At 45.3% G+C, this 71,250-nt stretch overlaps 4 protein-coding genes and 1 pseudogene across 9 annotated transcripts in view; 2 read left to right on the top strand and 3 right to left on the bottom strand.

Annotated features, from left to right (window-relative positions):
• LOC123093593 (hypersensitive-induced response protein 1) overlaps positions 1–2,748 on the bottom strand; it is a 5,208-nt gene extending 2,460 nt beyond the window's left edge. The window contains exons 1-5 of one of the 2 annotated variants that reach the window (XM_044515582.1): positions 2,452–2,748; positions 727–922; positions 358–478; positions 97–188; positions 1–21 (exon numbers count right to left, since the gene is read on the bottom strand). The exon at positions 1–21 is cut by the window's left edge and continues 76 nt beyond it. In XM_044515582.1, coding sequence (XP_044371517.1) covers positions 1–21; positions 97–188; positions 358–478; positions 727–915 — 423 coding nt within the window. In that variant the 5' untranslated portion in view covers positions 916–922; positions 2,452–2,748. Of the gene's footprint in view, positions 22–96; positions 189–357; positions 479–726; positions 923–1,454; positions 1,735–2,451 lie in introns of those variants that run through there. The other variant, XM_044515583.1, reaches the window with a different exon arrangement.
• Positions 2,749–47,209: 44,461 nt separating this feature from the next.
• Positions 47,210–49,560, top strand: LOC123093591 (cancer-related nucleoside-triphosphatase). The gene is made up of 6 exons (XM_044515578.1): positions 47,210–47,363; positions 47,443–47,530; positions 47,622–47,712; positions 48,387–48,471; positions 48,646–48,802; positions 49,096–49,560. Exons 1-6 carry the CDS (start codon positions 47,319–47,321, stop codon positions 49,209–49,211), a joined length of 582 nt encoding a protein of 193 aa, XP_044371513.1. The 5' UTR covers positions 47,210–47,318; the 3' UTR covers positions 49,212–49,560.
• Positions 49,561–49,829: 269 nt separating this feature from the next.
• Positions 49,830–58,257, top strand: LOC123093590 (uncharacterized). Of its 2 annotated transcripts, none has more exons than XM_044515576.1 (6): positions 49,830–51,165; positions 54,359–54,527; positions 54,661–54,740; positions 55,216–57,036; positions 57,110–57,272; positions 57,363–58,257. In XM_044515576.1, the coding sequence occupies exons 2-6, from the start codon at positions 54,446–54,448 to the stop codon at positions 57,992–57,994; spliced, it is 2,778 nt and encodes a 925-aa protein (XP_044371511.1). In that variant the 5' UTR covers positions 49,830–51,165; positions 54,359–54,445; the 3' UTR covers positions 57,995–58,257. The 2 variants fall into 2 exon arrangements, with proteins under 2 accessions (XP_044371511.1, XP_044371510.1); XM_044515575.1 differs by lacking the exon at positions 49,830–51,165 and adding an exon at positions 53,570–53,844.
• On the bottom strand, positions 58,232–58,937 carry LOC123093592 (EC protein I/II-like). 4 transcript variants are annotated; one of them, XR_006445422.1, is made up of 2 exons: positions 58,648–58,783; positions 58,232–58,542 (listed from the first exon to the last, which is right to left on the bottom strand). XR_006445422.1 is itself a non-coding variant. In XM_044515580.1 (2 exons), exons 1-2 carry the CDS (start codon positions 58,859–58,861, stop codon positions 58,344–58,346), a joined length of 273 nt encoding a protein of 90 aa, XP_044371515.1. In that variant the 5' UTR covers positions 58,862–58,937; the 3' UTR covers positions 58,232–58,343. The 4 variants fall into 4 exon arrangements, 3 of the variants coding, with proteins under 3 accessions (XP_044371515.1, XP_044371514.1, XP_044371516.1); XM_044515580.1 differs by lacking the exon at positions 58,648–58,783 and adding an exon at positions 58,788–58,937; XM_044515579.1 differs by having other exon boundaries at positions 58,625–58,781.
• Positions 58,938–64,193: 5,256 nt separating this feature from the next.
• Positions 64,194–70,157, bottom strand: LOC123090286 (uncharacterized; annotated as a pseudogene).
• Positions 70,158–71,250: the final 1,093 nt, after the last annotated feature.

The raw sequence follows: 71,250 nt of genomic DNA, 5'->3' as shown, positions 1-71,250 counted from the left end.
GTACCCGTAGGCAGACATTGCCTACATAAAAGGTAAAATTAAATTAGTAAAAATCTACCATATGATTTAGAAGACCGATGCATGATGAACAAAAACCTTTTCAAGTTCATCCTCCACAGCCCTTGCTATTTCATTCTTCTGCTCAAATACATCATCCAAGTTCATCTTTGGAACGCTAGCCCTGATCACTGAACATGATGAATAGAGTTCCATTAGCATTAAATGAAGAACAATAGTAAACATAGAACCACAATGTTCAGGTGAATACATAATGGGATGAGAGAACAAAGCAGATGAAGCGAAGTTGTTTGTGCAGTGAAATTGTGCATTGCAATTCAAATCATACAGCAATATTACCATCAAAGACATAGGACTGGATTTGCTCCCTGGTGTTGCTAAGCCTGTAAAAGGCATCAGATGCCTTGTCAGCAAGAGCACGGTACTGCACAGATGCCACAACGTTGACAAAGACATTATCCTGCAGATTAATCATGATATCCATCGTCAGAGAGTTACAAGCTTGTAAAGTTATTTCAAGTTTAAATTGTAGGTATCCCATTCAGATGAGGAAGCATAGATATTGTATGCACGTATTCTCAATGACACAGAATGAATAATAATATGGAATGAAAACAGAACTTCAAATAAGTATTTCACCCATGCATGAAAATGACTCCTCGGACCTTCAGCCAAGTACAAAACAATAATCAAATACAGCAGAAGTACCTTGGTCTTGGTTTCGCATCGGACGTCAAGCTGCTGCACACGCAGAGAAAGATATCCAGCAATCTGCTGCCCTAGGCACCATGGCAAGCAGTGGCATCCAGGTTGCAGGATCGCATCAAACTTCCCAAAAGTCTCCTTGATGGCTACTGTTGATTGATCAATCTGTATCAAACCAAGTACCCCACCCATGGTTTATCTACAAAGGAAGAAACCATGGATTAAAAATGCTGCCATACGCAAAAAAAAGGTTAAAAAATATAATATTTTTGCGTGATTGGCTCATGACCACTCTTGGTGAGACTCTGCCAATGAATAAACGAGAGCGTCATAGAACTAAACCAGATAGTCATGGCTTTACTTACATAACGACTAACGTATGCATACGCTGGCTAATGTCTCAAATGAAAAAACCTGATTAGTTGCAATATGTAGTCATATCAGGGGAAAGGAAATAGTATTACAAACAACAATACGCAGATTATGTTGGAACAGCATGTCATCAAAAATGCAAAAAGAAAAAAAATCCACTCTCCTGTTTGATAGCCATATCTGGGAAACAGAATATCAATATCACAGGTTCCCATCGCAGCATACTTCAAAGGAATCTGAACGAGAATCCCAACTTAAAGGTACTATGGCAGCCCCAGGGAGAAGAAATAAAATCCAGCATACACAAGACACTCTTATGAACTACTAAAAGCGTGGAAAGAATAAAAGCGCACACATACGCTTCTCAATTAGTTCAGTGCAGGGTAGAAACCCAAGGCTTGTATGCTTGAGGGTGTTCTTGGGAAGTTGGGGTCTATACGAAGCACACTGCACATACATATATAGTGGGAGACAGAGATAATGCTCATCCCAAACGTTGTCTGCAGGATGATGCCAACTGGGGAAGCGCTTCTGATCACTTGTTTTGGTGAAAAGTCAAATGTTCAGCCCCAGCAGGCTCGTCCAACTAATAATCAATCATCACGGCACGTCGTCGCAATCTTTGACAGTGATATGCATCTGTGTCCAAGACAAAGTAAACAAGAATAAGCTGTACAGCCACTTGCCAGCGTCTTATCTTAGTATCCTACGCCAGTAGATATTTCGCAGCTGTGATGCGGCCACCGTGTCAACAACCAAGCAATTTACTAACAATAACATAAAGAAAAGATGCGATTGGCTGAAATCTAGCTGAAATTTCCAAGCCGTGGGTGGGCCGTGGCGACAGTCTGGAACCGGGTTTTGTATGTATGCAAGCAAGGATCGCACAGCAACGCCAGGAACAAGAGCACTAACAATAATATAAGGTGCCAAACAAGAAACATACTACTACTACATTCCTGATGTTCGTCGTTCAGCCCAAGAAACCCTAACAAATCGTCGGCGCGCGCAGGACGAGATGTGGTGTCGAATCCAAAGAAACAGTCGAAATTGGAAAAGGGCCGGAGAAAACACCAAGAAAAAAATGCCATGCTGTAATAAAGATAAGTATCCCCATCCCCACCACGAAGCAAAGAAAGAGAGCAGCTCGCCCAAATCACTGCCAAAATCGACCCCCCCCCCCCTCCTCCAAGAAAACCCTGGCCTGACTACCACGGGGAGGAGAGCAATGCCCAAGAAACACGCACGCCCGGTCGATTGACCGCAGGAAACCCTGGCCTCGACCGAAACCGCCGCCGCCGCGGCCGGCCGTGAGGAGATGAGATTGAGGGGGGTCAGGTCGGGCGGGAAACGAACCTCGCGGGAAGGGCGGCTGCGCGCTGACGAGTTCGGCTGGCTGGATTGGTTCGTCGCCGGCCGTCTGCTCTGCTGCCGCTTGGATGGGTTGGCTTCGTCGTCTTCTTCTTTCTTCCTCCCCCACTTATAGCCACGGCTGCGTGCGACGGTGCGAGTTCTTGATTGAGAGGGGGGAAAAACAGAGCGTGCATAGGGGAGGTCGTTGGCGCGTGGGCCGGACCGAAACGAGGACAAGACCTGGCCGGATTCGGCCGGCCCGTGGGTAAACTTGCCTGAAATTGCTCCAGCATCGTGTGTCCACCGCACACGCAAAGGCGTAATTTGACGGATGGGATGGAGAGGGAAACAGACGTGTGTGCTACAGCTAGCTACGCCGGGCCGGAGGCTTTCGCGGAAACTTCCCGCGGCTCCATTTCCACGAGGGGAGCCCAACATCGGTAATAATGGCTTTAACTCGTTTGGCCGAAAACGGAAAGACGTGTGATCCACAATAACCTCTAGTGCAACGGGAATCGGAATCAGTCAAGGATGGCAATTTTATCCACGGAATAGCCGCGGATATCCAACCCGAATGGACAGGGTTTGGATACAATTTTATACCCATGGGCAACATCCAAACCCGACCCGACTAATCGTGGATAGGGCATGGGTATAACTTTATACTCATGGATATATCCGAACCCGACCTGTAAGTATATACTTTGTCCGCTTTTCTTATTTATAATAAAAAATCAAAGGAAATTTCCCTAATCCCCACTGAGGAAGTACTCCACCGCTCCTTCCCATACTTATCTCCTCGGTAAATGACTCGTGAATCATCATTAAATATCTTCTCGTCTCCTCGACTCTTACTCCTGCGGACCTAGATATAGCCTACGTCGCCGTTCACATGTGGTGCCGCACTGCAGCAACCCACTCATCGGGAAGGTGGCTGGCCAAGTCCATCTCCATACATCCGCCCCACTCCTCCATCTCCATAGATCCGCCCCACTCCTCTATCTAAGCTTTTCCAAGCACGCAAGATACCACCAGTTCACATGTGCGGCAACGAGGTGGAGCACGACGATGCAGCGTGCGGCGGGGCACACGGCCAGGAGTATGGCGGCGTCATCGAGGTGCAGCGAGGCCGGTGACAACCACACCAAACAACCAACCATCAGGTGATCAGGGTAAGTTTTTTGTTTCTGCTCGTGTACATCTAGTGCTCTAGTGCATGGATATGCATGGCTACATGCTTGTTCATGACTTTGTATTATTAGTAATTGGAGTAGAGACCAAGAGATTCGCAGTGGTCAATTTATGTTTGTTAGTTGGTGGCAGTAAAAAAATGAACTTTACAACATGACCTGATATGTATTCTGTCCTAGTCAATTTCAGTCAGATTTGACTACAAATCTGACGAAAAAATAATATCCGACTGCAAATCAGAGAACAAAACATTGTAGTGGTCAATTCAAGTCGATTTTACTTTTCTACACATGACCTGATCTATATATATGCATCTCAATTAGTAATTCTTGTTTACTAAATCAGTCAGTTCGTTTTTGAATTTCAATCAAGTGGGTTATAAAAGATCTCACAGTCCCTTGCTTTATCTATTTCTTAATTTGGTTTTAAAAATTGCATTTTAGGTACATAATTTGTACGGTTCATACATTACGTACGTAGTTCCATTTTAACTGAAACGGAAGGCTTTCTTCATTGTATAGGGCAATGGCTTCTCATGATGGAGCACAAGGCGACGCCTGGGCTATCGTTGGGAATTTGTTACAGAGTGCTCCTTCATCACCTAAACGTTGCATTTCAAAGTGTTGTTGATGATGAAGAAGAAACTATGGTGACATATTCCACTCATTATAGTTGATTTTTACATGAGACAATATTTGTTTTTTTTCTTCATATTTTCAATTATTGTTCTTATGTTCTGTTCACATCAAGGATGCGCCCGAGTCTATCATAACTGAAGATTAGTGTGCCATGCGCTGAAGAAAGAAGATGATGCCTAAAATAATACATTTTTTCATTCATAATGAGAACTATGATGTACATATGTCTCCTGGTTGTACTTGTCATTATTTAATGTTGGACTATTCATATGTCATTCTCTAAGAAACTAAGACTGAGAAATTATGCTGGGCTATTCCTATGTCTGTGAGCATTTGAAAACTTATTTAATGTTGTGTTGTTGTGCAATGCCATTTTAAGAGAATCTGAGTCTTCATTTGAATGTTGTGCCATGTTATGTAATTTTTTAACGTATTATGTATACGTGTTTGATAGGACACGATGGATGTCCATCAGTTATGGATATCCATCGGGTTTGGACATGGACATAATTTTTTGCCCATGGGTTTTTTCATGGATGGGCAAAGAATATCCTCGTGGATTTGGATATGGGTTTGATATTGTTCAACCCGGGCCGAACCCGATCCATTGCCATCCTTACTCAAGTCTCGACCGCGTAGCCGCGTAGGGGTGGCGTGGTGAACTCGAGGCCCTATACCGTGGGCTCGTGGCTGGTCTGACTCGTACGAAATCGGTGGCGCCGTACCTCCATTTTATACTTGAACTTGAAAAACCGACACAGCTATACCGTGTTTTATTGGTCTTACCAAATAAAAGTAGTATGCTTTTAGGCATGTTTTCTTTTGATAAGTCAATAAATAATAAATATTGATTCAATCCAGGCTAAAGTTTTTAACACATTATACTAGTAAAAAGGCCCGTGCATTGCAATGGAAAAAAAATCCACTCATATATCTAGTTTTTTTAAGGTAAACTAGGGATTTTATTCAAAGTTCACGACGTCCAGAATACAAACAATCTCCGGTAGAACCCTAGCCACACATGGCGGCCCACTGCGAGAGACGCAGCTCCCTTTACTAGCAAGTGGGCCTCAAAACTATTGTCTCTACTCTTGAAACGGAAATCAACAGAAGAAAAATTACTGCTACTAGAATGGATCTCTCGAAGGATAGGAGCATAAGAAGGTACACCTGCAGATTTGATGTTAGAAATCACTTCTGCACAATCTTTTGCACAATCTGTGGCAATGGCGAGATCCTGAAGATTCAAATCCCGGGCTAGAGCTAGTGCTTCGCTGCATGCATGTGCCTCCAGACTTGCCGGGTCGGTGAGGCCATCAAAAACCATCGCAGAAGCACCAAGAAACTTGCCAAATCTGTCACGACACACAACTCCCGCTCCTCCTTTGTCTCCTAAAGTTGACAGCCCCCCGTCACAGTTTAGCTTTGCAGACTCGCCGGGGGGGTAGCCACACTTTTGCTCTTGGCTGGTTCACTCGAATTTCATTAGTCCTGGGTTTGAGCGAGTTAGCTATGTCTAGCTCCTCCAAAAATCTGTTAACGAAGCTCATAGTGGAAAGCGGACTCTAAAATTCATTCTCGTGGATGGCCTTCCTCCTGCCCACCAAATTGCCCACATGGTCACTAGGATTCGAGCTAGGTCATGTTGACTTGTAGTCTCAAACAACCAGAACAGCCAAAGTCTCGCGTCTTCGGTTTGGTTTGATATCACATGCTCGACCAGTTCATCATCCTCCAAAGCCCAAACACATCTCGCCATGCGGCAGCTCAGTAGCGAGTGGCGCCATGTATCCTCCTCCGCTCCACAGGTAGAACAAGATGGAGAATCTGCCATATGCCTTTCATGTCTCACCAGGCCGATAGGGATTGAAGTATGCGCCAAACTCCATACAAAAACTCGTATTTTTGAAGGAACCTTCACCTTCCAAAGCTGGGACCAAGAATTTTTGTCCGCGGCAATATTAGAATGGCCCGGACGATGTTCTAGCCAATCCTCTCTTTGTGTTTTGATAGCACAAATCATCCTATATGTTGACCGTACCGAGAAGATACCTCGCTTATCATAATGCCAAGCCCAAAAGTCCTCCTGTTGCCTTGTACTGAGCGGTATATTGAGGATAACGTCGACATCAGCAGGTATGAAGTGCTTTGTTAGGGCTTGCCGGTTCCATGATCGCGTGACTGGATTGATAAGTTCTGAAACCGCCATCGGCGGGTTCGCTGATCAGGCGCAAATGGGCCTCATCTTATAGTCTCTCGGCGGCCAATTATCCTGCCAAATGTGCGTGGCTGCTCCGGTGCCGATTATCTTGATAAGCCCCAAAGACAGGATGTCACGGCCCTCCAAAAGTGACCGCCAGACCTGCGAAGGAGCGCTGCCAAGTGTTGCGTTCATCAGATCAGTGTTTTGGAAGTAACGAGCTTTCAGAACGCGAGCGCTAAGGGATTACGACTGCTGCATCACCCTCCACGCTTGCCGGGAAAGAAGAGCCAGGTTGAACAGCTCTATATCTCGGAAACCCAGGCCGCCCATAAATTTTGGTTTTGACATCGTTTTCCATGACACCCATGTTGTTCTTCTCTCGCCATTTTTACTCCCCCGCCAAAATTTATGGATCAAACCGTTGATGTGCTCGCATAAACCCCGGGGTAGCTTGAAGCATGCCATCGAGTATGTTGGGATGGCCTGGACTACAGACTTGATAAGGACCTCTTTCCCTCCCGCTGACAGACACTTCTCCATCCAACCCTGAACACGTTTCCAGATTATGTCCTTCAAATATTTAAAAGATCCTTCCTTTGCTCTACCCACACCTGATGGTAATCCCAAGTACTTTTCAGTTAACGACTCATTGTGTACATCAAGGATATTCTTGACCACTACCTTTGCCGAGTTCGCAACCCCCTTGCTGAAAAAGATTGATGATTTGTCCACGTTTATTCTCTAACCCGAAGCATCGCAGTAGACTCGCAGCAGTCCGTTAACCCGTGTAGCAGACGCCTCATTTGCCTCAAAAAAGAGTAGACTGTCATCGGCAAAGAGGAGATGATTAACCAAAGGGGCTTCCGGCGCCACTGCAATTCCCTGAACCCCAATATGGGACTTCAAAAGGCAAGATAGTCCCTCCGCAGGTAGCTGGAATAGATAAGGCGAGATCGGGTCCCCCTGCCGCAGTCCACGTGAAGGCCTGAAACCATCCAAACTGCCACCATTAAATAGAACGGAGAAAGAAACCGAAGAAACACACCTCATAATGGTCTCTGTAAATTTGGGACTGAAGCCCAACTTAATCATGACCGCTTTCAGATACGATCACTCTAGGCGATCATATGCCTTCATCATATCTAGCTTAAGCGCACAAAACATGTTTCCCTTCACCCTCTTGGTTTTCATATAGTGCAAACACTCATAAGTCGTGATAAAATTGTCTGTAATAAGGCGTCCAGGGACAAAAAGCAGACTGCTCTTCGGAGATGATATCGGGGAGAATTTGCTTCAACCGGTTAGCTAAGACCTTCGATGCAATCTTGTAGATTACGTTACAAAGGCTTATAGGCCAAAATTGTCCTAAATTTTTTGGACTGGAGATCTTGGGAATTAAAACGATGAACGTGTTGTTTATCTCCTCCGATGAATCAGCTCCATCGAGCACTCGGATGATCATCCTTGTAACCTCATCACCACACAAATCCCAGTGTTTCTGAAAAAAATGTGCGGGAAAACCGTCTGGGCCTGGTGCCTTGGTTGGAAATATTTGGAAAAGGGCCTCTTTAACTTTGTCTCTGTTGTAATCTGCATTAAGACGGGCGTTCATGTTTCCATCTACCTGTATAGGTATGTGGGACAATACCTCCTCCATGCCAATAGTTCCTTTTGAGGCATAGAGATTTTTGTAGAACTCTGTGGCCATAGCAGCCAGCTCGCTCGGATCAGTGCACACCGAGCCATCAACACGTTCCAATTTGGCGATCCTGTTTTTTGCCCGACGAGCACTTGCTTTCCGCTGAAAAAACCTTGTGTTACTATCGCCTTCCGCTAGCCACGTGATGCGAGAGCGTTGTTTTGCCATGACTTCCTCTCTGTACGCTAGCTCAATCAGGCGATCCATCACCCTTTTCTCGTCCTCCCCCGGGCCTGTGCACAGCGGATCACCTTGTAGTTCTGCAAGCTGTCGGCGCAAACCCCTCATCTCCTGGCGCACAGAACCAAAAGTTCTCCTGCCCCACCGTGACATAGAGGCTGAAACATCATGCAGCTTGCTGGCCAATTCAGCTAGTGTCAACGTCGGTCCTTTCACATCCCATGCTTTGCTGACCACCTCTCTGAGCCGATCATCCGTCTCCCATGCACATTCATAACGGAACGATTTATTCCCAACCGTCGTTGGCAACCTGTCATCCTCAAGGGAGGCCGCCTTGTTCATCAGCTCCACCTCTTCATCCACTCCTCCTTCCTGCCTCCTCTTCTTAACAATGTGCACCTTCTCCGGCATCGTGACAACTGCATTTCTTGGGTAAGAAGTAGAAGCTCCTTCAATCATAAAAACGGTCCCTGCTACCTTGCCTTCCAGATGAGGAAGTTGTTGTCCTCTAATGTTTATAGAACCATCCGCAACCACCAACCTTTTCCGTGCTCCCTTATCGACTCCCTCCCCCTGGTTCTCCCTCCTGTCCTCCACATCCATCTGTTGCGGCCCGTGATAATTTTCACCTCCCCCTTCCCCCCTTCCTTGGCCCCCTGCCGGGGCTCTCCCTCCTCGACCCCTAGCTCCTCTGCCACCATCGCCACCCCATCCTCTACTGAAGCTATCTCCTCTGCCTCCACCCCCATATGGTTGAGCCACCGGCATCTCCGACTCCCACAACAGCCAGTCACCCCATTCAAAAGAACTTGGATCATGTATGCCATATCCACATTCATCAGCCAAGTGACCCATCCGGCCACAAGCAAAACAAAAGTCCGGGAGCTTCTCATAGGAAACACTGAATTTTTTGTTCTCCTTCAAAGTGATTGGAACAAACCTAACCAATGGCTCGTTAACATCAACAAACACCCTGGCTCGTAGTGTACTTGTCGGGTTTATCCTGCCCTCATTCACCACAACTGTAAACGGAGGGTCACCCACCTTTGCAGCTACCTTCTCTGCCAACTCCCTTATTCTTGTAAGGCCATCCAGCAAGCCCTTGACTCGAGCCCATAGCGGGATCTTGTTTAGTCTATACCCGTTAACATCAGAAAATCCGTCATACTCCTGCACCACGGGTGCCCGCCGAAACAGCCATGGCCCCCCTCCATGATCTTCCTCCAATCTCCCAAACAGTGGCACTGTACAAGAAATAGATTGGGCCCCTTAATGTTGAAGCTGACTGATATGTCTCCAACGTATCTACTTTTCCAAACACTTTTGTCCTTGTTTTGGACTCTAACTTGCATGATTTGAATGAAACTAACCCGGATTGACACTGTTTTTAGCAGAACTGCCATGATGTTGTTTTATGTGTAGAAAACAAAAGTTCTCGGAATGTCCTGAAAATCCTCGGAGCCAAGTTTCGGAAAATATAAAAAATACTGGCAAAAGAATCAAGACCAGGGGGCCCACACCCTTTCCACGAGGGTGGAGGGCGCGCCCACCCCCTCTGGGCGCGCCGCCCTGTCTCGTGGGCCCCATGGAGCTCCACCGACCTCAACTCCAACTCCATATATTCCGTCTCACGGAGAAAAAAATCAAAGAGGAAGTTTCATTGTGTTTTATGATACGGAGCCACCGCCAAGCCCTAATCCCTCTCGGGAGGGCTGATCTGGAGTCCGTTCGGGGCTCCGGAGAGGGGGATTCACCATCGTCGTCATCATCAACCATCCTCCATCATCAATTTTATGATGCTCACTGCTGTGCGTGAATAATTCCATCGTAGGCTTGCTGGACAGTGATGTGTTGGATGAGATTTACCTAATCAAGTTAGTTTTGTTAGGGTTTGATCCCTAGTATCCACTATGTTCTGAGATTGATGTTGCTATGACTTTGCTATGCTTAATGCTTGTCACTAGGGCCCGAGTGCCATGATTTCAGATCTGAACCTATTATGTTTTCATGAATATATGTGTGTTCTTGATCCTATCTTGCAATTCTATAGTCACCTATTATGTGTTATGATCCGACAACCCCAAAGTGACAATAATCGGGATACTTCTCGGTGATGACCGTAGTTTGAGGAGTTCATGTATTCACTATGTGCTAATGCTTTGTTCCAGTTCTCTATTAAAAGGAGGCCTTAATATCCCTTAGTTTCCGTAAGGACCCCGCTGCCACGGGAGGGTAGGACAAAAGATGTCATGCAAGTTTTTTTTCCATAAGCATGTATGACTATATTCGGAATACATGAGGAATCGCATCCGACATAATTATCCATCACTGATCCAATGCCTACGAGCTTTTCACATCTTGTGCTTCGCTTATTTACTTTTTCGTTGCTATAGTTACAATTACTACAAAACCCGAAACTATTACTTTTGCCACTGTTACCTTTATTATCATACTACTTTGCTATTAAATACTTTCCTGTAGATACTAAGTTATCCAGGTGTGGTTGAATTGACAACTCAACTGCTAATACTCAATAACATTCTTTGGCTCCCCTTATGTCGAATCAATAAATTTGGGTTGAATACTTTACCCTCGAAAGCTGTTGCGATCCCCTACACTTGTGGGTTATCAAGACTAATTTCTGGCGCCGTTGTCGGGGAGTATAGCTCTATTCTTTGAGTCACCTGGGATTTATATCTGTTGATCACTATGAAGAACTTGAAAGACGTGAAAACTAAGATTTTTCCCTCAACTACGAGGGTAGGTAAGGAACTGCCATCTAGCTCTGCACTAGATTCTCCTTCTGTTATGAGTAAGTTTGCGACACCTAAACCTGCTACTGCTATGAATTCTGATATGTCGCATGTTATTGATGATGCCACTTCTGCTATGCATGATACTTATGATGAAACTACTTCTGTGCGTGATACCACTTTGCCATTAGGTGAATTTCTTGATGAACAACTTGCTAGGGTTAGAGAGAATGAAATTATTGAAGATACTATTATTGATGATAGTGATGATGAAAGTTCTCCCCTGATTATGAATTACCTGTTGTTCCTGAGGGTTATGTTATGAATGAGGAAGCTGCTAGAGCTATCTTTGCTTGTAAAGATAGATATGATCTTAAGAAATTATTAGCTAAATGGAAGCAGCAGTCTCTTAATGCTAGAATGAAACCTGACCCTGCTTTTGCTACTTCACCTATCTATGTTACTGATAAGGATTATGAATTCTCTGTTGATCCTGAGATAATTACTTTGGTTGAATCTGATCCTTTTTATGGCCTTGAATCTGAAACTGTTGTGGCACATCTTACCAAGTTGAATGATATAGCCACCCTACTTACTAATGGTGATAAATCTCGCTATTTCTATATCCTTAAGATATTTCCGTTCTCATTAAAGGGTGATGCTAAGACTTGGTTTAATTCTCTTGGTCATGGTTGTGTGTGTAGTCCCCAGGATATGATTTATTACTTCTCTGCTAAATATTTCCCTGCCCATAAGAAACAAGCTGCCTTGCGGGGAATATATAATTTTGTGCAAATCAAAGAAGAGAGTCTCCCACAAGCTTGGGGGAGGCTTCTCCGATTACTTAATGCTTTGCCTGATCATCCTCTTAAGAAAAATGAAATACTTGATATCTTTTATAATGGACTAACCGATGCTTCCAAGGACTACTTGGATAGTTGTGCTGGTTGTGTTTTCAGGAAAAGAACAATCGACGAAGCTGAATTACTATTGAATAATATGTTGACTAATGAAAATAATTGGACTCTTCCTGAGCCAATTCCTGAGGCAATTCCTGAACCAATTGAGCCAACTCCTGAGCCTATTCCTAAACCCACTCCGAAGAAGAGAGGCATTTTATTTCTCAGTCCTGAAGATATGCAAGAGGCAAAGAAATCAATGAAAGAAAAAGGTATAAAAGCTGAAGATGTCAAGAATTTACCACCTATTGAAGAAATACATGGTCTTAATATACCGCCTGTTGAAGAACCACATTGTCTTGATAACCCAACACAGGTAGTAAAGGTAAATTCTCTATAGATATGATAAGATTGAAATTCCCTCTACTAAATTTCATAGCCCATGCTTAGATGAATTTGATGACTTTATGGCTAGACAAGAAAGTTTTAATGCTTATGTTGGTAGAGAATTAAAGAATAATGCTTTCGAGATAGGACGCGTGAGTGATTATATGGCCAGAGTTAAAGGTGAACTTAAACTCATTAGCAAATATGCGTCTATGGTTGCTACTCAAGCTGAGCAAGTACTTAAAGCTCAAAATGATTTGCTTGATGAATTAAATAATAAACCTGATTTTGCTGTTAGAGTGGCTGCTAGAACTGGTAGAATGACTCAGGAACCTTTGTATCCTGAAGGCCACCCTAAGAGAATCGAGCAAGATTCTCAGAGAAACAATTTAGAGGCACCTAGTTCTTCCAAAAAGAAGAAAAAGAAAAATGATAGGACTTTGCATGCTTCTAGTGAACCTATTGTAGACACACCTGAGAATCCCAATGATATTTCTATTTCTGATGCTGAAACACAATCAGGTGATGAACACGAACCTAGCGATAATGTTAATGATAATGTTCATGTTGATGCTCAACCTAGCAAAAATAATGAAGTAGAAGTTGAACCTGATGTTTATCTTGATAACCCACAATCAAAGAATCAACGTTATGATAAGAGAGATTTTGTTGCTAGGAAGCACGGTAAAGAAAGAGAACCATGGGTTCAGAAACCCATGCCCTTTCCTCCTAAACCATCCAAGACAAAGGATGATGAGGATTTTGAGCGCTTTGCTGAAATGATTAGACCTATCTTCTTACGTATGCGCTTAACTGATATGCTTAAAACAAACCCTTATGCTAAATATATGAAAGATATCATTACTAATAAAAGGAAAATACCTGAAGCTGAGATTTCCACCATGCTTGCTAACTATACCTTTAAGGGTGGAATACCTAAGAAACTTGGTGATCCCGGAGTACCTACTATACCATGTTCCATAAAAATAAATTATGTTAAAACTGCTTTATGTGATTTAGGAGCCGGTGTCAGTGTTATGCCTCTTTACTTGTACCGTAGACTTGAATTAAGTAAGTTGACACCCACTGAGATATCTTTGCAAATGGCTGATAAATCAACTGCTATACCTGTCGGCATTTGTGAGGACGTGCCTGTTGTTGTTGCGAATGTTACTATCTTAACAGACTTTGTCATTCTTGATATTCCTGAGGACTACAGTATGTCGATTATCCTCGGTAGACCCTTTTTAAATACTGCAGGTGCTGTTATTGATTGCAACAAAGGCAATGTCACCTTTCATGTTAATGGAAATGAGCATACGGTACATTTTCCGAGGAAACAACCTCAAGTTCACAGCATAAATTCTATTGGGAAAATTCCATCAATTATTATTGGAGGTTTTGAATTTCCTCTCCCTACTGTCAAGAAAAAGTATGATATTCTTATTGTTGGGGATGTTCATATCCCCGTTGAGGTAACTTAGTGTTATTCGAAATTTCTCCGATTTTGTGTTATTCGGAATGAGTTTGTTAACAAGACTTGATCAACCTTGTTAGTGGATTCATTTTGATGATCATGAGATGGATGAAACTAGAAGGCACAACCTTCTGTACCCTCTTTTTACTTTCTATTATTTAGATTAAATAAAGCAAAAATAGTATTATCCGTCTGTTTTCTAATTTTTCTGTGCAATAAAAATATCCCAAAAATAAAGTGCTCCAAATGCCCTACAAATTTAGTATGATTCTTTATGGATTATTTGAGGATTTTAGGCACTGAAATCATTGCAGGAGGGGCAAGCACCAGGCCATGAGAGTGGAGGGCGCGCCCACCCCCCCGGGCACGCCCCCTATCTCGTGGGCCCCTGGTGGGCCCCGTCCACTTATGCTAGCACCCACACACTCCATCTTCTTCCCAAAAAAAATCCCCATCCAGCTCAAGCACGAGTTCTAGCTCATTTTGCTGCGATTTTCGATCTCCTTGCTCAAAGCTCCATTCACAATACTGCTTTGGGAGATTGTTGCTTGGTATGTGACTCCTCCATTGGTCCAATTAGTTTTTGTTCTAGTGCTTTATTCATTGCAAATATTTGCTGTATAGGTGACCCTGTTCTTAAGCTTGCATGTCAAATTTATGAGGTCCCAAGTAATTCTAATGCATGATATAGGCTCTAGGCACTTGTAGGAGTAGTTGCTATCAATCTTGTTCAGTTTTATTCACTTTTATTTTGAAGTTAATAAAATTTCAGAAATTTTCAGAAAATGTTAAGGAGATTTTTGAGGGGCTCTTCTAGCCAAGGCTCCTAGGATAAACAAGCTAAAGAAAAGGAAAAGGCCAAATACAATCTTCCTCGCGTAGCGGAAGTACGGCCGTGTGAATGGCCATGCGATGATTTCTTAAGAGAAGCCGATATTTATGAAGACTTTTATTCCTTGGTTGAAAATGCTGGCCTCACCGACTTCCTCCACGACCGGATCGATCAGTATCTCTTACTCACCAATACTTTTGTGCAAAACTTTTATTATTATCCTAAGAATTCACCTCCATCAGTATCATTCCATTTATATGATGAATTCAGAAATGTCTTTACGTCATTTTTGTGCGGTATGTAGAATACTCTTTGAGGGCAGATTAGATGAACCACATCGTAAAGATGTGGATGGCTTTGTTAACACCATTACTGTAGGGGATCCGAAGAAGGGTTCTGATGCGAGAATCACTAGCATACATTTTCCTGTTTTACGCTACTTTGCCTTATTTGCTAGTCAATGCTTAATTGGTCGTGGAAATAGTGGAAACTTCAGTGTTCCCGATATTATTATTCTAGTCCATGCCTTGTTTGGTGATAATAGTTTTCGTGTGGGTGCCGTTATTGCTAAATGTCTAAACCTAAATCGTACAAAGGGGCCCATCCTTGGAGGTATTTATGCTGCACGTCTTGCTAAATATTTTGAGATACTTATTAGGCACCATGAGAAAGAGGAGACAATATTGCCTCCTTACATTTTAGATTACAGGAGCATGGTGGCACATGAGTTTATTGTTCATAATGATGATAGGATGCTCCTGTATAACTTGAGATTTAATAAGAAACACAATGAGACTATTATTCTGCCTGCACCTCTGTTGTTTGATTTGACTGCAGATAATTATCTTGCCACGCCGGAAGCAGTGTACGCTCATCGAGGCCAAGCATCCACTCCAGAACCTGAGCCCAAGACGGAACCTTCACTGTACCCTTATCGTGCATCATCTTACCAGTGGGACCCGGAAGAGACGGCCAGCCAATGGTATCCTGATTACACCCCTCAGTACACCGGGGAGAGTAGCCGCTACCCATGGCCATAGACCAACTTAGGCCAAAAGCCTAAGCTTGGGGGAGTACGTATTTCTCACCGAATTTACATTCATGTTCACACACTATTTTAGTCGTCGGTGCTCATACTCTTTCATTGTATTATCCATGCTAGTTTAAATTCTTTTTCTCGCTTTCTTCTTATGTGTTTGATAAACCTTAAGAAGAAGAAAATAGTTAGTTTAATTTCCATGCTTGTAGTAGAAGTTAAAATGAAAACCCAAAAAGATTTCTCGTTCTTCTTTTACTTGTTGGGAGCTTTCCCATGTAAATAATTTTATTTTATTTTATTTCCTTTGGGGGTCGAGAGTAGAAGACCATATTGAAAATGTTTAGTGGCTCTCATATGCATGATTGTTTATTTAACTTAGAGCCCATATTACTTTGTCTTCTCTCTTGAGTTGAATGCTTGCAGATTCCAGCTTAGTCCAATGCACGTGCACTATTATCATTATACACATCGTTTGGTCGTGCAAGTGAAAGGCAATAATGACGATATATGATGGACTGGTTGAGATGAGAAAAGCTGGTATGAACTCGACCTCTCTTGTTTTTGTAAATATGATGAGCTCATCGTTCCTGATTCAGCTTATTATGAAGTAGACATATTTGCAATGACATTTAGAGATTATAGTTGCTTGTGCCATGCTTGATTAGCTATGAGTTATAATGGTTTTACCTTGCATGCCAACATGCTATTAGAATGATTATGATGTGGTATGATGAGATGGTATCCTCCTTTGAATGAATCGAGTGACTCGACTTGGCACATGTTCATGCATGTAGTTGAAACAAATCAACATAGCCTTCATGATATTTATGTTCATGGTGGATTATATCCTACTCATGTTTGTATTCGGTGTGAATTAATTTTAATGCATGTTCATGATTGTTGTCGCTCTCTCAGTTGGTCGCTTCCCAGTATTTTGCTAGCCTTCACCTGTACTAAGCGGGAATATTGCTTGTGCATCCAAACTCCTTAAACCCCAAAGTTGTTCCATATGAGTCCACCGTACCTTCCTATATGCGGTATCTACCTGCCGTTCCAAGTAAATTTGTACGTGCCAAACTCCAAACCTTCAAATGAAATTCTATTTTGTATGCTCGAGAAGCTCATGTTTCGACTAGGGATGCCTATATCTTCTATGCTAGGTGGGTTATTCTCAAGAGGAGTGGACTCCGCTCCTCACTCACGAGAAAGAGCCGGTAACCGGATGCCCAGTCCCATGATCCAAAAAGATCAAACCAAATCAATGTAATTAAGGGATATTTAAATTAGTGCCCCTCGTTCCTTACTTGTGCTCATTTTTTCCCACGCTCCAAACTTTTGCTCACTTTTCCCCTCTTCCTTAGCTGAAACTCTCACAAATGCTCATAATGGGTGTTTGCCGTCTTGTTCGGCCATTGACCATTAATTGCTGACGAGTGGGGCCGAGTCTTCGTCTGACCGTTGCTTGCTGATGGGTGGGACCACAAGGAGACATGTATTGGGCAGCTTGTCTGAATCTAAAACAGATCTAGACAGGCCGCACCGCACTGCGCCGCCCCGCCCCCTCTGCCGGCGTCGTGCTGCATCCACCACGGTTGTTTCCTCAACCCTATGCCCCTATTCCGTTCGTCGGCGACGCCGCGTCTCCGCCAGATATAGCCCACCTCCCCATCTGGGATTACATAGAGATGTTGAGTGAGGACGCCTGAAATGCAGTCGACCGTGGAGAGGATTGGGTCGAATCCGCGGCAGATAATTCATGGATTAAACCTGGTAAGCATTGTTTCCTCTTGAATTGACGTTCTAAGTCGTATTGTATGCTGTATTTGACTTCTGTTTGCTTGAATCGTTTGAATTTGTGCTCGATTTTACCCGGCTAACTGAAGCCTTTGTTTCAACAAAATAGGATTGATCCCACACTGGCTTTCCGGCTAGCGATTAGAATGGAAACTAGTGTGCTGCGTGGTACTAAACTGCATTTGATTTCATCATTTTTCTATCCCAAAGTGGTAGAAACCAGCATATCTTTCAAAGATTTGCGAGCTGAGCTCCGAAACACCTATCCCTGGAGTGATGCCGATGCTGTTGAACTGAATTACTTCAGCAGTGACGAGCAAAGATTTCTCCCACTAACTTGCGACGATCATATGCCATTACTTTTTGCTGGGATTGCTGGCTGCCGATTCGGTAAACTCCAAATCGATGTGCTTCAGCCACGCGCAGAACGGGCGAAGGGGAAGGGAGTTCAGACATCATATGTCTGTGCTAATAGCCAGCACCCCGACACTCCTTGTAGGTCAACATCAAGTAAAGCAAGTGGTTCATGGAGCCACAACATGCCTGCTGCCAATTCTGGTTCCGATTCAGCTGCTGCTTCTCGTGTACCTTTTGCAGTTGGTGTAGAAGAAGATGTAGTACCTGACGAGGCAGTGCCTACAAATGATGATGAAGACGAGATGATGTTTCCTGAACTGGTCGATGTAGCCAGTCAGCAAGCAGTGGATGATGAATATATGGAGGAGCCAGAGGGAGTCCTGGATAAGGGGGTATCCGGACAGCCGGACTATATACTTTGGTCGGACTGTTGGACTATGAAGATACAAGACAGAAGACTCCGTCCCGTGTCCGGATGGGACTCTCCTTGGCGTGGAAGGCAAGCTTGGCGATTCGGATGTAGATCTCCTCCTCTGTAAACCGACTCTGTGTAACCCTAGCCCCCTCCGGTGTCTATATAAAGCGGAGGGTTTAGTCCGTAGGACAGAACAACAATCATACCATAGGCTAGCTTCTAGGGTTTAGCCTCTCTGATCTCGTGGTAGATCAACTCTTGTAATACTCATATCATCAAGTTCAATCAAGCAGGAAGTAGGGTATTACCTCCATCCAGAGGGCCCGAACCTGGGTAAACATCGTGTCCCCAGTCTCATGTTACCATTAGCCTTAGACGCATAGTTCGGGACCCCCTACCCGAGATCCACCGGTTTCGACACCGACATTGGTGCTTTCATTGAGAGTTCCACTGTGTCGTCGCGATAAGGCTTGATGGCTCGTCTCGTTGTCAAAGACAACATCACCTCCGGGGGAGCCCTGGCTTTAGGCCAAACTCTCCGGCTGGGCGGCTTCGTTATGACCGCCCGATCGGCTGTTGCGCCGACGATGACTTCTCAGGTCATTAAAAATAGCCTTCATGTTGATTCGGAATTTGCCGAACAGATGGACCTAATGGAGCTCTTCTCCCTCAATGAGCTCTTGGATTGCATCGCCGCCCTGGGCGTCGCTACGGACTATGACCGGATTGGGCTTAAACCTGATCAAAGGGAGATTCACTCTCCACCGGTCACCCATGAGATAGCGGTAGTGGAAGAGCATCATCCTAATTCTCCCTCCACTTTGAGGACGAACTATGTCTGAATTTCCGAGCTCTCCGAGCCGGACACCCGCTCGCGGGAGGACATGACCCCGGTCCCGGACTCAGGATCGGGGGGCGGGCCGAAGAAATCAGGCAACGCCCCATAACCCGAGCCGTTAAGCTCGTAAGCTTCTTTTCCCCTGGGTCCCAAATCGGGCCAGGATTCGGATTCAAATCTGCCCACCCACCCAGATTTATCCAATCTTTCCCATATTAGACAAGAGCTCCAAGAAACAGTACATCACTACTGGGCCAGATTCCTCCTTATGATAAACAGGGTCAAGGACTATAGCGAGGCAGATGCAATCTCCCTCTTTTGCAAAAATTGCACGGACAAAGGGATTCTCAACGCTATAAGTCACCGTGACATAGTACACTTCGCTGACTTAGAAGCCATAGTGCAAAAATACTGCGCGATGAAAAGCGCCTGGAAAACCCAAACAAATTTTTGGGACAATCCAGCTCTAGCAAAATCCTCTATCTGAACTAAAAGGGTAAACTCTCGTAAGTCACCCGATTCAAGTACAAAAAAAAAATAAAGCCTGCCGCAAGGCGTGGAACCGTATTGGAAGAATGGCTAAACGGGCCGTGCAAGATTCACATCACACCGGATACTATGCCAATGCATAGCCTTAGAGCATGTTGGATACTCCGACGGGTAGCAAAGAGCGGCGAGAATCTCCTCATAAAACATACAACAGTGCAACATCCTGCCGGAGACAACAATACGGTATTTACAATCTTCGAGAATTTTGCCTCAAATAACAGGCGCAAGCAAGCTCAGCGCAGCCTTGCAGAAGTTTGCCACGCGGCAACAATAAACCCATGGAACGACACAACTATAACTTACAATGCCAGTGACGAACCTCAATTCCGAACAGTCTGAGCACCAGCCACCTTGGTCCTTAGCCCAATCATGGATGGCTTCAGGCTCACCAAAGTGCTCATGGACGGCGGAAGCGGACTAAACCTCATCTATGAGGAAACGCTTAACAAGATGGAAATTGACAAGAGCCGCATTAAATGGAGCAGCACGACCTTCAGCGGAATCATCCCTAGCCGGGAGGCACAATGCGTGGGAAAAATCACACTGGATGTGGTATTCGGCACGCCGGAGAATTACAGGTCCGAAGAAATTACATTCCAAGTGGCCCCGTTCAGCAGCGGATACCACACCCTCTTGTGGCGGGACGCATTCACGAGCTTTCAGGCTATACCCCATTAAGGGTACATGAAGCTCAAAATGCCCGGGCCTAATGGAATCATCACTCTAGCTAGCGATTCGGACGTCGCACTCCGTGCCGAAAATAAAACTGCCGCCCTCGCCCTAGAGGCATTATCAGAAGCCCTCGCGGCCGAAGAACTTACAACACTGCGAGCAACAGTGGACAGAGACGACGTGATACTCGACAAGCGACCTAAATCCACCTCCTTCAAAACCAGCGGACGAGATAGTCAAATTCCAGGTCCACCCAATGGACCCTTCGAAGACAGCTTCCATCGGGACACAGCTGAACCCCACAATAGACGCCGCACTGCGAGACTTCCTGCGTGAAAATTGGGATATTTTCGCCTGGCATCCTTCAGACATGCCGGGCATCCCACACAGGCTGGCCGAACACAACCTCAACATACTAAAAGGATACAAGCCGGTCAAGCAGACTCTTAGACGCTTCTCAGAGCCTAAGCGGCAAGCCATGGGGGAAGAGCTAGCCAAGCTACTTGAGGCCGGATTCATGAGAGACATCAAACATCCGGATTGGCTAGCAAACTTGGTAATGGTACCATAAAAGGATAAATCCTCGCGCTTGTGTGTCGATTTCAAAGACCTCAATAAAGCTTGCCCTAAGGATCCCTTCCCCCTCCCCCGCATTGATCAAATAATCGATGCCACCGCAGGACACGACTCATTGTGTTTCCTCGACGCATACTCCGGATACCATCAAATAAAGATGGCAGAATCCGACCAGGCCACAACGGCCTTCATCACTCCGTACGGCCCCTTCTGTTTCAACACCATGCCCTTCGGGCTCAAAAACGTCGGCGCAACCTATCAACGCATGATTCAGACATGCCTGGAAAAACAAATCGGCAAGACAGTAGAGGCCTACGTAGATGACGTGGTCATCAAAACAAGACACGTCGAAACTTTAATAGATGACTTGAGGCTTACGTTCAATAATCTCCGAACATACGACATCAAGCTCAACCCGGAGAAGTGTGTCTTTGGAGTACCCTCCGGAAAATTGCTCGGCTTCATCGCTTCCAATAGAGGAATTGAAGCCAATCCGGCAAAAATCCGAGCTCTGTCACAGTTGGCTATCCCAACAGACCTCAAGCAGATCCAGAAATTAACTGGATGTGTGGCTGCCTTAAGCCGCTTCATCTCCCGCTTAGGAGAAAAGGCACTACCCCTTTATCGCCTTCTTCAACGCACCGAACACTTTGAGTGGACGGATGCGGCCACGTCCGGACTGGAAGAAATAAAGGCACTCTTGGCCACCAACCCAGTCCTGACCGTGCCAAACATTGGCGAACCCATGCTATTATACATAGCCGCAACAAACCAAGTTGTGAGCGCAGTGCTCGTCGTCGAACGAGAGGCAGACGGACACAAGTTCCTGCTCCAAAAGCCGTTATATTACGTGTTCACTGTCCTCACTCCATGCAAATCTCGGTACCCGCACTACCAAAAGATAGCGTATGCAGTCTTCATGGCATCCAGGAAACTACGACACTGCTTTCAAGAGTGTTCGATCACAGTGGCCTCCGAAGTACCACTCAATGACATAATAAATAACCGCGACGCAACAGGCCGGATTGCTAAATGGGCTATTGAGCTCCTGTCGTTCGACATAACATACAAACCACGGTGGGCCATTAAGTCGCAAGTACTAGCGGACTTCGTTGCCGAATGGACAGAGGCCGAACTCCCTAAAGAGTACAACGCGTACTCAAATTGGATCATGCATTTCGACGACTCTAAAATGCTGGCCGGATTGGGGGCAGGTGTCGTCCTGACATCCCCCACCGGAGACACGGTGCAATACGTCCTCCAAATATTATACACAGACTCCAACAATGCAGCCGAATACGAGGCTCTATCGCATGGTCTTCGGATGGCAGTCTCCATGGGCATTCAACGCCTCGAAGTGCGTGGGGACTCGAACCTAGCAATATCTCAGGTAAATGGAGACTTTGACGCCAAGGACCTAAAAATGGTGGCTTATCGCAATGTCGTCCTCAAAATGTCAGCTCGGTTCGAGGGGCTCGAATTCCACCATGTGGTTAGAGAAAATAACCAAGCGGCTGATATCCTCGCCCGCATCGGCGCTAGACGCGACCCCGTCCCACCTAATATCTTCTTAGAAAGGTTGTTCAAGCCGTCCGTGGCATGGGAAGGGGAGTCCGGCACTATTAGTCCGGCTTCGAACACAACCCCAGATTCTGAACCTTCTGACGTAATCGGAGGCTCTGCCACCGAAATAACATCTTCGGCCCATGAAATAATGGTTGTCATCGCCCCGTGGACCGAGCCCTTCTTGGCCTACCTTAATAGGCAAGAGCTCCCCGAGGACCAAAATGAGGCACGTTGTATTGTACGACGCTCTAAAGCCTACAAAGTCCATGCAGGAGAGCTCTACAAGAAGAGCGCCACCGGAGTGCTCCAACGATGCATCTCCGAAGAGGAAGGGCGGCAGCTCTTAGCCGAAATCCATTCCGGACTAGGCGGGCACCACGCGGCAGCCCGAGCTCTCGTAAGCAAGGCCTTTCGGACAGGATTCTACTGGCCGAAAGCCCGGGCGGGCGCATAGGACCTCGTCCAACATTGCGTTGGCTGTCAACTATTCGCCAATCAGAGCCATATGCCCCCTACCGCTCTCCAAACGATCCCCATAACTTGGCCCTTCGCGGTCTGGGGGCTGGATATGGTGGGACCCCTTAAAGGGGGAAGCCATAAGAAAAAATACTTATTGGTCATGGTGGACAAGTTCACCAAATGGATAGAAGCCAAACCATTTAAACGGCCAAATTCGGACCACTGATAGACTTCATATCGGAGGTTGTACACCGCTACGGTGTCCCCCACAGTATCATCACTGACAATGGCTCAAATTTTACAGCCGAAGAGGTAAAAGCCTGGTGCGGCAAAATGGGCATTAAGCTCGACTACGCCTCTGTCTATCACCCCCAAACAAACGGTCAAGTCGAACGTGCAAATGGTCTTATTATGAGCGGCATCAAACCCAGACTAGTGTGATCCTTGAAGGAATCAGACACGCATTGGGTCGAGGAACTCGACTCCGTACTCTGGGGGCTGCGGACCACGCCGAATCGCACCACCGGATACACACCATTTTTTATGGTGTACGGCGCAAAAGCAGTGCTGCCCTGCGACATAATTCATGACTCACCTCGCGTGCGCATGTATGAAGAGAAGGAAGCCGAGCTAGACCGGCAGGACAACTTAGATGCTTTGGAGGAGGAGCGTGATGTCACTAAAGCCCGTTCCGCATTCTATCAGCAACGGGCTCGAAGGTATCAAAGCAGAGAAGTACGGGCCAAAACTTATAACATTGGTGAACTCGTTCTACGCCTACCTGAGAAGAAGAAGGACAAGCTCAAACCCAAGTGGGAGGGCCCATTCATCATTGATAAAGTTCTCACCGGAGGAGCGTATCGTCTGCGCAGCGCATCTGATAACAGACTCGAGCTGAACCCATGGAATGCGGCCAGACTCCGGAGATTCTACGCCTAGCACCGAACCCAGTGTTCGTCTCCTTCACTCCGCTTCTTCAATTATGTTCCTTTCCTCCTTTCTCCCCTTTTTTTTCCTTTTTTTACAGCCTTAAAACTGTACGGATGCCCTGAGCACTCCGGCCGCATTATGCGTGCACACTATACCTGGGGGCTTCCTATTCGGAAGCTAAATATCACCACTTTTAATGGCTTCTTGCCAGCCACATATGCATTTTTCTTTCCATATGTGCCTTTTCTTCACCATTATATGCATCGATATGACTTAAGTTTTGGCCATGCTGGGTTGCCTGGCTCTTGTATTTATGCCCTACGTTCCCGTTAATTCGGCTAGGGCATAAGGGGAGCACCTCTGCGATTGTTACTGCCGGTTGAGCCGGATGTGTACCTCAGACTGGGTGAAGCCGAAAGCTAGCGTTCTTAAGGGAATATTCGGTCGGTGAACAAAAGATGTTCTCGTTCCTAACAACGAAAATACCCAGATGTTTTGTTTCCTGCGCTTCTGTTCGCAGTTCGGACATGCACATCGATGCATGCGTACCCAGAGAAAGGAACCACTAACGGAACTATTCTCTCTTGAAGATGTTTCTTACTATCCATGTAATATAACATAACTACTTGGGTACTTGTCTGTTCAAGCACTTATGACCCCTACGCCTGGTTTCCACGCATACCCCGGTTTTTCATAACTGTGTGGGTATTCGGATACACCCCGGACTGTCGGATCCGGGGGCTGAAGCGAAAAGGTCCGCCATGACAAATGATTTTCAATCCGGCTAGGGAGTACATGAGCCCATTCAAATTACATAATCATATAGACTGGCTGTACTCTTCCTCTATACCATCCAACAAGCTGTCTAACTTACAACCCTGTTGGGAATACTTTGCAGCTAACGCTACTTGATCATACACCAAACTAACGGGTATCTCTTGTCCATCTGGCCCAGCCGGTCCAACTTCGGCCATATGGTTCGGGTCAGCCTTGGCGTATCGCGTCTTTACCATGGCCCAAGCTTCTCTCGCACCTTGCCAGCAAGCTGATACCTTCCATAATCGGAAGCGCCGCCGTGCTCCTTTGAGCATCTCTACAAGTTCGCTCATGCCTCTTGGCAGGAAAGCGGATGGGCACAAAGCCTGGGCAATACCCTGCATCACCTGTCGAGCTCGTTTGTGCAGTTGTGAAAGCTCTTGCAGCATATCGCCTGCGGAACCGGGCATCTCCTCTTCAGGGCGTTCCGTCAACATACCTGCAGACATAACTCTGTCAATACGCCTCCTCGCCAAACTATACCACAGTTCGTTCAAGCACTTACTATAAATGCCGCGTCGAAGCCTCCGGTTCTCCTTCACGGAGTCCGCGAGCTGAGCCCGAACATCTTTCAATTTGATGCTCAGTTGGAGATTAGCATCTTGCAGCTTATTCCTCTCTTGAATAGACTGCGTCAGCACGCGTTTGCCCGCCTTCAGCTGACTTCGCAGATGCAGCTCATTATCTCCCACAGTCTCCGGATTTCCTCCGGGATTGTCTGCCGAATATTTCGTCAGATTTATAAACCATGCCGAACACGCAAACTGGTAGAAGGAAATTGTTACCAGAAGAAATCTTTTTGGATCCCTCTTGTTCGACTACATTAGCCTTCATCTGGGCCTTACACTCCTCCAGCTCTTGAGACAATTGGGTATTCTTCTCTACAAGAGCCTATGCATTTAATGATCCTTAAATCAGTTGTGCCAACTGTTTCAAGTCTCAGGGGCTACTACTACACATACTTATTAAATTCTCTTACCTGTATATCCTTCACATACTGGTCCGTTGCTCTGGCAAGTCCATCTTGAGCAGCGCGGATATAGGCGTGTCCAGAATTGAAGGCATTGAACGCCTCTTCGTAAAAAATACCACCGTGGAGTACGGCCCGTCGGCGCCGGTGATTCATGGCGCTCTCCACTTCTGAATTTGTGGCGGAAAGCATATCCGTATCCTCCGCAGGAGGACAGTTTGGCACTGTCCCCACATCAGCCTCCGCGTGTGAATCCGGTCCAGGAATCCAGCTGCTGGAGGTGTGGCCGGTAGGGTCCCCAGACATAGTCCGGCGCTTCCTGACAGGACATAATTAAAGCCGTCACGCCTCGACAAATAGACCAAATAGACCACGGGTCAAGTTCAATAAATACCTCTGCGCCTATGTGCCGCTCCTAACCGCCTTCCTTTTAAGCCTACCTTGTCTAGGCGCCTCTTGTTGTGAGGCCCTCGCGGGTTCCGCACGGCATCCCGACCGCCGTTTCTATAAAAACACGACGTGTGATCATAAGGTACGACAAAGCGAAGGAATCCTTTCAGAAGCTTGGAACCCCGACATTACTTACATGCGACACGGGAAGCAATCTGGGATAATCCGCGATGATGGCCACTAAAGAGCCGCCACTGCTTGCCTGATAGAAAGTCCCGTCGACGAATTCCATGGATATATTCGGATCTTCTTCAAATCCGGGGTCGAGAGCCCGGTCGGGATCCTCTGGCTGCGGAGAGGGGCTGTTGAACTCTTTCACGGCCTTCCTTGTTTTGAAACAACAAGGTAAATAATTGTGGCAAAGAAGGTAAGAAAGAATAGAGTTGAGTAAGGGATGACAACTTACCCAGCTTCGGGGGTTGTACATGGAAAATCCATCCCGCAGTTTAATGCGGAGGAACTCCTCTTATTATCCCTTGTACAATTCGGATAGTATCCTTGCCAAAGATGTGGCAGAGTCCGGACCTTTGTGACCGCAGCTGGACTGCGGGAGGCATCGTCTTCTCCATTGAAGTGCCACATGGGTTTTCCCCTATATTGAAGTGGTTGCACTCCCCTTATTATGCATATTGACATAACTTCGATTATTGTCAATCCTGATTTGGCCAGGGTTTGTATCCGGCTCATCAGATAGAAGACTTCCCTGTTTTCTTCCTCCTGGGGGCTCCGAGGGCGCCAGCTTTGGCGTTTCTTCAGCGGAGTATTGGTAAACTCAGGAAGGCCCGTCTGGACTGGGTCTGGAAGGGGAACGTCATGAACATAAAACCACTCCGAGGGCCAGTCTTCGGACGCCTTCTTGGGAGTACCGGATAGGTATCCGGTCTGGGCGATGCACCATATTTTGGCTCCGCCCACTTGATATATAGATCCCTCCTGGTTGCGGGGGACGAGGCAAAATAACCTCTTCCATAGCTCGAAATGAGCTTCGCAGCCCAGGAACAGCTCGCAGAGGGCAACGTAGCCTGCAATGTGCAGTATGGAGGCGGGGGTAAGATTATGCAACTGAAGACCGTAGAACTCCAGGAGCCCGCGGAGGAATGGGTGGATTGGAAACCCGACGCCTCTTAGCAGATATGGGACAAGGCATACCCGCTCCCCCCGAGATGGGTTAGGGAATCTCTCTGCTTGCTCCCCGCCATTATAGGTGGCTAGTCCGGATCAGACGAGGACCATGTATGCGGGCGGAAGGAACCCTTTGGTCTGCATCTCTATTAGGAGGCTGTGAGGGATGGAACACTTTCCCCAATCCCCTGGCTTCGAGCTGGGGGAGCGGCGAGCAGGGCTGCAGCGACCGGTCATCATGGGATGGCCTCTTTTGGGGCGTGCTCTACGGAATGCTTGCTTGGGGGAAGATGGTGTGATTTAGATCTGAAGATCCCCGTCTCCTCAAATAGACGGCTCACTTACGAGATTAGGGTGGCGAATGCAAAAATGCCCCGGCCCCTCATCTTCGATCGACACGGGGAGGTGGCCATTATTGAAGCACAGAAGCCGAGGAGTACAACCTTACTGGGAGGCCGAACACCATTCGCTACAATGGGTGCACCGGATTTGGAGAAGAACCCGCCTTGCAATGCCGAAGACAATCTGCGCGTCGGACTCATCGTCATTGAAGCCTGGTTCGGGGGCTACTGAGGGAGTCCTGGATAAGGGGGTATCCGGACAGCCGGACTATATACTTTGGCCGGACTGTTGGACTATGAAGATACAAGACAGAAGACTCCGTCCCGTGTCCGAATGGGACTCTCCTTGGCATGGAAGGCAAGCTTGGCAATTCGGATGTAGATCTCCTCCTCTGTAAACCGACTCTGTGTAACCCTAGCCCCCTCCGGTGTCTATATAAACTGGAGGGTTTAGTCCGTAGGACAGAACAACAATCATACCATAGGCTAGCTTCTAGGGTTTAGCCTCTCTGATATCATGGTAGATCAACTCTTGTAATACTCATATCATCAAGATCAATCAAGCAGGCAGTAGGGTATTACCTCCATCGAGAGGGCCCGAACCTGGGTAACATCGTGTCCCCAGTCTACTGTTAACATTAGCCTTAGACGCATAGTTCGGGACCCCCTACCCGAGATCCGCCGGTTTTGACACCGACAGAGCCCACCAGCCAAGCTAGGTTTGATGACACTGACGATGAAGAGAAGGTGGAGAACATGGATAGCTTAATCGAGGATGAATACGATGGTGATGACATGCCAACAATTGAGTGGAACAGGGAAAAACCCGAGCTTAGTGTAGGTACCATTTTCCAATCAATGGTGGACTGTCGGAATGCAATCACAACATGGTGCATTATATCTGAAAACACCTATAAGATTAAAAGGAGTGAGCCAGTAAGGTTTACAGTTTTTTGTCCATATCCTAGGTGTAGGTGGAAGTTGCATGCATCTCATATGACAAAGAGCAAATATATTCACGTAATCCAAGCTCAGTTAGTAATTTAGTTTCAGATCATTGAGTAAGGTTTCTTAACTGTTTTTTACCCTTTTATTTTGTTTCAGATAAAGAAAAACCCACACAAGCACACCTGTCCACCTCGAGGGGGAGGGGGTGATACGTCTCCAACGTATCTATAATTTTTTATTGTTCCATGCTATTATATTACCTATTTTGGATGTTTATGGGATTTATTTTATACATTATTATCATTTTTGGGACTAACCTACTAACCGGAGGCCCAGCCCATATTGCTGTTTTTTTTGCCTATTTCAGTATTTCAAAGAAAAGGAATATCAAACGGAGTCCAAATGGAATGAAACCTTCGGGAGCGTGATTTTTGGAACGAACAAGATCCGGAGAGCTTGGAGTGCAAGTGAAGAAACAGCCGGAGCCTCCACGAGATAGGAGGGCGTGCCCCCCCTGTAGGGCGCACCCCCCTGTCTCGTGGGACCCTCGGGCGTCCATCGACGTACCTCTTCCTCCTATATATACCTACGGACCCTGAAAACATCCAGTGGCACCACGAACCACAATTTCCACCACCGTAACCTTCTGTATCCACGAGATCCCATCTTGGAGCCTTCGCCAGCACTCTGTCGGAGGGGGAATCAACCATGGAGGGCCTCTACATCAACATCCTTGCCCCTCCTATGAGTTGTGAGTAGTTTACTACAGACCTACGGGTCCATAGTTATTAGCTAGATGGCTTCTTCTCTCTTTTTTGGATCTCAATACAATGTTCTCCCCCTCTCTTGTGGAGATCTATTCGATGTAATCTCTTTTTGCGGTGTGTTTGTCGAGATCTAATGAATTGTGAGTTTATGATCAAATTTATCTATGGATATTAATTGAATCTTCTCTGAATTCTTTTATGTATGATTAGTTATCTTCGCAAGTCTCTTCGAATTATCGGTTTGGTTTGGCCTACTAGATTGATCTTTCTTGCCATGGGAGAAGTGCTTAGCTTTGGGTTCAATCTTGCGGTGTTCTTACCCAGTGACAGAAAGGGTTGCAAGACACGTATTGTATTGTTGCCATCGAGGATAACAAGATGGGGTTTATATCATATTGCATGAGTTTATCCCTCTACATCATGTCATCTTGCTAATGTTTTGCTCTGTTCTTATGGACTTAATACTCTAGATGCATGTTGGATAGCGGTCGATGTGTGGAGTAATAGTAGTAGATGCAGGCAGGAGTCAGTCTACTTGTTATGGATGTGATGCCTATATACATGATCATGCCTAGATAACGTCATAATTATTCGCTTTTCTATCAATTGCTCGACAGTAATTTGTTCACCCACCATAATACTTATGCTCTCGAGAGAAGCCTCTAGTGAAACCTATGGCCCCTGGGTCTATCTCTTATCATATTTTCTTTCAATCTACTTCTATTTGCATCTTTACTTTTTTGCATCTATATTATAAAATACCAAAAATATATTTATCTTATCATACTATCTCTATTAGATCTCACTTTCGCAAGTGGCCGTGAAGGGATTGACAACCCCTTTATTGCGTTGGTTGTGAGTTCTCAGTTTGTTTGTGTAGGCGCGTGGGACTTTGGAGGAGCCTCCTACTGGATTGATACCTTGGTTCTCAAAAACTGAGGGAAATACTTACGCTACACTTGCTGCATCACCCTCTCCTCTTCAGGGAAAACCAACGCTAGCTCAAGACGTAGCAAGAAGGATTACTGGCGCCATTGCCGGGGAGGTCTTCGCTCAAGTCAAGACATACCAAGTACCTATCACAAACCCATCTCTCTCGCATTTACATTATTTGCCATTTGCCTCTCATTTTCCTCTCCCCCCACTTCACCCTTGCCGTTTTATTCGCCCTCTCTTTCCCAATCTCCTCCTCTCTTTTTGCTTGCCGTTTTTCTGTTTGCTTGTGTGTTGGATTACTTGTTGCCATGGCGCAAGATAATACCAAATTGTGTGATTTCTCGAACACCAATAATAATGATTTCCTTAGCACTCCGATTGCTCCTCATATGATGTTGAGTCTTGTGAAATCAATGCTGCTTTGCTGAATCTTGTTATGAAAGATCAATTCGCCGACCTTCCTAGTGAAGATGCCGCTACTCATCTAAATAATTTTGTTGATTTGTGTGATATGCAAAAGAAGAAAGATACGGATAACAATATTGTCAAATTGAAGTTATTTCCGTTTTCACTTAGAGATCGTGCTAAAGTTTGGTTTTCGTCTTTGCCTAAAAATAGTATTGATTCTTGGAACAAGTGCAAAGATGCTTTTATCTCTAAGTATTTTCCTCCCGCTAAGATCATCACTCTTAGGAACGATATTATGAATTTTAAACAACTTGATCATGAGCATGTTGCCCAATCTTGGGAAAGAATGAAATTGATGCTTCGCAATTGCCCTACTCATGGTTTGAATTTATGGATGATCATACAAAAATTTTATGCCGGTTTGAACTTTGCTTCTAGAAATCTCTTAGATTCAGCTGCGGGAGGCACCTTTATGGAAATCACGTTAGGAGATGCTACAAAACTTCTTGATAATATTATGGCTAATTGTTCTCAATGGCACACCGAAAGATCTTCTAGGAAAAAAGTGCATGCTATAGAAGAAATCAATGTTTTGAGTGGAAAGATGGATGAACTTATGAAGATGTTTGCTACTAAAAATACTCCTCTTGATCCTAATGATATGCCTTTGTCTTCCTTGATTGAGAATAATAATGAATCTATGGATGTGAATTTTGTTGGTAGGAATAGTTTTGGAAACAATGCTTATAGAGGGAATTTTAATGCTAGACCGTTCCCTAGTAATTCCTCTAATAATTATGGAAATTCCTACAATAATTCTTATGGTAATTTTAATAAGATTCCCTCTGATTTTGATAATAGTGTTAAAGAATTTATGATTTCTCAAAAGAATTTTAATGCTTTGCTTGAAGAAAAATTGCTCAAAGTTGATGATTTGGCTAGGAACGTTGATAGACTTTTGCTTCATGTTGATTCTCTTAAACTTAGACCTTCTCCTCCTAAGCATGATATCAATGAGTCTCTCAAAGTGATGAGAATTTCCATTGACGAGTGCAAGGAAAGAACTGCTAGATTGCGTGCTAAGAAAGATAGCTTTATAAAAGCGTGTTCTTCTAGTTTCCGTGAAAATAATGACGAGGATCTTAAAGTTATTGATGCATCTCCTATTAGATCTATGTTTTGCAATATGAATTTTGATGATTATGGGACTGATGATGAATCAACTTTGCATAGAAGGCGTCCCAAGAATTCGGAGTCTTTAGATCTTAATGCTAAATTTGGTAAAAGAGAGATTGGAGAATCCTCAACTTCTAATGATGTTGAACCTACTATCTCGGATTTCAAGGAATTTGACTATGATAATTGCTCTTTAAAAGGTTGTATTTCCTTGTTGCAATCCATTGTTAATTCTCCTCGTGCTTATAGTCAAAACAAAGCTTTTACCAAACATATTGTTGATGCCTTGATGCAATCTTATGATGAAAAACTTAATTTGGAAGTTTCTATACCTAGAAAACTTAACGATGAGTGGGAACCTACTATAAAGATTAGAATTAAAGATTTTGAGTGTTTTGCTTTGTGTGATTTGGGTGCTAGTGTTTCCACAATTCCGAAAACTTTATGTGATATTCTAGATTTCCATGATCTTGATGATTGCTCGTTAAATTTGCACCTTGCGGATTCCACCATTAAAAAGCCTATGGGAAGGATTAATTATGCTCTTATTGTTGCAAATAGAAATTTGGTGCCCGTAGATTTTATCGTTCTTGATATAGATTGCAATCTTTCTTGCCCTATTATTCTTGGTAGACCTTTCCTTAGAACGATTGGTGCGATTATCGATATGAAAGAAGGGAACATTAGATTCCAATTTCCCTTAAAGAAAGGCATGGAGCACTTTCCAAGAAAGAAAGTCAAATTACCTTACGAATCTATCATGCGTGCTACTTATGAATCAAGTGCCAAAGATGGCACTCGTTAGATCTACCTTCGCTTTTATGCCTAGCTAGGGGCGTTAAACGATAGCGCTAGTTGGGAGGCAACCCGATTTTCTTTATGTTCTTTGTTTTTGTTCCTGTTTAGTGTTAAATTTTGTTTCTACTTTCTGTTTAGATGTGTTTTTATCTTTTGTTTAGTGTCTGTGCCAAGTAGAACCTATAGGATAAACTATGATGATGGTTGATTTGATTCTGCTGAAAAACAGAAACTTTGTGCTCACAAGAAAAAATTCAATAAATCACAGAAACGTGATTTTGAATTTATTATTTTTGATGCTGATCAATAAACAAATTTTCCAGTACGACCTATTTTGGTAGGAGTTTTAGAGTTCCAGAAGTTTGCGTTAGTTACAGATTGCTACAGACTGTTCTGTTTTTGACAGATTCTGTTTTTCGTGTGTTGTTTGCTTATTTCAATGCATCTATGGCTAGTAATTCAGTCTATGAACCATAAAGAAGTTGGAATACAGTAGGTTTAACACCAAAATAAATAAAGAATGAGTTCATTGCAGTACCTTATGTGGTGGTTTTGTTTTCTTTCACTAACGGAGCTTATAAGATTTCCTGTTGAGTTTTGTGTTGTGAAGTTTTCAAGTTTTGGGTAAAGCTTTTATTGACTATGGAATAAAGAGTGGCAAGAGCCTAAGATTAGGGATTCCCAAGGCACCCCAAGATATTCAAGAATAGCCAAAAGCCTAAGCTTGGGGATGCCCCGGGAAGGCATCCCCTCTTTCGTCTTCGTTCATTGGTAACTTTACTTGGAGCTATATTTTTATTCACCACATGATATGTGTTTTGCTTGGAGCGCCGTGTATTATATTGGTCTTTGCTTGTTAGTTTACCACAATCATCTTTGCTGTAACACACCTTTTTGGGATAAGCCTATTTGATTAGAATTTGCTAAAATACTCTATGTGCTTCACTTATATCTTTTGAGCTTGATAGCTTTTGCTCTAGTGCTTCACTTATATCTTTTAGAGCATGGTGGTGGATTAATTTTGAAGAAATTGCTAGTCTCTCATGCTTCACTTATATTATTTTGAGAGTATTTTAGAACAGCATGGTATTTGCTATGGTTATAATTTGGTCCTAGAATGATGAGCATCCAAGTTGGGTATAATAAAAACTATCATAGGATGTGAATTGGATGCTATGATCAATTTGATGCTTGATAATTGTTTTGAGATATGGATGTAGTGATATTAAGGTCATGCTAGTTGGGTGATTATGAATTTAAAGAATGCTTGTGTTGAAGTTTGTGATTCCCATAGCATGCACGTATGGTGAACCGCTTTGTGATGAAGTTGGAGCACAATTTTATTTATTGAATGTCTTCCTTATGAGTGGTAGTCGGGGACGAGCGATGGTCTTTTCCTACCAATCTATCCCCCTAGGAGCATGCGCGTAGTGCTTTGGTTTTTGATGACTTCTAAATTTTTACAACAAGTATATGAATTATTTTGACTAATATTGAGTCCATGGATTATACGCACCCTTTCACCCCTCCATTATTGCTAGCCTCTCTTGTATCGTGCAACTTTCGCCGGTACCATATACCCACCATATACCTTCCTCAAAACAGCCACCATACCTACATATTATGGCATTTCCATAGCCATTCCGAGATATATTGCCATGCAACTTTCCACCGTTCCGTTTATTATGACACGTTTCATCATTGTCATATTGCTCTTCGCATGATCATGTAGTTGACATCGTATTTGTGGCAAAGCCACCATCATAATATTCATACATGTCGCTCTTGATTCATTGCATATCCCGGTACACCACCGGAGGCATTCACATAGAGTCATATCTTGTTCTAGATTTGAGTTGTAATTTTTGAGTTGTAAATCTATAAAAGTGTGATGATATCCATTATTAGAGCATTGTCCTAGTGAGGAAAGGATGATGAAGACTATGATTCCCCCACAAGTCGGGATGAGACTTCGGACTTTACAAAAAGAAAAGAAAAAAGAGAAAGGCCAAAAAAAGGAAAAAAAGAGAGAAAGGCCAAAAAAAGGCCAAAGAAAAAAAAAGAATGAGAGAAAAAGAGAGAAGGGACAATGCTAGTATCTCTTTTTCCACACTTGTGCTTCAAAATAGCACCATGATCTTCGTGATAGAGAGTCTCATATGTTGTCACTTTCATATACTAGTGGGAATTTTTCATTATAGAACTTGGCTTGTATATTCCAATGATGGGCTTCCTCAAAATGCCCTAGGTCTTCGTGAGCAAGCAAGTTGGATGCACACCCACTATTTCTCTTTTATTGAGCTTCCATATATTTATAGCTCTAGTGCATCCATTGCATGGCAATCCCTACTCACTCACATTGATATCTATTAATGGGCATCTCCATAGCCCGTTGATACGCCTAGTTGATGTGAGATTATCTTCTCCTTTTTGTCTTCCCCACAACAACTGTTCTATTCCATATATAGTGCTATGTTCATGGCTCATGCCCATGTATTGCGTGAAAGTTGAAAGAGTTTGATATTATTAAAGTATGAAACAATTGCTTGGCTCGTCATCGGGGTTGTGCATGATTAAATACTTTGTGTGATGAAGATAGAGCAACGGCCAGACTATATGATTTTGTAGGGATAACTTTCTTTGGCCATGTTATTTTGAGAAGACATGATTACTTTGCTTAGTATGCTTGAAGTATTACTATTTCTTATGTCAATATGAACTTTTATTTTGTATTATTTGGATCTGAACATTCATGCCACATTAAAGAAAATTACTTTGAGAATTATGCTAGGTAGCAATCCACATCAAAAAAATTCTTTTTATCATTTAACTACTCGAGGATGAGCGGGAATTAAGCTTGGGGATGCTTGATACGTCTCCAACGTATCTATAATTTTTGATTGTTCCATGCTATTATATTACCTGTTTTGGATGTTTATGGGCTTTATTTTATACATTATTATCATTTTTGGGACTAACCTACTAACCGGAGGCCCAACCCATATTGTTGTTTTTTTGCCTATTTCAGTATTTCGAAGAAAAGGAATATCAAACGGAGTCCAAACAGAATGAAACCTTTGGTAGCATGATTTTTGGAACGAACAAGATCCGAAGAGCTTGGAGTGCAAGTCAAGAAACAGCCGGAGCCTCCACGAGATAGGAGGGCGCGCCCCCCCTGTAGGGTGCGCCCCCTGTCTCATGGGACCCTCGGGCGTCCACCGACGTACCTCTTCCTCCTATATATACCTACGGACCCCGAAAACATCCAGGGGCACCATGAAACACAATTTCCACCACCGTAACCTTCTGTATCCGTGAGATCCCATCTTGGAGCCTTCGTCGGCACTCTGCCGGAGGGGGAATCGACCACGGAGGGCCTCTACATCAACATCCTTGCCCCTCCTATGAGTTGTGAGTAGTTTACTACAGACCTACGGGTCCATAGTTATTAGCTAGATGGCTTCTTCTCTCTTTTTGGATCTCAATACAATGTTCTCCCCCTCTCTTGTGGAGATCTATTCGATGTAATCTCTTTTTGCGGTGTGTTTGTCGAGATCCGATGAATTGTGAGTTTATGATCAGATTTATCTATGGATATTAATTGAATCTTCTCTGAATTCTTTTATGTATGATTGAGTTATCTTCGCAAGTCTCTTCGAATTATCGGTTTGGTTTGGCCTACTAGATTGATCTTTCTTGCCATGGGGAGAAGTGCTTAGCTTTGGGTTCAATCCTGTGGTGTTCTTACCCAGTGACAGAAAGGGTTGCAAGACACGTATTGTATTGTTGCCATCAAGGATAACAAGATGGGGTTTATATCATATTGCATGAGTTTATCCCTCTACATCATGTCATCTTGATTAATGCGTTGCTCTGTTCTTATGAACTTAATACTCTAGATGCATGCTGGATAGCGGTCGATGTGTGGAGTAATAGTAGTAGATGCAGGCAGGAGTCGGTCTACTTGTTATGGATGTGATGCCTATATACATGATCATGCCTAGATAACGTCATAATTATTCGCTTTTCTATCAATTGCTCGACAATAATTTGTTCACCCACCGTAATACTTATACTCATATTTGCTTTCAATCTACTTTTATTTGCATCTTTACTTTTTTGCATCTATATTATAAAATACCAAAAATATATTTATCTTATCATACTATCTCTATCAAATCTCACTTTCGCAAGTGGTCGTGAAGGGATTGACAACCCCTTTATTGCGTTGGTTGCGAGTTCTCAGTTTGTTTGTGTACGCGCGTGGGAGTTTGGAGGAGCCTCCTACTGGATTGATACCTTGGTTCTCAAAAACTGAGGGAAATACTTACGCTACACTTGCTGCATCACCCTCTCCTCTTTGGGGAAAACCAACGCTAGCTCAAGACGTAGCAGGGGGGAAGGCCAAAACCAAGCTAGCAAAAACTAGGTGGGTGGCAGATGTTATATTGGATTGGCTGAGAGAAGAACCTGGACTTGGTCCAACATCACTCCATGGGATGCTTTTTGAGAAGTACAAGATAGAAATTCCTTATATGAGAATTTTCAATGCTAGGGAAAAGGCTCTCTTGATAGAATTAATGGTCAATGGAATGACGGTTTTCAGCTGCTTTACACTTTCAAAGCTGAAGTGGAGATGGCAAGTCCAGGGAGTGTTGTAGAGATTGACAAGCATACAGTTCCATTCAAAATAAAAGGAAAGTCATTTGAGAAGGAGTGCTTCAGAAGGGCTTTTGTTTGTTTCAAGGCTTGCTGGCAGGGGTTTCTAGATGGTTGCAGGCCCTATTTGGCTGTTGATGCTACACATTTGACTGGAAGATGGAGAGGATAGCTAGTAGCAGCTTCTGCAGTTGATGGACACAACTCGCTATTCCCAGTTGCATTTGGTGTGGTGGAGGCAGAGTCTAAGGAAAGTTGGGTTTGGTTTCTGCAGTAGTTGCGCACCATTGTAGGCACACCCCCAGGTTTAGCTATACACATAGATGCTTGCAAGGGTTTAGAGAGTGTAGTAGAAATTGTATTCCCTGGAGTGGAGCATAGGGAATGTATGTGACACCTAGCGCATAATTTCAAAAAGAAGTTCAAAGGTAAAGTTTATGATGAGAATTTATGGCCAGCATCATACACATGCAGCAAAAGGAAGCATGAACACCATTTGAGAGTGTTGTATGCTCAAAATCCTCTTGTGAAGGAGTACATGGATGCACATCATGGCAAGGTTTGGTCAAGAAGCAAATTCAACGAAATCTGCAAAGTAGATTATGTGACCAGTAACCTTGCAGAATGCTTCAATTCAAAGTTCAAGTCAGTGAAAGGGCTCTTGTTATGGCAAGCATTTGACAAGATGAGGCAGATGATCACGATAAAGATGGCTCTTCACAAAAGAATTGTAGAAACACAATATGTTGGTCATCAAATGCTCCCATCACTGATTAAGGCATTGCACTTGAAGGCAAGAGGACTGAAGATGAAATGTATTCGATCTGGTACATATGAGGGAGAGGTTACCTAACTGACACTAAAAATAGGGTATGGAGGTATCCTATGAACCTAAGTACTAGAGAATGTACTTGTAGGCAATGGCAGATCCGTGGGAAGCCATGCATACATGCCCTACATCTGATGACCGTTATTGGGGGTGCAGATGGTGAAGTTGATCAATATTGCTCTGAGTATTTCTCTGTTGCCAAATTTATGGCTGCTTATGCTGACAATGTGCCTGCACTCTTGGGGAAAGATCAATGGAACATAGTAGATCCAGGGTTCAAACTCCATGCTCCTGTCATTACTAGACCACCAGGAAGACCAAGGAACTAGAGGATTAGAGCAAGTGAGGAGGGTCATCTACCAAAGAAGCATGCTTGCAAAAAATGTGGAGTTCTGGGGCATATTGCTAGGCTTTGTACCAATGTAGTGGATGCATCATTTGGAGAGGAGGAAAGATGGACAGCAGCCAATGCTAAGGAGAATGCAACAACAATGGAGACTGAAGATGCAGAGGAGAATGCATCAGCAATGGAGACTGAAGATGCAGTGGAGAATGCAATAGCAATTGAAGCAGTGGAGAATGCAACAGCAAATGAAGCATCTTGGTATGTGTTTGCATTTGTAGAATGCAGCTACCCTTTTGTTTGCATTTGTTCTCTTTTTTGCCTATGGCTTATAATTTTATTTACCAGCTCTAGGGAGAAAAGGCCAAGAGATGAAGAAGCAGAAGATTTTGAAACCATGGCCTTTGATGGTTTTGAAGCTATAAGAGAGGAAGAGGAGGGGGTAATTTTTCCAATTGTGCCTTTTAAGATTACTGAACCCATAGATGACCGTCAAATGGTCGTCAAGTGCTCGGCGAGTGGAACTACTCCATCAGCACCTCCACGGCGAAAACCCCAAGTAAAGATCAAAAGGAACAAGAGTATGAAAGAAAAGAGCATATCAACTAGGAAAACCAGGAGCAAGACGGTGAAGCCAGCTGCAAACACAAGGAGCAAGTCAAAAATTTGAATTAAGTTGTTGGGAAATGTTTGTGTTGTCAATTTGAGGGCGAGTCGATCGCTTAAAACTTGGTAGATTTGTATTAAGATGTTGGCATCTTCAAACTTGGTAGATTTGAGCTACTGTGAAAACTTATCAGTTGTAATAATGTTGCTTCTACTTTGGTTTCTTATTTGAGTCAGAATTCAAATTTCCATCAAAATTTGAATTTAAATCAATATTTCAATTTGGGCTAAAATTTGGATTCGAGCCAAAGTTGAAGTTGAACATTGGAGGTTCACTGCTCTATGCGGTGTATTTGATCGAGCATTTGAAGTCCAATATTCGTAGGTGAACAGTCCGAATGAGAAATGTGCTACAAACGAGCTCGAAAGCTAGGGTAAACAGCCCTATTTGAAATCAAGTTTTGTTTGACCTTGTCTAAATGTGGCATATATATTTTTATTAACACTTGTTCCATATATATAGGGTAAAAACAAAGTCTCGCTATTTATTGATTAATATTCATATTACTACATTTTTTTTGAAAAAATATGCTTTTAATTCAAAACCATCAAATAACACGTTTTAGATATGAAAATGAAAAGGTAAGTTCAGATCCTTCTTATTCACTCCAAAATGAAGCTATGGAGATTTTTCTGTTTTTTTTGAATTATTTGATTTTTTTCAAACCCTAAACCCTCTCTCCCTATTCTACAAACTCTGAACATGTTCACAAGTGATAGCTCATTTGTGTGAAGCCTTTTTTTCATGAAAATGACCTACACCAAGTTTATATTTTTTCTCATAACCTTGTCACATATGACGGCTATGTGCGCAAGAATTACAACATTTTGATTTTTTGAATTTTTTAAAAACATTTGAACTTCATTTCGACAGATCACTTAAAAAAATATTTTTTCAAAAAAACGCCCCTATACCGAGTTTATATTTTTTTATGGTAACTAGGTCTCATAAACGGACGAACTACGTTTTTTTATATATTTTTGCGATTTTTTCTAATTTAGTTATGGCCATTTGAAATCTGGTCAAACCCTAATAACCCCGTTGACTGGCTCATAACCCTGCAGGAATGCTCCAAACCCTAGCGTCGAACGTCCGCTGTCAGATCCTACCAAGCGCCAAACACGACCCGTCAGATGTGGGGGCAGGCATGCGCGATCCGCGTGACGCATCCTGATTGGCTACTGCACTCCCTTTTACAATCTGCCCCACTTTACATATGAAATTGTATTTTTCGCACATGACCACCACATGTCAGTGTTATGAGTTGGTTCAAATATTCAAACTGCAAAATACAATGTGGCAAATCGTCAATATAGCTTCCCCTTCTCCTCTTCTCCATCTGACAGACAAAGGCATCGAGCAGATCTCGAGCAGTTCCTTTGTTTCTTTCCCCATCTTCTCGTTCTTCTTCCTCTCGAGCAATTCCTCTGGTTCTTCCTCTCCGGCGATATGTCGACCTCCTCGTCAGCCCCTCATTCCACGTGGCCGGTGTATGGTCCAGTGCCGATGACTCGATGCACTGACTGCCCACGGACTGCGCCACTGAAGCGGTTGACTTCAAAGGGGGAGAAGAATGGGAACTTTGGGTGCGAGTTCGTCAAATGCGAGAGCAAGCCGGAGGGGCAGGTTAGATCTGAGTTTTCCTCGCATCCTTTTTCTCTAATTTCTCAAAAAAATCTGTTAGATTTGGAATTTAGGTTACGTGATTTCGTTTCCAGATCGTGAAGAAATGCCACCATTTCGAGTGGATGGATGATTACATCCAGAGGCTTCAAGGGTTGGGCTTGCTGGATTCGAGGGGGAATGCAATCCGCGAGTTTAATCTGCCCCATGATAGTGCCGCTTTGGCAGCAGCAGCACGTCCGGAATACCCTATGGTGGTAGATGTCGAACTGAAGACGGAATTGAAGAAGATGAACAAGAACTTCAAGCAGCTGATTGAGTTGAAGAAGCAATCCAATCTGATAGCTTTAGGAATACTTGCTCTAGGAATTTTTTACTTGATGGGCATCTCTCGTTAGAGATGTTTGTCTAATGTTGTTGCCATTTAGCAATCCAAGTCTGTTTATCTCAAATGCAACTCTGTTTAGTGCAACTGTCGATCTCTGAATGTATGTAGTTTACTGTTATGTTTCGACACTTTCAGTTTGGCAGAAGACAACTACCAGTTCAGTGATAGGATTATTTTGTTAGCTAATAACCTCGAGTGTTGGATCATACCCTAGCTCGTCAGATGACAGTAAGCAGTACTTGAGCAGCACAAGGGATATACATCAGGTTCATCTCTTCTCTCTCGCACTTGCCAAACTTTTGTCCTCGAGTTCGTCAGTTATGTTAGAAAAAAACCTACTTCGCGGGCCCAAAGAGAATCAAGCTGCAATAGGCCCACAAAGAATAAATGAGGCCCAGAAACAAGCGATGTTTCTTTTTTGTTTAGGAATGATTGCTTTATTCTTTTTTGTTTCTGATTGATTTTTTCATTAATTTGATTGCCCAATCTCTTCTATTTCATTGAGGAATTTTTTTGGCTTTCCTTTATGGGTCCCTTCATTTTTTTTGATTTGATTTCTCTTCACCGTATGTGCTTTTGTTTTGCTTGCTCACAACCTGGCTTAGTTTGGCGGTGAAGTAATTTTAGAATCAAAGTATTTGCAAACCGCAGTATTATTATGCCTAGCGAACCAATACTTCAGTATTGGAAAAAGAGGTCCAACCCTCTTTTTTATATACTTCAAAAATAGTGTAGTTTTCTACATATTAAAGTATATAAAACTACACTTTTGACTAAAGCCAAACATCTCAAAGTATTTGATACTTCAATATTTCTGGAAACCAAAGTATTCTTGGAATACCTAAAAAATACAGAGCTCCCAAACCAAAGCCGTGTACAATATGTTCTTATTTTTAGAAGGCATCTATAAACACATCATTTTTAGTTAGTTTGGTTAATTTTGCCCACATCAATTAGCCGTGTCTAAACTTGGGACAAACAAAATACAAACATAATAAAGCATTAACATAACACACATAACTTAACTTAGATATGGTTGCTAGGGCAACACAAGTTCTTACATATAACACGATACCGATAGATAATTAACCTTACTTAGATGGGATAGGGTAGCTAGCTTGGGCAACACACACACCAAACTCACACTACATAGTAGATAGGGCAGCTAGGGCAACACCGCCATGTCTTCACCATCGTCTTCACCTTAATCGCCGGCTTCACTGTCTTCTTCGCCGCCGGCTTCAGTACTACTCCTCTTCAAGGCCGTTCTCGCCGAGGTAGTACCGGAGGCTGTGCATGCGGTTGCGAGCGGGGAAGACGCTCTCAAAGTCAGTGAAGATGTTATATGTGGTGAATGCGATGAACTCGCACCCACACCAATACACCTTGCCGAGCAGGTAGTAGGCATCGAACCTGTTGGTGAAGTGGACGACGAGCCCTACAGCTGGAGCATTGGCATGGGGACACTGCTCCATGAGGTTGAACATGGGCGGCGAGCCCGCCAGGAGGTGGTGGAATCCCGCACGGAGGAACCCCCGTGCAAGCTCAGTGCTACCCCTCCAGCGTGAGAACGCCCACACGCGGAGCGATGCCTCCACGATGACGTTGGCGGGGTACCGCCGTTCCGACACGGTGGGCGGCTCTTGGAACGTTGGCCCATTGTACTGCATCTTGCTCACTTCGCTGAGTGTTTGCTTTGCCTTTTGGGGGAAGAAGAGAAGGGGGAGGCGCAGATGGATCTGTAGAAGAAGAGGCAATGAAGGGCGGTTTAAATAGCCGGGGGAGACGAAGAGGGTACACGCGGAAACGGCGTCGATCGTGACTCAGTGTGTGCGTGAACCGATGTGACCGTGAATTGATGCGAGCGTGGCGTGAACCAATGTGTGAACATGAATCGATGCGAGCGTGCTCTGCGTTGGCGGCTGCCTGCGTCCCCCTTCTGTGTGCTCTGCGTTGGCGGCTGCCTGCCTCCCCCTTCTACGTGCTCTGCGTCGGCGGCTGCCTGCCTCCCACAACTGAACCGATGCCTCGACATATGGACGCGAGCGTGCAGCCTTCCCCTTCTGCCACCGGCACATATGTCTGCGATGCGTGAAACGACGCTCGGAGCGACCATGCAACACGATGTGTGCGTGTGGCATGCATGTCGTGTCAGCAACCGTGCGACATAGATTGATGTGTGCGTGTCGGCGTGCATGCATGCGATTAGGTCCAGGTCACTAGATGCGTGCGTGGCGGCGTTCGCATGCATAGCAGGCCACATTGATGCCAAAGCCGGGCATGCATAGCAGGCTGCATCCATCGATAGCAAGCTTTTTTAATTGTGCTCCCTTTTTAATTTATTACCAACAAACTAACAGGCCCGTCCTATGAACACAAACACGGCCCAACCAGCGAAGCCACAACCACAGCCAACAGAGTCCAACGTGGCCCCACAAGTCAGTTAACGGCCAAGACGGCAAACGTCTGCTATGAACATTTGTGAGAGTTTCAGCTAAGAGAGTGGGAAAAGTGAGCAAAACTTTGGAGCGTGGGGAAAACTAAGCACAACTAAGGAATTGAGGGCACATATGGAATAAGCCCTATAATTAAACAAAACTCCCCCAGGGATGTTGTTAGTTGGAGGCACTCGTTGTTTTGAGCAAGCCATGGATTGATGCTTGTTGGTGGTGGTGGAGTATAAACTTTTACCATTTTGTTTGGGAACTGCCTATAATGCATGTAGTATGGAAGATACATCCATCTCATAGTTGTAGCGTTGACAGTGAAAGTATGCCGCTCAAAATGTGATTCAATCTCTATTTTAAAATCGAGCTCTGGCACCTCTACAAATCCCTGCTTCCCTCTGCGAAGGGCCTATCCATTTACTTTTATGTTGAGTCATCACCTTCTTATTAAAAAGCACCCGCTGGAGAGCACATTGTCATTTGCATTCATTACTATTGATTTATATTGGATGTGACTTGACTGGATCTCTTTTACCATGAATTACAATGTTTAGTCAGTCCTTGATCTTTAAAGGTGCTCTGCATTTATGTTTTGCGGTCTCAGAAAGGGCTAGCGAGATACCATTTTGTTATATCATGTTATGATTGTTTTGAGAAAGTGTTGTCATCCGAGTTTTATTATTATGGCTCGCTAGCTGATTATGCCATTGATATGAGTGATTGTGAGACCTAAGTGTTATTGTGAGTATGGTTAGTTTATAATATTTGTTGAAACCTGAATGCTGGCTTTGCATGTTTACAACAACAAGAGCAAACAGAGTTTGTAATTTTTTTTCTTTATCACTTTCAGTTTATCAACTGAATTGCTTGAGGACAAGCAAAGGTTTAGATTGGGGGAGTTGATACGTCTCCAATGTATCTACTTCTCCAAACACTTTTGCCCTTGTTTTGGACTCTAACTTGCATGATTTGAATGAAACTAACCCGTACTGACGCTGTTTTCAACACAACTGCCATGATGTTGTTTTATGTGTAGAAAACAAAAGTTCTCGGAATGTCCTGAAAATCCTCGGAGGCAAGTTTCAGAAAATATAAAAAATACTGGCGAAAGAATCAAGAACAGGGGGCCCACACCCTGTCCACGAGGGTGGGGGGCGCGCCCCCTGTCTCGTGGGCCCCCTGGAGCTCCACCGACCTCAACTCCAACTCCATATATTCCGTCTCGTGGAGAAAAAAATTAGAGAGGAAGTTTCATCGCGTTTTACGATACGGAGCCGCCGCCAAACCCTAATCTCTCTCGGGAGGGCTGATCTGGAGTCCGTTCGGGGCTCCGGAGAGGGGGATTCGCCGTCGTCGTCGTCATCAACCATCCTCCATCACCAATTTCATGATGCTCACCGCCATGCGTGAGTAATTCCATCGTAGGCTTGCTGGACGGTGATGGATTGGATGAGATTTACCATGTAATCAAGTTAGTTTTGTTAGGGTTTGATCCCTAGTATCCACTATGTTCTGAGATTGATGTTGCTATGACTTTGCTATGCTTAATGCTTGTTACTAGGGCCCGAGTACCATGATTTCAGATCTAAACCTATTATGTTTTCATGAATATATGTGTGTTCTTGATCCTATCTTGCAAGTCTATAATAACCTATTATGTGTTATGATTTGACAACCCCGAAGTGACAATAATCGAGATACTTCTCAGTGATGACCGTAGTTTGAGGAGTTCATGTATTCACTATGTGCTAATGCTTTGTTTTGGTTTTCTATTAAAAGGAGGCCTTAATATCCCTTAGTTTTCGTAAGAACCCCGCTGCCACGGCAGGGTAGGACAAAAGATGTCATGCAAGTTCTTTTCCATAAGCACGTATGACTATATTCGGAATACATGCCTACATTACGTTAATGAATTGGAGCTAGTTTTGTGTCACTCTATGTTATAGATATTACATGAGGAATCGCATCCGACATAATTATCCATCACTGATCCAATGCCTACGAGCTTTTCACATCTTGTGCTTCGCTTATTTACTTTTCCGTTGCTATAGTTACAATTACTACAAAACCCAAAACTATTACTTTTGCCACAGTTACCTTTATTATCATACTACTTTGCTACTAAATACTTTGTTGCAGATACTAAGTTATCCAGGTGTGGTTGAATTGACAACTCAACTGCTAATACTCAATAATATTCTTTGGCTCTCCTTAGGTCGAATCAATAAATTTGGGTTGAATACTTTACCCTCGAAAGCTATTGCGATCCCCTACACTTGTGGGTTATCAGTGACCCCCTGTGCCGCCGACCAGGCATTACGCATTTGCGTCAAGAGCGCCGCATGGCTAAATGGTTTTGTTGTATGAACTCGAAACAGTGCTAACCAGCGTACATCCTTGATCAAGTCCTCCACCTCCCCCGAGAAATCCAAATCCTCCTCTTCCTTCCCGTGCAACTTCATACCGGCGAACTGATCTTCAAGGTCTGGCCCCGGTCCAAAATATGCGCCATGCTCATCCTCCCCTCCATCAGATGCGTTCCTTCTTGCCTGCGAGCTATTCATCCCCCCATCCGCTGCCATGGCTCTATCTTGGCTTCTCTCCCTCCTCAAAAACCCCGTTGCCTCAGATCCGATCGCCCCCCTACACCTAACCCTACTTCCCCCGCCATCTCTTCCCCCTGATTCCCTGGCTCCTATTGCGTTGGATCCGCCATGCAAGCGAGCGTGCACGACGGGATGTGGTAGATCTCACCGGCGGCCGAAGGAAATCGACGATCGGCAAGGTTTGACGTGGACTCTGGCGCAGATCGCCAGAGGAAAGGTGGAACCCTAGAAAACTAGGGGAAAACAGACTTGTTTTTTGTTACTCATATCTCTAGCTGCGTCAGTTGAGATCGAACCCTCCCAGCGGCAATTTTATTTTTCTCCGAACCCGGGCCACAGTGCGCCGCCAGATGGGCTTCCTCCGTTGGGCCAATACGGGTGGCAAGTAACGAAACCAAATAGCGTACGTGAAATTAATTGAAGCGGAACCAAACAAAATGGGACAAAACAAAGAATATCACCTCCCTTTAATAGCAGGTATAGATATAGATATAGACACGGGCGACCATACATACGCACATGCATTCACCCATATGAACGCATGCACGCACACCCTATTTCTCCTATGATCACCTGTGAAAAACTGAGCCTTCACATCTACTTGGGATTGAGAAAGTTGTCACGAACGCCTTCATAGTCAGTAGTCACAAAATCGGGTTCTGTAAAAAAAATTATTGTTCACGAACTGTTTTGACCCGATTTGTCTTTTTTTGCCGAGAGCTTCTCAAACGTCCAAATGAGTTGAAATTTGCAGCGGACCTCACACATCAAAGTATCTACTACACAATATTTTTTTGGATTTTTCTGATTTTTTCTAGTATTTGTTTTAATTTTTTTTTCTGAGCGGGAGCATCTGAGCCCAGGCTCAGACGCGGATTCTCGTTATTTTATGGATTTAATAAAGTTTTTTTTAGGGGAGGGATTTATAATGAAGTGATCGTTTACTGGGCCGGTATACTGAGAGTACGTACCAATAGAAGAATATCCGCATGAGCATTTTGCGGCCCGCATAGCCCGTTTTGTCTATTGTTTGGGCCGGGAGGCAGTCTGGACGGCGCCACAGACCGCACCACCACCAGCCGCGGCCGCCGTCGCCACCCGGCACCGCCGCCTGCCTCGCCGATGCCCGCCGCGCCATCGAGATGTCTCCTCGTGACCGGCCCACCGGTAAGCAGTAATCCGTCGAACCCCGCACAGAATCCTCCTCCCGCCTTGACAAGCGGCTAACGGCCGCCGCTGCCTGCAGGGCGTGGGGAAGACGACGCTGGTCATGCGGGTGCTGGAAACCCTCAGGTCGTCCCACCCGCACCTCGCCGTCCGCGGCTTCTACACCCGTACCGCCCCCCTCGAACTCCGATCTCCGATTCGTTTGCCCGTGCAGTTTGCCCCCAGAAATTTCACTCCCGTCGTGCTTTCTGTTTGCAGGGGAGGTGAGGGAGAATGGGGAGAGGGTCGGGTTCGAGGTCGTGACGCTCGACGGGCGAAGCGGACCGCTCGCATCATCCAGGATTTCAAGGTTGCCCTCAGCTTGCCCCTATGCTTGATTTGAATTCCTTGGCTAGCATATGCACGGCAATAGATTCTTACACTCGAGTTAACTGCATCTAGTTTCAATAAACTTGTTTGCGATCATTGTTAAAATTCCTGTCTGATCGTGCACAGAGTTCTCTCTCCAAGTGATGGAACATTTCAGAACTTCCTTAAACCTGTCTATGTTGCACTTTTAACACTTGCTTACATTTGAAATGCCGCTGATGGTAGATGAATGCCTCCTGACACCGATATTCAGCTTGTTAGGCCACTTGCTTGTGTCTTGGATTTGTCGATAAACATCTGGTTTCTAAACTCCACTTGATGTGAGACTGGTTAATGCCACTGCCAGTAATCTGAAGCATATGGTAGATTTTGGCTCTTCTCATTTTGGCACACTTTTACCATGCCGAGTAACAATTAGTTAGAATACATAGCTCAAGAAGTATCATCTTCACATAATTTTGCGTCTTTCCGTGTCCTGTTTTCTGTCATGTTACTGTATAGCTTCTAATCAAGCTCAGTGAAAAGGTTTAAGGTATGGTCTCTGTTAGATAATTTGTAGTTTATTTTAGTGCTTTGTTGATTCTATCCTTATGTATGCTCATTGAACTATTTTATCATTGTGGATCATGGCATCTAAGTTTGTGTATCTTGCAGCCCTGAGTCTGCTAGATGGCCTACTGTTGGGAAGTACAAAGTAGATACAGCATCTTTGGAATCGCTAGCATTGCCTGAGTTGCAGGTAAGCGGTTCCGAGATATTTCCCTGACCTTAGTTCGAATGGTAGGTTGCTAGTTTGTTCATACATGCCAGACATGTGTGATAATCATGAACCCAAGATTTAGACCAGTCTGTCAGATCACTGTTTACTATCGAAATGTAGCCAACAGCTTTATATTTCTTGTTGATTTATCAGGTCAAAGAAGATACAGATCTCTTCATCATTGATGAAGTGGGTAAAATGGAGTTGTTCAGTCCAGCATTTTTCCCTGCTGTGATGAGAGTTATGGAGTCCAACATCCCTGTGCTGGCCACCATACCACTACCAAGATATGGCAGAGACATTCCTGGAGGTACCATTTTTTTCCAAATTGGGAGCTTGACTGTACATGATATTGTATAAAGAGCATTGCATCAATTGTCTTTTAGTACCTGGTTCAGTCATGGGCACATTTTTATAACTAATATTGCTACAGTGTACCCCAGTATGCTATGTTATACATATAAGAAATTAACAGATATCTCCAGCATGGGAACAAGATATATTTTTACTACCCCATGCTTTTCTGTAGACGCATGTGAGTCAATCTTCTGACTATGGTTTCTCCTTGGATCGTGACTAAACATTCTCCCCTATAAAATGCAGTTGCAAGGTTGAGGAATCATCCTGGAGCAGATGTTTTCACCTTAAATACTGGCAACAGGGATACCATGAGAGAGAGTATCTACAATCAGTTGAGCAGATTGATGCAGAAGAGGTGAATACCTGAATTAGGAGCAGATTGGAGAAGTTTTTCTTATCTCAAATGCTGGTAACAGGATACCAAGAGGGACTGTATGTACAAGTCAGTTGAGCAGATTGATGCAGAAGAGGTGACATGCTACCCTTTTATTGTGATGATTTTGTTAGTCTTGGGACTTGGGTAATGCAGAAAATTACATCTTCCTTTGAGCAAAAGAAGGTAGAACATTAGAGATTTTTACTTCAGTAATAGCCCACCATTAGCTTGTAACATACAGTCTGGTTGTGCCTTCAAGTGGTGTACCTGCATGGCCTAGTCATCTTTTGTATGTTCACTGACTATGGATAGACCACTCGGCAAGTTATTTTCGTGTACGTTACTGGTTAATCTGAATATATAATAAGCATTTCAATTTTTTGTGGGTTTCGTTTGGTTCTTCAATCATGTATACACATTTAGTCACAGCAGTTATAGCTTGTAATGAAGCATGTGGTGACCTCTACAACAAGCATCACATGATCTGCCCGAGTTTTACTAATAGGCCATCATTGTTTTGCATATAGTGGGCACATGAATGATAACTCCAGCACGGTATTCCCTCCCCCACTGTACATTTCACATTATTTGGACATTTGCTTGCTATTGTTAGTTGTTCATGTTGTTCTTACTCTTGCACTGTCTTTGAAAGATGGCCAAGTTGTTGCCTAGATGAATAATAAGAATGCATATGACATAACTTGATAGAGACACTTCAAATCATATCCTCGCCGATAAGAACCTGTGGCTTCTCCTTGTGAAAGTTTGCAAGCACTTACGATGATTGATAATGACCAATTGAACTGTGAATATTTTGAGATGATTTAGGTCTATTCCTAAGGGAGGTGGCACGTTCTATTATTTCAAGGTGTTTGTTAGACTCGAGACTGCATTTCAAGGTGTTTGAGATGACCAATTAGTATAACCGTTTTGCTTATTCTCACTGTCCTGGATCTTGTGTAAATCTTAGTCACCCAAAACTGCATGCCATTTAGCCTGAAGCTGCAGAAACTGTTCAATTTTATCAAACATAACTGGACTCTCTGATCTGTATACATTATAAATGAAGCTAGGTTGGGATGGTGGTTTAGACATATGACTGGTCAGGCAACTTATTAATAGGCAATCTCTTAGTAGTTTGGCAATCAAAATAAATCTTATTTGAGATATGATTTCTGATTATGAAGTACAGCACATGGAGATCCCAGTCCATCCATTTTTTTAAAGAGCAGACTGGTTTTATATCTCAGAATCCAGCAGCAGCAGTCATGCACAATGATCGCGCCTATAAACAAACTGGAGCACAAGTTTGATATATCAATTCCGCAATAAGATGCATGTAAAACTCATGCATAGGTTACCGTCTGACCGGGCAAAGAGATGATTGATGGGTTCTTTGCTCCTACATTCACAATTGCTCTAGTCTTCTGGACCACTACTGCTCAGACACCTTGTAGGGGGCTCTCCTGATCTGAACGATCGGCGGGAATTTTCACCGGAAGATGCAACAAGCTATTATTCATTGAGGTGGGCGCGGAATTAAAAGCACGCTGCGCTGATCATGGCTTCCCCTTTACAACCTAGGAGACCCGGTTCCCCTTTAAGCCCCTGCAGAAAGACGCCATTAGACGCCAATGCTCCGAGTCTGCTTGCTTATATTAGCAAAATGCCAGTGATTCGAGGACCATCTGGGCTGATTTTTTTTATGGTGGTGTTTTAACTATTGCAAACTCCTTTACACTTGTTGGCAGTGCTTTTGAAGGCAGAAAGCTCAAGGCAATCTCTTGGGAGATACGGCGGCTCGTCCCTATATGCAAAGGTAAGTGCTTGTACATGCAGATCTATGCGGATGCAGGGTTGCGGACCGGATACATGCGGCATGGACGCGAGATGGAGCTGGAAGGACCGAAGAGGGCTCCACGGACAAATGTACAAAGGTTGGTTGAACGAACCTACAAGCCCAATTATCAAGAAAATTCTCGTACCGTATCCTTGAATTCATTCTCTCACCATAGTAATTGAAGATGAACAAACAATCCTCAACTTGCGAACTCATAAACATTTGCCGACTTGTGTGTGTTCACATTACTGTTCTGCTGTAGGATAATGTCACTGGAGAATAGATAGAGTAATCCTGGGTTAACTTTTGGCCCGGGTCGACAGCACAGGGATTGCCCTTGGCTTTAGGCAATGTGGGCTGTGGGGAGGGGAGGGGGTGGTATTGATTCGATGGGGCACCCCACCATGTGATGTCTTTGATCCAGGAGGGGTCACAGGGTTAACTAGTTTATAAGCTCCTCCTTTTTTTTTGCTGGGTAGGGTAGTTTATAAACTCCACCATGGATGTGGCATGATTTTCCCTGCCCCTTTGCATGCTTAGTTTAGTAGGGCGGAATGATGGCTGTGCATGCGCGCACGTCATGCATTTGATAACCAACCATAGCCCCAACCAAACTAAACAAAACAGAAAGAGGTTCGGTCTTCCTACCGAAAGCAGCGGCTGCCCATTTGTGTATCCTCCAGGGAATGATGCATGCTTGGTTTGATCTCCGGCCCAATCCTTGTTTTTCTTTTCCTAACACCTCTCAATCAAATGCCATAGAATTTTTATTTTACACTAGATTGTGGGTGAGGACGCATGGGCGTGTGTGGAACCGCAGTATCTGTGTCAGTTGGCAGTAGTTCGGATAGATACATATATACATGTAGTATGTATATAGAGCAGAGAATTAACGAGGAGGCGACCTTGACAATAATACATACATACAGGGCATATGATGCCCACTACCGCATCATGGCCATCATACCGCACCATCATGGACCATTCCGATGTAATGTACACGCCCCTTTGTATTATTATCACTCACAGCACGCACCGGCCGGCGCTGGCTTTGGCCAGTGGCAGCCGCTAACCAACTAACTAACCAACCAACTAACTAAACCCCAAGCCAGCCACGTCCATCAGAGATCAGACCATCAGTAGCTAGTAGTAGAACTAGTAAACAAGACGTAGAGCAGACAGTTGTTAGCTGCTGACGCTGAGCCGGCCGGGTCAAGGCAGGGCAGGAGCATGTGCGTGCGTGTGCGCGGGCATGTGCGAGGGACATTCCGGTGAGGTGAGGTGAGGCGACGCGGAAATCTTCCGCCCGTCGCCGTCGCGCGTGGGGCACTGGCGCATGCACGACACTGGTCCGGCCGGTCGACGGCGTGGGCGTGGGCGTGGGCGTGGGCGTGGGCGTGGGGCGTGGTGGCGCCGGTGGTGCTGTACTCCTGCCGGTCGGGGAGGAGGTCGCCATTGAATGAATCAATGCGGCCGGTGCTCAGCGGCTCCGGCTGCGCGGCCACCAGCAAACAGCCGTGGTGACGCTGCTGCTGCCGCTGCCACTTCATGTCGATAGGCCTGCTGGTAATATACGGGTACGGCATATGCTTTGCCTTTTCCGGCCGTATTGCTCGCTCGCTCGCTCGCGGCATGGACGGAGAGTGGCCTAGATTGTTGAGAAAGAGGCAGGGCAGGTATCAGGCCGGATGCCCGTCCCGGTCGATCATCACTCAGGCCATATTGTTAGGCAGATCGCGTGTGTGCGTGTCATCGCCATCAAACAATCATTTCTAAGCTGCGGACACACGGTGCAAGCTGGGAGTAGTGCGTGTTCCATTCCACCCGCCCAATGTGGCCATTTTTGTAAGCTGGCCTTGGCGGATTTGCTGTACGGCGGGCTTTGGGTGCCGGGAACGATTCTCCCGCCTTTTATTAATATATTAATAATAATACTAATTAAAAGATGAGAGAATTGGTACATCCTTCTCATCCAATTCCCACATGATGATCCATTCCATGATGGCCAGCACGCACAGGGCTGTCCGGGACGGAAACGGACGAGGAGGCAGCACTCGCAGCACAACGGCGCCAAATGGAACGGCCTCCGCTCGTGCGGGCCGGGTAACGGAAAGCGTGTGCCGCACCAACCACTCCTAGTCCTCTCTAGCTAGCCAGAGAGGGAGTCCTCGCAGCACCAAGCTGTCCTCTTCAATCAATCACATAACACTGTTATTAATAAACCCTAAAAAATTCAGCATAAACAAACTGTTAAAAATAACGCCAGGGGGAATCTCCCCCGGCATCCGCTGAAAACGTCCAACAGGTAGACGCTAACACGGCGGCTGCAGAAATGGCAGCAGCACGACGGCAATGGCGTTTCCGATTATCGGATAGTACTGGTTTTTACAGCGAGTGGGAAACGGAAAACCAATAGCAGGGTGGGAAAGCGGCCGGGGAAGGCTTAGCTTTTGGCGAGGCTTTCGCTGTCCCGGCTGTTGCTTTCCCTCCCGCCCCGTCCCGTCCCGTCCGTGCATATGCTTTGGGCTCCTGTCCCGCTTGCCGCCACTACAACTACCGCCATTCATAAGGCTCGAGCAGGCTCGCGTAGCGCCATCTCCTCTCTTCTCTGCTCCTCCGCGGGAGCTATAAGGCATTCTTCGCTGACCCGCCGGCGACGTACGGCCGGCTAGCCGTGGTTCTTCGCCTGCGAGAGCCGCGCGCGGCGTGGTGGCGTGCCTACGCCGGCGGCACCGGGAAGATCGATCCCTTGGATGCTCTTCTTGCCGATTCATCGGTTCGTTCCTCGTCGACGATGCCTCCTTCTTCTTGGTTGATTCTTCTTGTTTATTACTAGCATTTGCGTCTGGTTCGTTCCTTGTTCTTGAAGGAAATGCGTGCGATCTGCGTGCACGTGGTGGGGCTCGGCAGCTCAGCTTCCCCACCACCCACGTTGACGCCTCCGGACCATCGCCCATCCTCTCATGTTCATCTCCTCCTCTGCTTCCTCTCATGAACCTGATTTACTAGCTACATGGTGATCAGGAACTTGGTTCCTTATTTCCTCCGGCGTCTCCTCTTTGGAGGATAGATTCCGTTGAATTTTGCTTCCCTCCCAAATTCTTTTAAAACTACATACTAGATTACTCTGCAACTTCTTTTTTTCTTTTTGAGTAAATGCTCTGCAATATCTGCTAGATTACTCTGTAATTTTGCTAATGAGAAATCTCTACTAGATTACTCTGTAGTTTCTGCCAGAGAAGAAGAAAAGAAGGTCAGAGTATGACTTGATTTCCTGCAAAAATTTACAGGATAGCGAGGTCAATCCCAACCGGCCTTGATAAGATCCTAGCCTCGCCATCGAAGCAGACTGCAGGATCTCTCTGGCAGTTGTGACCATGATGCAGTACCTGGACTTCTCCCAGGCCAGCACCTCCAAGAAGTGGACGGCCAGCAACAGCAAGAGGCAGCCGGGCCAAGGTACATACATACATACATACATGCTGAATTCCGAAATTCGACCATCTCCAGGAACCTCTGCGCGCCATTTTCGTCTTGGTTGGTGATTGGGTTCGCAGCAAGTTTAATAGATCGTCCTTGGGCTTAATTGCAGGTTTCGATGCTCCGAGGAACAGCATGGAGTTCTCCATGGAGGCGCCCCACAACTACGGCGTCTTCCAAGAGGACGTCCCGGTGAGTAGTACAATCCCTTCCCTGTTCATTCTGTCTATCTGACAGAGTAATTCACTGCATCCTTTTATGCTATGCGTCTGGTAAATTCTTTTGTTTCCAGAAAAAGGACCTGGAATGCCTTTTTCTTTCTTTCATTCCAGTCTCATACTACTGTCCAATTTTCAGTTAGGTGGGTAGATCTTTCTTGACAGATGATATGTATTGTCCGTCCGTCCTTGGCAGCTCTGCTGCTAGGTGTACTTGTACCTGACTGTTGTTGCCCGAGAGGACAGCACGAAACACCTATTAATAATGCTGTCAAACAAACAGTAGACCGCCATCTACTGCTGGGCACAATCACGTTGCCCCTTAATTACCTGGCCATTCTCTGCATCATTGCTTGCCATCTTTTGTCCATCAATAAGTAGGAGGCCATATGTTGAGCTGCTGGCATTGTTCTGAGTCCTGACCAAGTTTCATGTACAACTCTCTGCAGTACTCTTGCAACAGCATGAGGCAGTACCCAAAGTCCTCCTCGGCCCCCATCAAGAAGCTGATCCATGAGGACGCGTCCTTCCGGCAAAATGAAGGGCACAAGAGAGTGCCCAGCGTCATCGCCAGGTTGATGGGCATGGACTCGCCGCCGATGAACTCCGAGCTCGCCACCCACGCTGATGATGCCAGGCAGGCGATGATCGTCGCGAGGCCGGTGCCGACCAAGCATGTCTCCTTCGCGCAGCAGAAGAATCCTGCCCGGCATACGGCGAAACAGGAAATTTACACCTTCGACGACGCCGGCGACGACGAGAGGGACATTCTTGCTCAGCTGACCAAGAGGAGTAATGGCGGTGGTGGTGGTGATGAGTGGAGCAAGCCGGTGCCGCGGGAGCACCCGCAGGAGGAGGAGCTGCAGAAGTTCAAGAAGGAGTTCGCGGCGTGGCAGGCCAGCAAGGTGTGGGAGCAGTCCAGGGCTCTGGAGCTGGACAGCCGGCACGTTGACGACGGCGACGGTGATAGGTCCTCGGAGATCGTGCCGTACAGGTACCACCAGCAGGATCGCAGAGGGAGAGATGGCAACAGGCGCGTGCACGACAATGGCAGTGGCGACGCGCATTGGAGAAGGAGGGGCAAGGAGGGCGGCGGCGGCGGCCCGTCGATCTCCGGCAGCCGGACGTTCTCTCTGACGAGCGCGGATGATGGTTCTTCCGCGAGGCTGCCGCTCTCGAGATTCTATTACGAGGAGGAGGAGAAGCCGCTGTCGCCGACGAGGATCGTGATCCTGAAGCCCTGCCCGGAGCTGAGCGCCGACGACGTCGACGAGTCGTCGCTGGGATCGCCGGAGCTGATGAAGAACGAGAACAACATGGAGGCGTTCCTGGAGGAGGTGAAGATGCGGCTCAAGATCGAGCTCGAAGGGCACATGGCCCCCGACGACAGGGCGGCCGACCGGTGGCCCGCCGGCAGCGGCGACGTCCCCGCCGACCCGAAGCAGATCGCGCGGAACATCGCCGACCAGATCAGGGAGAGCGTCACCAAGGAAATGCACCACCCGGCGCTGCTGCGGTCGGAGTCGACGCGCTCGTACCGGAGCAGCGACGTGCAGAGCCAGATGGACTACATCTGCAGAGACGCCAGGAAGCAGCTCTCCGACCGGCTCAGGAACGTGCTCAGGAGGGAGCCGGAGGCCGACCAACCGTCGCCGTTCGGCTCTCACCGGAGACGGCCGGCCGCCTCGACGCCGTCGTCTTCGCCGTGGGACGAAGAGCCGCGGCCGAAGCCGACGAGCCCGAGGCGCGACGTGGCGAGGAAGGGCGACAAGAAGATCAGGAGCAAGGAGGAGAAGAAGCGCGCGATCGAGTCATCCGAAGTCCGGTCCTTCAGACACGGGTGGTACAAGAGCTCCGCTACGGGGGCGGTCGTCGACTCCTCCGATGAGTCGGCGTCGCCGAGGAACCTGATGAGGTCGTTCTCGGCGCCGGTGTCCGGGAACTTCGTGAAGTTCCTCTCGGAGGGGGAGCCAAAGGTGCTCGCCGGAGCGCGGGTGCAGCTGAAACACGAGGGACACGGGGACTACTACGGCGGACGGCCGTCACCGGAAGAGGAGAGGGCACCGAAAGGGAGGAAGGACGGGTTCGGCATCAAGGGTAAGGTGTCCAACCTGCGGCAGAACCTCGGGCTTAGAGCGAAGCTGTTCGGCAAGAAGCTCCACTCCGCCGCCGCCGACGAGTCGTCGTCATCGTTCTTCCTCGACGACTTCCCGCCGATGGGCACGCTGGTCACCGCCCCCTCCGTCCTCATCCACCCCGGCGTCCTGCAGGTGAGGGATCGAACACTTGCTGTTGTTTCAGAATTCAGAGCGAGCGCCATCAATCTGACATGGGAATGTTCAGGAGAACTCCACCGAGGTGCCACCGAGCCCGGCGTCGTGGTGCAGCAGCCCGCCTGATGAAATGATGATCCGCGGAGGTTACCCGAGCCCCGTATCGCCATTGGAGGCTTCCTTCGGTGAGCACCGGTCTCCGTTGAAGCCGGCGGCGAGCTCAAGTGCTTCTGGTAAGTAGAGCAGTAGCAACTGCTGCTCATGTCTGAATTTTCTTCAGAATAATGTTCAGGGGTTATGTTTCTGACGAAATGTTGTCTCAGAACCAGGAATTTCATGGATGGAGCAAGATCAAGCTGAAGAAATCCCACAAGCAAGTTCAGCAGTCCAGGACGATGATGACGACGACACGGCCGAGGTGGATCACCCGACAAAAGCTTTCATCAGAGCCGTCCTCGTCGTTGCCGGCATGCACGGCCAGAACTCCGGCGATCACCTCTCGTTAACCTGCCAACCGATCAAGCCGATCCCCAAGTGGGCGTTCGAGCAAGTCACCTCCTCGACACCACCTCCGGAAGCCGTTTCAGACGGCCATGACGTCGACCACCGCCTCCTCTTCGACCTGATAAACGAGGCGCTGCCCGGAGCCGCCCGGGGCTCGACGACACTGTGCGTGTTCAGCAAGTGGTACGCGGCGCCGCCGAGAAGAGCGTCCGCGGACAGGAGGCTGCTCGACGGGCTGTGGAGATCCGTTCAGACGTGGCTGGAACCGCCAGGCGTCGACCGCGACGCCAACTCGGTGGACGGGCTCATCGGCCGCGACATGGGCGTGTCCCCCTGGAGCGGCGTGTTCCGCGACGACGTCGACGGGATCGCCGAGGAGATGGAGGCGGAGATCCTGTCGGAGCTGGTCGACGAGACGCTGTGGGACGTGCTGCTCAACGTAGGGGACTGACTGACTGACTGACTGTGTGATTGAGCTTGGTGTTCAGAGCATGCATACTTGTACAGTACATTTTGGGGTGTGTTTTTCTCTGTTCTTCTTGTGTTCTTTCGGAGTGCTTTTGCCGGATTTGTGATGAGATGTTGGTGAGTGAGTGAACGAGTGAGAGATGTAACTAAGCTTGTGTGTGTGCGCTTGTGCGTGGAAGGATACCGAAGATATCTGTCCAGAGAAAATGCACAGGGAGACTGAAGATGAAGGATTCTTATTCATGCCATGAGTACACTGGCTGACAGAGTGGTACAGTCCATCTGAAGCAACAAACACACGGTACGCTACGACGACTAGTCGGATGGGTTGATCAGGCGGTGCAGACGACGCAGGTGCAGGTGGGGCCGCAGGTGCAGTCGGCCCTGCCGTCGCCGTCGCCGGAGCCGAGCCGGCCGCAGGAGCACGGCCTGCAGGAGCAGTGCTCGCCGCAGGTGCAGGTGGTGTGCGCCACGGCCGCGGGGTTCACCGGCACCGCCCCGCCGCCGCTGCTCTGCTTCTTCCCGGCACACCTGCCCAAAGAGAGACGCGCATGTACACACGTCAGATTCAGCAGGAGGAACATCACGTAGCGACGCTGGATCGAGTAAGAACTGGGGAGGACGAGGCCTGGCCACCGTGCCCGCAAGCGGCGCCGCCCGGGCACGGCATGGCGCAGCCGCACTTGTCGTCGCAGGGCATGGCTCGCTGGGAAGCTGTGCTGGAGGGACGAGGCCTGGCTCGGTTATCAGGAGGATCTCTAGCAGACAACAGTCACCTTGCAGAGCGGCAGAAGCAGGTGGTCGATGGCCGTTTAAGCTTGGCATGAAAGACGGGCGTGGGTGCATGCATGGACGCCAAGTGGGTGCCCGCTCGGCCACTCTCGGTGCAGCGGTGGCGCCGGGGCGCGCGCTCTGGGCGCACGCCATGCCACCTGCCAATGGCACAGCTATAGTAGCAGTCCCGATAGCACGCGCAGGTCGGAACGAAAACGCACTTCCCGTCAGGTCCATGCGCGCAGGTCCGCCGCACGGCGCACCCTCACACTCGCACCGTGCCGAACTTCTCGTGCCCGTCCCTTATACTTTTGGCCATCAGATCAATATCCAACGGCTAGGAGCACGGCATCACATGTTCATCTTGTTACTCCCACACCTTCTTGCTCCTCTCCTGCGACGATTCCTCCTCCTTCCCCGTGGCCTACCTAGGTTTAACCGCTCTCCGCTCAACCTCCCCCCACCGTCGTGTTGGCCGCCCCCCGGTTAAGTTTCGGACTCGCTCCCCGGCTCCCACTCGTACATGGCTCGGCCTTGCCGTCCCTACCTTCGACCTCCTGCAATGCAAAAAGTGATTGACACAACAACAACAAAATCAGGCACATGAGATTTGACAAAACAGATAAATCAAAGAACGATACTCTTAGATACATACTCCACATCGCAAATTTATCATCATACATCAATCATGTCTCTCATGTTTCAACAACTTGAACAAACAATCAATGAACAATTATTTCATATCACAATGATGTAATTCTCCTTCACCTAAAGGTCCACATTAAGCATAGTCTCTTCTATCATTTCTTTACCAAATCAATTATATCCAATGTTCCTACACAAAGCGGAAGTGATTGTATAAATTTATCAGTTATTCATGTCTAATGGCACGTCCTCTTCTCTTTATCACCAGACTGCTCCACCAAACATTGAGCTTCACAATAACCCCAATGATCATCCTAAATGAGTTTACCATCTTCCTCGACAACAAATTGTGTAGAGTTGTCAAAGTTGTGGACTTTAAAAAATACAATAAACGCGAGCATTGATGGAAAGGGAACAGTCGCAACATGATCACGATCTAGCCTTGGCGCGCAACTTCGCTTTCATCATATGCCAACTCCTTTGGTGTCTCCCTCCTTTCTCTCAGCTTCAGCGCCTCCCTCCCTCCCTCCTTCCTCATCTCCCCATCTTTCTCCTTCGCTCGTCGCATCATCTCCCTTGGTTTCTATCATTCATATCCCCCAGATCGCTACCATCATTTCCACTCCTACTCCAGCTCGACAAGTTTCTCAGCATCACCTTCCATAACGCCTAACACAATGTGTGTTGCTGCATACTGTTGCATACTGTTGCTGCATACTGTTGAACATAATTGCGACTGTTCATTTTTGCGACTGTTGCGACTGTTGCATCACCTTGGAAGTAGGTTTACCCTCCTTCTAGGGATGGATCTTACCTAGAAGGGGTCTTGATACCCACTAGGGGGGGTCTTCTCACATGGAGGCCTTGATCTCCACGGGAGAGGGGTAGATATGAGCAAAGCTCTCTCTCTCTCTCTCTCTCTCCAATCTAAGCTATCACTTTGCTAACCCTAGCAAGGAGGAGAAGGTCTATTTATCGTGTAGGGCGAGATGTGGTGAGAGAGGGTATTACAAGGCACTTCGACCCAATGCTACGCACAGGTGTCGGATGTCCGGCCGTTCGTGGGGCATCGGTTGTCCAGCCTAGCGGCCGGTCGAATCCGCTCCTTCTCTGGATAGCTGATACGTCTCCATCGTATCTACTTTTCCAAACTCTTTTGCCTTTTTTTGGAATCTAACTTGCATGGTTTGAATGGAACTAACCCGGACTGATGCTGTTTTTAGCAGAATTGCCATGGTGTTATTTTTGTGCAGAATAAAAAGTTTTCAGAATGACTTGAAACTTCACGAAGCTTATTTTTGGGATTAATAAAAATATTGGCAAAAGAATCAAGTGAAGGGGCCCACACCCTGGCCACAAGGGTGGGGGTTGCGCCCACCCCCCTGGGGCGCGCCCTCCGACCTTGTGGGCCCCCTGGACCTCCACCGACCTCAACTCCAACTCCATATATTCACGTTCGGGGAGAAAAAATCAGAGAGAAGGATTCATCATGTTTTACGATACGGAGCCGCCGCCAAGCCTTGTTCTTCCTCGGGAGGGCAGATCTGGAGTTCGTTCGGGGCTCCGGAGAGGGGAATCCGTCGCAATCGTCAACCTCAACCATCCTCCACCAATTTCATGATGCTCACCGACGTGCGTGAGTAATCCCATCGTAGGCTTGCTGGATGATGATGAGTTGGATGAGATTTACCATGTAATCGAGTTAGTTTTGTTAGGGTTTGATCCCTAGTATCCACAATGTTCTGAGATTGATGTTGCTATGACTTTGCTATGCTTAATGCTTGTCACTAGGGCCCAAGTGACATGATTTCAGATCTGAACCTATTATGTTTTCATGAATATATTAGTGTTCTTGATCTGATATTGCAAGTTATAGACACCTACTACATGTTATGATCCGGCAACCCTGGAGTGACAATAGTCAGGACCACTCCCGGTGATGAACGTAGTTTGAGGAGTTCATGTATTCACTAAGTGCTAATGCTTTGGTCCGGTACTGCATTAAAAGGAGGCCTTAATATCCCTTAGTTTCCAATAGGACCCCGCTGCCACGGGAGGGTAGGACAAAAGATGTCATGCAAGTTCTTTTCCATAAGCACGTATGACTATATTCGGAATACATGCCTACATTACATTGATGAATTGGAGCTAGTTCTGTGTCACCCTATGTTATAACTGTTGCATGATGAATGCCATCTGACATAATCATCCATCATTGATCCATTGCCTACGAGATTTTCACATATTGATCTTTGCTTCATTACTTTTCTGTTGCCACTGTTACGATTGCTACAAAACTGCTATTGTTACTTTTGCCACCATTACCGCTACTTCCATACCACTTTGCTACTAAATACTTTGTTGCAGACATTAAGTCTTTCAGGTGTGGTTGAATTGACAACTCAACTGCTAATACTTGAGAATATTCTTTGGCTTCCCTTGTGTCGAATCAATAAATTTGGGTTGAATACTCTACCATCAAAAACTGTTGCGATCCCCTATACTTGTGGGTTATCAATAGTCGGCGCCGGATTTTCGGGGTGATGCTAGATGCCCGTCTGGTCGACAGGCGTCGGATGTCCGGTCGCTGTAGAGTCGCTTGGCGCCAGTTTTCCTTTGGGTTTCCTCTGCTTGTTAGTGCTGGGTGTTCGAGCTTTGACCGGATGTCCGGCCACTATAGCTCCACGACGACTCCACTTGTGGAACTTCTTGGTCCGTATCTATGGTGGCTTGTCCAACTCCGAGCTCCTCCATGGTCATCTTGGGTGTACCTGAGTATGCACAAGGTTCACGCTTGAGGTAGCATACATGTCTCACATGCGGAAAGTGAAGGTTTTGATAGGAGCGAGTTTACCTCAAGTCCAATGGCACATGCTCGAGCTATCGTCATATGTCCACTTGGGGCTTGAGGAGTAGTTGTAGTGTACATGGTGATGAACGTAGAATGCTTGTCCTATACTCCGAGCTCTTGTCGCATGTCCACTTGGGGCTTGAGGAGTAGTTGCAGTGTACTTCGGGCTTCAAGGTACCACCTACGGTTCCTCCATTTGTGCTGGCTCAGCCCAATGTTGTTGTTCACGCTGCTGCTCAAAAGGCAGCCACAAAGGAGAAGAAGGATGGCAGGTGGAACAACATAAAATGGCAGTCATTCCTCTCCACTTTCGCGCTTAACAAGATATGTGCGATCAAAGCTAGTGGGGTGAGGACTGACAAGGCCTTCAAGAGGTGCGCTTAAACCTGGCAATAGTTTGAAATCCAGACCAACCCATACATGCACAAGTCCAGCAATCAAACCAAATCAATCCAAACTTTAAGTGATGTAGTCTAAACCAAACTGAAACTGCTCATGTTTTAAGCCAAACCAATCCAGTCCATTCCCTAGAGTCGGTTTGATCCCAAAGTTTGAAACTATGGACATGTGCACATAGATAGCTGTTGATGCATGCACTGAGCACTACTACTGGCTATTGTCGATGCATGCTCAGTACGAATTGTACAATAATACCATTAAGTGTTGCATGCATACAATTAAATTCAAACGATACAACTCATCTATTACAAATTATCACTCATTCAACTGATTCACACAGTTGAATCTCTAGGTCACAAGAGTCTGTCGCTGATTCACATAGACAAATTCTATTCCTCACTTCTGAACTACAAAAATTGTCTTGGAAAAAGGTGCAATAAGCGGCTTCAGGTTCTCAAGCCATTCCAAGCTCCAGCAGCAACATCGGCACCACATCCATATACTGTATCTACGTTAGCTTTGCTCTGCTACACACTGCAAACAATTTCAAAATAATCAGTCAATAATTCTAGAGTAAAGATGCACCAAAACACACAAATGCATACATATACGATATGTCTTGCAACAAGAGGAGCAGAAGCAACAAGTAGTAAACAAGCACAAATCTGGACTGGACAATTAATAGGTGCAAGTACTTGTAACATCTGATCAGTACATTGTCTTACACATCTCAATACTACCGGAATTTCAAAGAGAAAGAGACAGAGAGGAGCAACAACACCAATGTTTGGGGAAGAAAAGGAGCAGTAGTTTTCTGGAGGGAGGATCTTCAACAGAGGGAGGTTGAAAGAGAGAGCAGCAGAGGGAAACCGAACAAACTACACTAAAAAAGAGAACCTAAAGTTTCCTGGACCAGAAACCATCATCAGCCCTAAGCCAGTGGACGACCTGCAGAATTGGAGTGATTTTATTGTCGAAGATGCGAGCAATCCTTTCATGCCAAATAGCCCAAACCACAAACATCTTAACTAACTACTGATATATTCCTTATATATCAGGTTCTATGATATTTCCCCTAAATGATATTGTTCCTTAGGAATAGGAAAAAGAACCAAGGGATGGTATTGTTCAACTTACCAAATTGATATCATTAGCTCTTAAACCTTTTCTCCATTAAACCATATTGCTTGGACCTGCACATTCAAAATACATGTTAAGCAACATAAAGCTTGCTCCTCAAACTAAAGTGAGAAAATAGTATCATACCTTCATCATTTGGAATTTTGATCAGCCAATCTTTTGTGCAAACTAATGTGTTAAGCGTTTCGGGTGTCATTGAGCATCGTGTCTCTCCTGAAGTCCTTCCACTGCAACTGAATGCTGATTCAGATGACATGGTGCTAAGAGGTATTGCAAGGAAATCACGAGCCATGGTTGAGAGAACAAGATATTTTTTAGCATGTGTTTTCCACCAAATCAAAATATCAAAACTTTCCTTGATGCTTTCAAAATTTTACTCCAAATACATGTCCAGCTCTGACTTTGGTTGCATGTAGGACCTTCTTCTTGACTTGTATTGAGCAAACTCTTCTTCCAGCCTCTTTTTGCCAAGAACCGGTGATCCCATATTGGCGCTGACTTGACGAGATACCGAGCGCTCGGTGGTTCTTCTGGCTTCCTCGTATTTCTCATAATACAGCCTCATCATGTCTTTTACACCTTCTAGACACTTGTCAATAGCATCCACATTTTCACAATACTTTTCAAAGAAGAATTCCAAGAAGTCAGATTTCTTTGTTGGATCTAACACCATTGCAATGACAACTGCAACATTCAGTTTGACTCTTTCCAATATTTATCAAACTTTTGGCCCATAGCATAGACAAGGTTTGACACTATTCCACTCATGCTGCACTGAGGGTCCCTTAGCGCATGACGAATACACAACACCATGTGCAAAAAACATGGGTCGTTGGTGTTCTATCGGCTGATACTAACTTCGTCACTTCTTCAAAAGCTTTCAGAAATGCGCACATTACTTCAGCATTAGTCCACTCCACATCGTTCGGTGCTATTTCACCATTGCCACTTGCATAATTATTGAGGGCTCCCTTGTATTCTAGAGCTTCTCCAATCATTAGATATGTAGAGTTCCAACGGTTTGGAATATCAAGATTTATGCCACCAACCTTTTCAAGAAGATCCAAATTTGTGGCAATTGCATTGAAGCATTGAATTCTTGATGGCGAAGAAGCGACATGCCTTAAAAGTTCACAGGTTTTTTCTATGATCTTGTGCACATATCTTGTTCCATCTTGAACTAAGATATTAAGGATGTGTGCCAAACACCTTACATGAAAATCCATGCCACCAAACAACATGCCATGGTCTTGATGTTGCACAAATGAGTCAACTGCCGGTTTATTGTTTGATGCATTGTCCAAGGTCAAAGTCAACATTTCCTTTTGATGCCCCATTCAGTCAAACACTTGCACAAAGTCTCTTCAATGGCTGCACTTGTGTGCAGATACTTGACTTTTTTGGAGGATATGCCCTTCTTCTTCAGGTTGAAATTGCCATCAATGTAGTGAGCGGTAATGCACATATAGCCCAGTTCTTGTACAGAGGTCCACATGTCCGAGGTCAAACAAACACGAGAATCAAGAGACTCGAACTCAATGCACAGTTGATCCTTCATTTGCTCATATGCATCAACGCAGTCATTGCGAACAGTGTGGCATCGAATGACTTTAAAGGTTGGCTGCATCGAGTCCATCCACTCGTCAAAGTAAGGATCCTCAAACTTCTTGAATGGAACCTCGGTGTGAATGCAATATTTGATCATGAGTTGGAGACTTCTCTGAGCATCGAAAACAAACCCCACATCTGATGGTTTTTTCTTAGTTGTTGCAAGAAACCTATTTCCGGACTCATCATCGATTTTGGGGCATGACGCACCAATGTGGTTTCTAAGGCTGCTTGTCCCAGACTTACATGCTAATTTCATGGAACAATACGTACTTACACATGACATTCATGACATTGTCCACCTCTACCAAATTTGGCTCATAGTATTCCCAAACTTTAGCCCGCCTACTGTTCGATGTTTGCAACAACTCATCAGTTGATTCACCTGTACCTGAGCTATCCGACACATTCCTAGACACGGTTCAAGCCTGTTTATCACACCAATCAAACACCTCCTGTTCTGCCTTCCTTCTGCCCTAAATCACAACACCTTCAAAGTATGGAAGGCTTAGTATGAAGAGAACAAGAATGAGGAAACTTGCATGTGACAAACATAATAAAAGGATCAGAACAATATGACCCCTCAATTAAGAATAGTATGTAAGAACTTAAACCTGCATGTGACATCAGCTTGCACTCATAAACAGAATGATTTATATGGATATAAGTAAATATAGGCAAATCCTCCAGAAGCTAGATAAATATAGGTAACCAAATCACAGGATTCAGACTGATTTTTTTCTTTCTTACTTACTCTGAAAAGGCTAGGATGATGATAATTAGTACATCACTTCATCTAAAAAAAGAAAATGCAGAAGGGGAAGGAGAAGGAAATTGGCCGTCATCACTTCATCACCTCACTAGCAACTTAATTGTTCAGTTTACTCCTTCACCATGGCAAAAAACATGTTATAGTTTCTGAATTCATAACATACGCATGATAGTCACGACTTGCAACAAGTAAAAACATTTTCTTTTACAGCTATGTGTAAAAACTGAGGATGATGTATTGCAAAACAGTCCCTAATCACCATCTCCCAGAACTACCCATGTCTTGAGCATTCAACTGACCCTAGGCCAAGCTACAAAGGCAGATGTACTTCATGCTATTTTGGGCAGCGACTATTAATTCTCCAATTCTCTTCAGCTCCAATGGTGTCGCACAACAGTACAACACTGATACATCTCCAATGCATCTATAATTTTTGATTGTTCCATGCTATTATATTATCTGTTTTGGATGTTTAATATGCATTAATATGCTATTTTATATTATTTTTGGGACTAACCTATTAACCTAGAGCCCAGTGTCAGTTTCTGTTTTTTTGCCTGTTTTAGAGTTTCGCAGAAAAGGAATACCAAACGAAGTCCAAACACAATGAAACTTTCGCGATGATCTTTCTTGGACCAGAAGCAAACCAGGAGACTTGGAGATGAAGTCGGAGACTCAACGAGGCGGTCACGAGGGCGGAGGGCGCACCCAGGGGGTTAGGGCGCTCCCCTACCTCATGGGCCCCTCGGAGCTCTCCTAACCTAGTTCCTTCGCCTATATATACTCTTATACCCTGAAAACATCCAGGGGAACCAGAACCCACTTTTCCACCGCCGCAACCTTCTCTACCGTGAGATCCCATCTAGGGACCTTTTCCGACGTCCTATCAGAGGGGGATTCCATCACAGAGGGCTTCTACATCAACACCATTGCCTCTCCGATGAAGCATGAGTAGTTTACCACAAACCTACGAGTCCATAGCTAGTAGCTAGATGGCTTCTTCTCTCTCTTTGATTCTAAATACCATGTTCTCCTCGATGTTCTTGGAGATCTATTTGATGTAATATTCTTTTGCAGTGTGTTTGCCGAGATCCAATAAATTGTGATTTATGATCAAATTATCTATGAATATTATTTGAGTCTTCTCTGAATTCTTATATGCATGATTTGATATCTTTGCAAGCTAGTCTCTTTGAATTATCAGTTTAGGGCCTACTAGATTGGTTATTCTTGCAATGGGAGAAGTGCTTAGCTTTGGGTTCAATCTTGCGGTGTCCTTTCCCAGTGACAGTAGGGGAAGCAAGGCATGTACTGTATTGTTTCCATCAAGGAAAAAAGATGGGGTTTTCATCATATTGCTTGAGTTAATTCCTCTACATCATGTCATCTTTTTTTTGAAAGAAAACATGCACTTTATTGATTGGAAATAATGGTTACATCATCTATAAGAAGAGGTACAATATTCTCCATAGGCTCCTCAAACCAATCTCTAGTTACAGAAACTTTCGCTAGCCTAGAAAGTTCATGAGCAACCTTATTATCTATCCTATTACAATGTTTAAATCTAGTCAATGGAAAATCACATGCCATGAAGTAGCAATCCTCGAAGACTGCCGCTGCAACTCCCGCCGATTGTCCTCCATTTTTCGTTGTGTCAATGACTTCCATATTATCAGAGTTAATAATAAGATGATTGCATCCCGCCTTTTGTGCAAGAATTAAACCAAACCTCAGAGCCACCGCTTCTGCTGTTAGTACATCAGCACACCAATCGATCTTCCCATTTCTGCCAAAAATGAATTTTCCTTTGTCATCTGTGAGTACAGCACCTACCGTGCCCCTGAGCAGATCATGGTCAAAAGAAGCATCAACATTTAGTTTAACAAAACCCATAGGAGGTCGACTCCATCCTTCTTTTCTACTAGACGCACTAGGGGAGTGGGCATTCACATAGTTTGCCGTTATAGCAAGAACCCCCATCGAAATCTGGTTCACATCTTGAGACTTCCCTTCATGAACCAACATGCGTCTCTCCCACCATAAATACCAAGCGGTTATCACGATTAATTCACTTGCATTCTGGCATCCTAATATAGATAGTTCTTGGTGTGGCATAAGAAGTAAGAGTTCAAGAACCGCCTCACCCGCATGATCAATAACACAAGCTTTCTTAATTACCTCGTACATCCCCAGCTTACCCCAAACCTCTTTTGCCTTCTCAGACAAAAACAAGATGTGTTTTGTATCTTCTTGCCCATTTGAGCATGATGGACAAAGGGGCGAAACTTTCATATGTCTATTGGCAAGTGTAACACGACATGGTAGAGTTCCATGCAACGTTCGCCAGATAAATATTTTTACCTTTGCCGGACACGATAATTTCCAAATCTCCCCCCAAATAGGATTGACATTGGTACGACCCATACCATTAGTATATTGCAATTTTGTCCCGTGTTGTTGGTTCCATTCCTCCGAATAAGCTGATCGAACAGTGAATACACCATTTTTTGTATAGCTCCAGGCAATGAAATCCGACATATTATGCATACTAAGGGGAATCACAAGGACCCTTTGCACATCAATTGGCCACAAAGTTTGTCTCACCAAATCTTCATCCCAAGAATTCGTGATTGGATCACCTTTGACAGAAGTTGCCCACCTCTAGGAGTAATAATTTTCCTACTCGCACAATTCGGAATCCATGCATCTCTCCAAATATAAATGTTTTGTCCATTTCCAACTCGCCGGATATAACCATTTCTCAAAGAGTTCACTCCCGCCATAATGCTTTGCCAAGTAAATGAAGATCCCTTCTTTAACCTTGCGTTCATCAAATCTTCCTCAGGGAAATATTTAACTCTCAATTATGGTTGCACATAAAGATTCAGGACTATCAAGAAGACGCCACGCTTGTTTAGCTAATAGAGCCAGGTTGAAACAATGTATATCTTGGAAGCCCATACCTCCTTGATCTTTTGGAACACACATTTTCCACCATGCCATCCAATGCATCCTCTTCTGATTGTCCTCGTCACCCCACCAAAATTACGACGTCGCATCAATAACTCCTTTGCAGATTTTTTTAGGAATTTTAAAGACGGACATGGCATAGGTGGGGATGGCTTGTACAACAGATTTGAGCAAAATTTCCTTCCCTCCAGAGGATAACAATTTTTCCTTCCATCCACTAATTTTCATAATAATTCGATCGATCAGGAACTGGAAACAGTCACTTTTGTCCATGCCCACATTTGCCGGCAAACCCAAGTATTTGTCATTGAGGGCTTTGGTCATAATATTTAGAATTGTACATATTTGTGCCTTGTCTTCCACTTTAGTACTGGGACTAAAGAATATACTAGATTTTTCAGCACTAACCATTTGCCCTGAGGTGACACAATACGAATCCAAGAGTGATTTCAACGCCTCCGTGCTCATGGGATTGGCTCACATAAGGATCAAAGAGTCATCAGCAAAGAGGAGATTAGAAATTGATGGAGCATCTCTGCAAACCTTTATACCGGAGATGTTTCCATTCTCCTCCGCATTAGCTAACAGGGCGGTCAAACCCTCTATGCATAACAAGAATAAATAGGGAGAAAGGGGATCTCCCTGCCTCAATCCTCTAGTTGGTTTAAAACTCTCCGTCTCATCGTCATTAATACGGACCTGGTACTCCACAGAGGATACACATTTCATAATTAAGTTCATCCAACTCTCTTTGAAACCCAATTTCATCATAATTTCCTTTAAGAAACACCACTCCACTCGGTCATATGCTTTGTGCATATCTAATTTGATGGCACACAAACCCTCTTTACCCGCCCTTTTGTTTATTGTATGGAAACATTCATATGCCACGAATATATTGTCTGTAATCAATCTTCCAGGCACAAAGGCACTATGAGTTGGGCTAATAATATCTGATAGGATTATCTTTAGACGAGCAGCAATCATTTTTGAAATGACCTTATACACCACATTGCACAAGCTGATTGGTCTAAATTGGGTTACCTTTTCAGGAAAGTTAATCTTTGGGATCATTACAATTGCAGTATCATTCCACCCAGTTGGTATAGAACAAGTATTTACCGCTTGAAGAACCTCTTCGGTCAAGTCATCTCCCAACATAGACCAAAATCTTTTGTAAAAAATAGCATGGAGGCCGTCAGGACCTGGCGCTTTTAAATCACCAATATCAAATAGGGCCTTTCGAACCTCCTCGGCCGTATAGGGGGCTAGAAGAGTATCATTCATTTCATCGGTCACTTTTCGTTGGACAAGAGATAAAACCTCCAAGTTAGGATGGGAAACTTCTGATGTAAAGAGGTTTGAGAAATATGCCATGATATGATTCTTCATCTCTATACCTTGCACCCATAGCCCATTATCATCCAACAATTTTTTAATCTAATTTCTTTTCTTTCTGGCCGTTGCCGCATTATGCAAAAAAGGAGGTGTTACGATCCCCATGCAATAGCCAGTTTGCACGACCACGTTGTAGCCAGTAAATCTCCTCTTGTTCCAACAGATTTTCAATGAGGACAAGAATCTCCTTTTGTCGCGCTTGAGACTCCGCACCCATAGGTCCCCTCCGCAGCCTCTCTAGTTCTTTTTTAGTTTGTTAATTCTTTTTTTCGGTCCCTTCAGAATATCGCGATCCCAAATATGCAGATCCGCCTGCACCGCCCGTGTACGGTCAGCGAGAGACGGCCCAATACCCATCATCTTTGCTTTACTCCATTCTTTATGAAGTTAATACTCTAGATGCATGCTGGATAGCGGTCGATGTGTGAAGCAATAGTATTAGATGCAGAATCGTTTCGGTCTACTTGACACGGACATGATGCCTATGTTCATGATCATTACCTTAGATATCGTCATAACTATGCGCTCTTCTATGAAATTCTCGGCAGTAATTTGTTCACCCACCGTAATATTTGCTATCTTGAGAGAAGCCACTAGTGAAACCTATGGCCCCCGGGTATCTTTTCCATTATATTGAATCTCTTTTCCATCATATAAGTTCTGTTTTCCATCATACTAGTTT

Source organism: Triticum aestivum, chromosome 4B, assembly GCF_018294505.1.
Source record: "Triticum aestivum cultivar Chinese Spring chromosome 4B, IWGSC CS RefSeq v2.1, whole genome shotgun sequence".
Classification (NCBI taxonomy): Eukaryota; Viridiplantae; Streptophyta; class Magnoliopsida; order Poales; family Poaceae; genus Triticum; species Triticum aestivum.
Note: the sequence above shows the minus strand (reverse complement) of the source record. Positions and strands in the feature narration are given on the sequence as shown.

Coding starts and splice junctions, on each gene's coding strand:
- LOC123093590 (XM_044515576.1), top strand. CDS start 54,446: ATGATGCAGTACCTGGACTTCTCCCAGGCCAGCACCTCCAAGAAGTGG. Junction 54,528..54,660: donor CAAGAGGCAGCCGGGCCAAG/GTACATACATAC, acceptor GCTTAATTGCAG/GTTTCGATGCTCCGAGGAAC. Junction 54,741..55,215: donor TCTTCCAAGAGGACGTCCCG/GTGAGTAGTACA, acceptor AACTCTCTGCAG/TACTCTTGCAACAGCATGAG.
- LOC123093591 (XM_044515578.1), top strand. CDS start 47,319: ATGCCCGCCGCGCCATCGAGATGTCTCCTCGTGACCGGCCCACCG. Junction 47,364..47,442: donor TCCTCGTGACCGGCCCACCG/GTAAGCAGTAAT, acceptor CGCTGCCTGCAG/GGCGTGGGGAAGACGACGCT. Junction 47,531..47,621: donor CGTCCGCGGCTTCTACACCC/GTACCGCCCCCC, acceptor TTCTGTTTGCAG/GGGAGGTGAGGGAGAATGGG.
- LOC123093592 (XM_044515579.1), bottom strand. CDS start 58,711: ATGCCCTGCGACGACAAGTGCGGCTGCGCCATGCCGTGCCCGGGCGGC. Junction 58,543..58,624: donor GCCAGGCCTCGTCCTCCCCA/GTTCTTACTCGA, acceptor CTCTTTGGGCAG/GTGTGCCGGGAAGAAGCAGA.